Below are 51,147 nucleotides of genomic sequence, written 5' to 3'. Positions count from 1 at the left end.
ACTTCATACTAAAAGTTTATTTAAAGGTGAACAATCTCTTTAAGGAAATAGCAAACTTTTTATTACATTGGTCTGTTGTGATGTCTTCAAAATATCTAAATAGTATCATGCAACATATTAAAATGATAGTGATAATGATGAAGCAAAATATCTGGGGAAAGGAGGTAGTTAAGAGGGTTTATTAGAGATAGTTACTTGTTTTGATTAAAGTGTTACTATCTCGTTGAATATATTACATTTTTAAATTATATTCCGAAAACTGTTTATAGTTGGGCTCATTTTACTGATCTTAACTGCAAGATTTTTAATAGTCTCTAAACCAAGGGACACCTTTACAATTTATTTTGTACCTTTTAAAGCAGTGATTTATTGTCCATTATACCTCCTTTAAATGGCAATACTCTTGTCTTTTTGTTGCTCTGATCTGTACTGGTTAATCTCAGGAATGCCCATGAAGTTTTTTTTTGTATCAGACGGTCAAAAGAAACAATTGTTCTCTTGATGCTATCATTCTGGCAGTAGCTGGATATGCAGATTTTTTGGCTGTATATTATATTGTTGACCGCAAAAGCAAAGTATGTTCTTTTTTAACATAGTTTAAAGATATTGCATTTAATGTCACTACAGGTTTTGCATCCAAGGCAGATAGAAAGCGACACAAAGTCTAACTTTTCCTTGGAGGTTCTTTTAGCAGTGTTACCCACTTTCTGTTGCTCTACGAGCAGCATGAAGTGGATTTTTCTGTGTGGCGGATACAACAATGTCCTATTATTCCCTTAGCTATGCAGACCGGACTGAAAGTTCTTATGATGGCAGAACTACTACTGTAAAGTATTAAAATGTTATATTTTTAACAACTTTAATATACAACCAATTTGAGTTTCTATAGCGCGACTAGGGATTTCAGTTTGTACTTTTATGTCAGTTTATCTGTTACCCCATATTAAAAATGTAGACAGCAAGGTTGATCGTTCTCTTGGCTTTTCACTTTGCTGGAGGAGGCCATATATTAAATGAGGAATGCTTCTTCTTTTAAAAATCTGCTGTAACTTGGCAGCGATTATTGAGCTTGGGTAAAGAAGAAAATTACCGGCACTCAGGACCTAATGCAAGCGGGCCAAGCCCTGCATGTTTATTTGCAGAGTAACGTTTCGGGGGCACTAAGTTAGTTAGTCTGGCGAAGGGGCGTGCCCCCGAAACGTTACTCTGCAAATAAACATTTCTTCTTTACCCAAGTGAAATTGAGGGTGCCGAACCCTTTTTTTTACTGAGCACCGGACTAATATACTGCAAGAGGTCAGGGTGTGCTGGTGGTCTTTTTATTTTAGCGATTATTGAGCAACAGCCTTGGGCACTGGGCCTATGGACAAAGTTTTATTTTGCTGCCAGTCGTCCTCTAACATTACTGTTAAAATCAATTGGATCACCTTCCCTGCTAGTCACCATTGAGTGCTTGTGTAGCTGTCTTCATCAGATGGGACCATGCTGACCCTACTTTAGGGATGAGGTATCCCTGCAGGTTCTTTTAATAACCTAATAGGCTGGTGTTGGTTAAGGATGCTTCATTATGACTCACCGATCATCTTACAGAACAGCAAGATGGGAACAAGGTTTTTTAAAGCAAAAAAAATAAATTTTGTGGAAATTCCACTTTCACGTTTGTTATTGAGGTGGGTTCTCATATAATCTGCAGAATACAAAGTTTTTTTCTCAGAGAATGCTGCATTCTGTAGGTGAGGGAAATTATGAAGATATATATGAGAGGCTGGCTTTAAAAACAGTTTAAAGGAGTAGTACAAAGGAAAATGATAAATGTGCACAGACTGATCACAGAGAAAGCTGAATGTACTATATAGGGAGGGAGGAATAATAAGAGGTTTCACTGGGTGCAAAGTGGTGGTTGAAAATTATAAACAGAAAAGAAGCAAAATTAATAATGAATGATATAAAATGTTGTTTCCTAATTTTTATTCTGTCCTAATTGCATCTTCTGGTGCAAATGGAAAATATGGCAAGCAATAGTGAGGTCATGGTGCAAAAGACGAGGATCCTGCTCTGTAAGCTAAAAGCAAACAGCGTGAAAAAATGATGTAATTTGTGTTTTTTTCAGGGTTGGGCTATCTTTGGAAATGTGTTAATATTGTTTTGCTGGATAAAGTAAAAATATGCCACATAACACTCAACCCTTCATTATCTTGTGACAGTTCCACTTGGTTGATTAAACATTTCTTTTTCAAACAATGAGTAGAAAGGTTAATGGTCGGTGGTATTGTAAGAATTTTATTCAAAATCTGTAAAACCACACTGATACAACATAAATCAAATTTCCATAACATTAGAGACATATAGTAGTCAGTCATTCCCTCTAAATTAGGACATCCGCACATTAACGGAGCAGTACAAAATTAGAAAAGACATTATTTGGGTTTCTCTTCGTGAAAGTACAAATATAAAAGTAAACAATTTGCAATCGACAGTGCTGAATTTAAGAAAACAGAAAATGAGAAAGAAGAGCAATACAATGATATTCCTAATCGAGGGACACGTTTTGGCTTCACTTTTTACTAATGCAACCCAGTTGAACTGCATTTCTATATTTACTAAGGATCGAATTTCGAAGTTAAAAAACTTTGAAATTCTACCATCGAATTTGATACTAAGATAAGAAAACGTCCGTTTTTGATCGAAGTAAAAATCGTTCGAATCGAACGATTTAAAAAAAAAAAATACTTTGACTACTCAAAACTTAACCAAACTCTCAGAAAGGTTATAGGAGGTCCCCCATATGCTAAACAGCAATTCGCCAGGTTTAAGGTGGCGAATTCGAGACGATACTTCGACTTTGAATGGTCGAACTTGTGAAGTATTTTCAATTCGAATCAAATTTTTGCCTATTCAATGGTCGAAGTATCCAAAAATTACTTTGAAATTCGAAGTTTTTGAATTCGAAAATTCACTTCGACCCTTAGTAAATGGGCCCCTAAGAATACGTCAGTGCGAAGCTCTCTAGAAGATACAGCATGTGGGAATTTGCAGTACTGCTAATCATTAATATTTAAATGAATGTCTTGTGAAATTGATTTAAATGATCCCTATATAGTAAAATTCAAAGCAAACACCAGTTATCCAGTGTTTGGCACCAGATCTCATTTTAGAACCTCAAAAAAGTGTATACATATAAAAGAAAGAAAATCACCTCTGAAAGGACCAGTAACCTCAAAATGTTTTTAAAAAATAATTTGTTAGTATACATTAAATAAAAAACACCAAGACAAATGAAACTTTAAAATTGCAAAGCCTTTATTAAGAAATAACTTACCGAAACTCTGCTTCTCTTCAGAAAAGGTGACCGGACGACGATACCTCGTTCAGCGCTCGATTTCTCCTCCCTGGCTATCTCCTGGAGGAAGGGAGGAGCGATCAAGCGCTGCACAATGGATCGCCCAATCACTTTCTGAAGAGGAGTGCAAGCAGAGTTTCTGTAAGTTATTTCTTAATAACGACTTGTGATTTTAAAGTTTAATTTGTCTTGCTGGTTTTTTTTCAATGTATACTAATGCATTTCTTTAAAAAACTTTTTGATGTTACTGGTCATTTAAGTAATATAAAAACCTGATTTTGAAATATGTACATATAACAACTCGACCTCTTGATCTTTCCCAACATTATACATATGTAATAATCCCTTATTTGGGAAAAATATGACAAAAATTACTATTACATGCATTTACTTGGTTCTTCTGCCTTTTTTCCAATTATTTAATCTTTAGTGTCTATAAATATTTGGGTCTGGACATTGATTTAAAGGGAAAAGTTTTGTAATAGTTTATTACAATTTTGTAACAAATATGAAATCAGTAATACCGTATATTCACAATCCATCTGCTCCTACATACCACTAGAAACTCATTTGTTTTTGAAAATAAGACCTTCACAGATGTTTTCATGCATGTTAGTTTTTGTCTGTGGCTAACGAGGTAATTGAGAGTGACATTATTCTGGGAATATCAAAACAGCTCTTTTCTCATGTGGCGGTACTGTAATCAGAGAAAGATATCTTAGTGTATAAATGTACCAGGCAAATTCATGGTTAAACAGCCACAGGAAAAGGTTATTCAGTGAGGTACAAAAGCTAGTGCTAAGTATCACAGTGGTAAAAACTACGGCTATGGTTTTGGTGAAGGCCACTCGTACAAAATACAAAAATTACAGAATGAAAATGTGATAATCTTCCACAATCCCTTTTCTAGTGTGTTATCAGGATATTTCTACACATCTACTTCCAACACAGTGTCACATTCTTTTGAAAAAGTTTGCTTAATAAGTTTTGAAATATTTACAAAACGGTTGCATTTATTAGATTTGAGAGGCATAGAAGTCACTTCAAGGCAGAAATACTGTGAATTTTTATGAAACTGCTATGAAATATTTGCACTGTGTGGCATAGAGTATGAAAACAATGCACAGTTCTGCAACTACAAGGGGCTAATAAACACAAGTATCTACTAAAGCCTTAGTGCACATAATGTGCAACATACTTGCCAAAAAATTACAAATCGAGGATTAGCCCCTGAAACATTGATCTTTGTTGGGCACAATATATGTACTAGCTGACTTTGCTGTCCATTACTTTAGGAACTCTATGTAGAAGCCAATTGTCTTAACCATGCTGCCTCATACTTGTATACGCTTCTAGTTTCTTTTTTACTATGACTTCACACAGGGCAGATTGGTAAACAAAAAAACGGAGAATTCTGATGTGGAATGATTTTTCTCAAGTGCACAAGGTTCACCTAGACTTTTATGGAATGCCAACTCCAGGACCCTGTTATAATTCTTGAGTAAGTGGAGTGAAATAAATATTTCAGTTCAAACCAATGCTGGTGCATCTTTGAGCTTATTTCCTAACAGGCGTCAATTCGCTAGCAAACAGGACTGTTGCTAGCAGTCATTAGTACTCTATCGCCAAGGCGACTTTTCACTCTGGCGAACGGATGTTAACTTCAAGCATTTGCACCAACATTTATAATAAAGACCTCCATACAACTTTGAATTACCCGCCGTATGCAAATTTACCTTAGCGCAAGATCACTGGCGAATTTTTGCACAAGCATACGCTAGCGCATCTTCGCTATGAAATGCTCGCACTGGCGAAGTAACACTACCCAAAAGTCGGTTCGGCGCCTGGGGCTAAATTTCGCATTTAAGTGAATTAGCGTGTTTGTAACGCATTTGCGCCTGTCGAAGTGGTGCGATGTGTGTGAAGCGGTCGCTGGCAACAATTCACACTTTAGTAAATCTGCCCCCTGGTCTCTTACACATCATTTTGAGGTGCATAGCTTGAGATATTGTTTGATGCCATTGATTAGTATTTGCCCCAATATTTTACAGCAGGATAATGTATTTTTCCTACTGCCAGAAGTCAAAAAGGTTGTGATCCACTATAAGATGAAAAAATTAGCTGATTGATCATAATTCATCATCTGAAATGTCCCAAAGGTGTGATGGCACTGGACTTGTGGAGGTCCATTAATAGATGTACATAGGAAACTAGAAACCATTAAGGGTTAGTCCACAAGCAGATTCGGGCAGATTTAGTCGCCTGGTGACTAATCGCCTCTTCTTCTGGGCAACAATCTCCCCGAACTGCCTTCGCATGTCTTCCCGTCCACTGTAATAAAAAGTCTCCTGCTCTAAAGCACACGCGGTGCTTAGTTTTACGAAGTTGCCTCACGAGAAAACCGGGTGACTTCAGAAAACGAAGCGCCGCGTGTGTAACAAAAAAATGAGCCATAGATTTCTCCTACATGAATAACTTAATGTTGCCGAGAGCTTTGTGGCACCTTAGGTTTTGGTTTAAAAGAAAATACAATATGTCAAATACTGTGGGCCAATATCACTGTGATGAGAGAACTTTGCATGCAAGGCTTTAATTTATATGAAGTTTCACATAGGTTATACATATTCTATGAAAAGGCCTCTGAGTTCAAAAAGAACCAGGTTTTTTGAATCTGCCCCTTTTAGCCACCAGCAATACTGTAAACAATTTAAAGACCCATAATTCTCATGAGCTCAGGACAAAACAGCTTCTGTCCTTTTGACTACTTAATGTAGTAGTAATGTATTTATAGCATGCTAGGATATAAAATATTGAAGGCATACAAATAAGTATTTTTCCTAGTTTTTCTCTTACTGACCCAAATAAACCATGTGAGCTCCAGATCTTTTAAGGTATTATTACAGAGGTTAGTATCTAGTCGCACTAATTTTCAGGCTTACTATTAAGCATAAATCTGTTTAACATATAATATATCTGGACACTGTAAGGTGAGGGATAAATAGGCACATACAATTCCTATATAACTGCTACAGTATATACAGGTATGGGATCCCTTATCTGAAAACTCATCCAGAAAGCTCCAAATTACGGAAAGGCCATCTCCCATAGGCTCCATTTATCAAAATAATTCAATTTTTTTTAAAAGTATTTCCTTTTTCTCTTTAATAAAAAAACAATACCTTGTACTTGATGCAAACTTAGATACAATTAATCTTTATTGAAAGCAAAACCAGCCTATTGGGTTTATTTAATGTTTACATGATTTTCTGGTATGAAGATCCAAATTACAGAAAGGTCTGATATCCGGAAACCCTCAGGTCCCGAGCATTCTGGATAACAGGTCCCATACCTGTACAAGGAAACTGAACATCAGATTTATAGTGACATGGATGCCTATTTATCAAAGGTCGGATTTTAGAGGTTTTTGAAAGCATGACTAACTTACTTTCTATAAAACCACTAATATCATGGCATTGATTAAAAGATCATAAGAAAAAAACATACTAACATAAAAATATGATGAGCAATTCGCTAAAAAACATTAATAACTTGAATAATTTTCAGACAATTCCTAGGGAAAAAACCCCTAAAAGTCCAACTTGATTTAAATGGTCCAGCGCAGTTCCCATTGACTTCTATAGGACCTCGACAACTTTTACCTGGCGAAGATTTGTGGTTTTTATGGTATATACACTTAATACATCTCACATTTTTAGCACTTTTTAAAACAAATAGGAAAACCACAAATTTTTAGTTAGTAAATGTGCCCTATAATGTCTTATGATTTCATTTATCTGTAGGCTGATAATGTGAGGAGGCAGCTGGAAAAGTAAAGAAATCAGAGATCTTTTTTTAAGCAAGGTCTTTTGTCATTTTAGGCTGATCATTATTTCCCAAGCCACCCATGGCAGCGCTTCACCAACGTGAGTATTCCCCGCCCCTCAGGTCACTGGACAGGAACGGGTTAATTCAACCCCCTATAATATCCGCCCTCCACCGCTTCCTCCTTGTCTTTTTCCTGTCCAGGTCACTACAGGATGGCTTACCGAATTTCCAGGGGTAGTAATCTCCCTCTATTCCCTGATGCCTCCCAAATGCTCCCCGGAGGGGATAGCTGAGGAGAAGGACCGTAGGCTGGGTCAACTTTCCACCTGTCTGGTGCACAGCTGAGGCTTGCCGGTGTTTTTGGTGGTAATATGCGGCTTCTAGTTTTACCGCTAGCTTCCGAGCGCATTACAACAGTGGATAATGGCGCAGATGCGTGTCAATTCCCGGAAATGCGTCACAGGAAGTTCCCCTCCCAGAGTCAGAAGACGGACGCGTACGTTGCGTTCCAGTTAGAGGATGTTCTTCCGCCTCACCCTATTTACATGCGACGGTTTAGGTCGCACTGACGTCACACGCGCGTCCCAGATTGAACGAGGAGCGGTGATTTCGGCTGGTGAGCGGATACTGAACGAAAGTTATTTTGCTTCAGGTGCTGTTGCTGATTATTCGTTTTGGATTTTTAGGTTACAGACAAAGATGGATCAGCCCGGCTCTGGGAAGGGAGTGCAGCCTAAAAGTTCTAGGTAAGCCGAAGAATGCTTAGGCTAGTATGGGAGAGAGAGAATTTAGGCTTATGGTGTTTATTTTCCATTTTAGCCTCTCTGCCTCTACGGAAACACAGAAGGGGGAGGGTCAGCAATCAAGAAAACAGTCAGTGACTGAACAATCTTCTGCGGAGCCTCAAGCCCCTCCTTCACCTCAACTAGATGCTTTGGTGTCACTGATAAAACAGGCTGTTGTGCAAGGAATGCAGGAAGCATCATCTTCAGTCAAAAGACCTAAGAGGTCTAGGGAAATGATTTATGAATCATTGTCAGAAATCTCGGAAGATGAATTCTATGATCCAGCGGATGGTCAGTCTGATCTGTCTGAAGAAGGAGAGGTTCTTTCGGAGGAGGAATCGACATTTGATTCTTCTACTGTGGATGGCTTAGTTAAAGCAGTAAGGAAAACACTAAGCTTGACTGAAGAAATACCTAAAAGCTCTTCGGCTGACAAAATGTTTCCGCCAGTAAGGAAACGTTTATCTACTTTTCCAGTCCATGGCTCGATTAAGGAGCTAATTAATTCAGAATGGAAAAAAACAGAAAAAAGAGTTGTTATACAAGGGAAGTTTGCAAAGAAATATCCAACGGATGAGGCGAACGCTAAGCTGTGGGATAACCCACCAAAGGTGGATGCAGCAGTAGTACGGTTAGCCCGTAAAACGACTTTACCAGTTGATGACGCAGTAGCATTTAAAGAACCCATGGAGAAACGCATGGAGTTTGATCTAAAAAAGTCTTTTGTCTCGGCAGGGGCATCTTGTAGGTCGGCAGTTGCATTGACATCAACTTTGAGAGCAATGAAAATCTGGGTAAACAATCTCGAGGAAGCTATTTCTACAAATGTAAAAAGGTCGACGTTACGAGAGATGTTGTCGGATATGAAAGTAGCAACTGATTTTGTGGCTGAAGCATCCCTTGATCTTGTTCGTTTGGCAGCTAGGTCCATGTCTCTATCAGTGGCGGCTAGAAGGGCGTTATGGCTAAAACCTTGGCTGGCTGATTCTGCTTCAAAGGCTAATTTGTGTCAGTTGCCTTTTGAAGGGGGCAGACTGTTTGGTGAGAATCTGGATTCTATAATTAAAAGAGTGTCCAGTGGTAAGAGTGTTTTTCTTCCACAAGAGAGAAGATTCAGACGACAAGGGTCAAGAGCAGAATCACCAGGAAATAGAAATTTTCGAGGCTCAAGACAGTACAGACCTGGAAGAACACAGAGTAGACAGTCATCTTGGAGATCCGCAAAAGGAGAGCCACGCCAGGTGCCGAGAAAGACAACTTCTTTTGGTGCCACCGCGTCAGGTAGAACACAATGAGATTTGGCCGGCCCAACCCTGTGGTGTAGGAGCGCGTCTGGCACTCTTCAGAGGGGTTTGGGTCGAGAATATACGGGATTCCTGGGTCCTAGAGGTTATAACAGAAGGTTATCGCTTAGAGTTTTCCAGAATCCCAAAACACAATGTATTTCGGATATCTTCACTTCCAAGAATTCAAGGGGTGGAAGAAATATTTCAAGAATACGTAGATCAGTTGTTAGAGATTGGAGCAGTAGAACCCGTACCTCTAGCACAGCAGCGAAAAGGGTTCTACTCCAAGCTTTTTCTCGTCAAGAAAGCTTCGGGAATGTACAGACCAGTGTTGGATCTTCGACCCTTGAATCGCTTTATTCATTGCCGGAAGTTCAAAATGGAGTCCCTGGCCTCTATAATTGCAGCAATCCCTCCTCAGGCATGGCTAGTAAACCTAGATCTCAAGGATGCTTACTTCCATGTTCCAGTGTACAGGCCGCACAGGAAATATCTCCGGTTTGTATTTCAAGAGCAACACGTGCAGTTCACCTGTCTCCCATTCGGTCTGTCTACCTCCCCAAGGACTTTCTCAAAGGTCTTGGTGACAGTGATAGCCTTCTTGAGAGTGGAGGGAGTAGCAGCCTTTCACTACCTAGACGATATACTTCTGGTATCCAGCTCAGAGGAGGAGGCGATAAGGAGCAGGGACAAAACCGTGGCAGTACTACAACAATTCGGATGGGTGTTGAATTGGCAGAGAAGTCATTTAATTCCGACACAGGAGCTCATTTTTCTGGGGGCCGTTTTAAACACTGTTCAGGGGACAGTGTCTCTGCCAGAACGGAAGATATCTCAGATTATAGATCGAGTGAATTCCTTCCGAAAGTTACCCAGTGTTCCCGTCAGAGACTGCATGTCGCTCCTGGGGTTGTTCTCCTCCACCATACAAATGGTGCGTTGGGCGAGGTGGCATATGAGGCCTCTCCAAATATTCTTCCTAAGGTCAGGGGCGGCCAACGCTTCGAATCTCAAGAAACACCTTCATATTCCGGAGCAGGTAATCTTGAGCCTAGATTGGTGGCTAGTTCCAGAAAATTTGTCAAGGGGAATGCCGTTAACAGAGCCGGATTATGTGACAATAACAACAGATGCCTCACAGACAGGTTGGGGAGCAGTGTTGGACGGATCGTCTGCCCAGGGACAATGGGATTTGTCTCTTCTTCCTTCCAATATGTTGGAGCTGAGGGCTATAAGAATGGCCCTGTTGGTGTTCGCAGAAAAAATAGACCACAGATGGGTAAAGATCCGGTCAGACAATGCCACGGCGGTGGCTTACATACGCAAGCAAGGCGGCACCAGAAGTGGACAGCTGATGGAGGAAGTGTGGACAATCATGGCATGGGCAGAAATAAACCTAGAGGGTTTAGTAGCCTTTCATGTGCCAGGCAAATTAAATACGCAAGCAGATTTTCTGAGCAGAAATACTCTAGATCCAGGAGAGTGGTGCCTGAACACCGCTGTGTTCCATACCATAACTCAAAGATTTGGCAGTCCAGAAATAGACCTTATGGCCTCGGATCACAATCACAAGTGCGAAAATTTTTTCTCAAGGTACCCGTCTCGGATATCCAGCGGAGTAGATTCTCTGAATCAGGATTGGAGGCAGATCTTTGGCTATGTTTTTCCACCCTTTCCATTAATCTGGAGAGTGCTAAAGAAGATAGACAAAGAGGGGGCACGAGTAATTGCCATAATTCCATTTTGGCCCAGACGACCCTGGTTCCCTCTCTTGAGACAAATGGCGGTAGGAGCGCCAATGAAATTACCGGCAGTCAAAGACCTTCTGATGCAGGGTCCAGTGCCATTTCAAGATGTCTTCCACCTGTCGCTGATGGCATGGAAACTGAGCGGCAGAGGCTTTCAGATGTAGGTCTGGGGAAGGAGTTGGTGGATTTTTTATTAAAATCCAGGAAACGGTCGACATCGACTCAATACTATCGGGTATGGTCGTGTTTTGCCAAGTTTGCAGAAGATCAAGGGTTTGACCCTAGGACTCCTTGTGCAACAGCAGTAGTGCAGTTTCTGTTTGCTGGTTATCAAAGAAAACTCAGCGTTAGTACCCTAAGAGGACAAGTGTCCGCTCTGTCAGCATTGACGTGCAGGTCTTGGGCAGAAGAACCTCTGGTGATACGTCTATTCAATGCCCTCAAGAGAGAGTGTCCAACGAAACGGTTGAGAGTACCTCCATGGGATTTGCCTTTGGTTCTTAATGTCTTAGCAACAGCTCCTTTTGAACCTTTGGAAAGTGCCTCAGACTGGCATGCTACGTTGAAAGTCCTATTCCTCGTGGCAATAACTTCTGCATGTAGAGTGGGCGAGATTCAGTCTCTCTCGGCGAGAGAACCCGATACGGTCATCTTTACTGATAAAGTTGTGTTAAGGCCAGCGTTTGAATTTCTACCGAAGGTGGTGTCAGTTCTTTTCTTCAGTGTATACAATAGAGGAGTCTGGGTTCACAGGCTCACTTAATAACTGCACGAATGGTTCAGCTCAATCTAGTCAGTGGCTGACTCAGGATATGATTCAAAAAGCTTTAATACAAATTAATGTAAACAAGGCTCCAGGGCCTGATGGCATACACCCCCGGGTTCTAAGAGAGCTTAGTTCAGTTTTAGACCAGCCCTTATTTCTGATTTTCTCAGATTCACTGTCATCTGGTATGGTGCCTATGGATTGGAGAAAAGCTGATGTTATTCCAATATTTAAAAAGGGATTACGATCTCAGCCTGGCAATTATAGGCCAGTAAGCTTGACATCTGTGGTGGGCAAATTATTTGAAGGCTTGTTAAGGGATCACATACAAAATTTTGTCCTAATGAATGGCATTATGAGCAACAATCAGCATGGCTTTATGAAGGATAGGTCATGTCAGACGAATTTGATTGCATTTTATGATGTGGTAAGTAAGATTCTGGATAGTGGGGGGGCAGTAGATGTGATCTATTTGGATTTTGCCAAAGCGTTTGATACTGTGCCCCACAAACGACTGCTTTCTAAACTAAGGTCTGTTGGGCTTAATGAAGTCGTTTGCACATGGATAGGAAACTGGCTACAGGATCGGGTACAGAGGGTGGTTGTTAATGGGACATTCTCTACTTGGAGTAAGGTTCTTAGTGGGGTCCCCCAGGGCTCAGTATTGGGTCCACTTTTATTTAACTTGTTCATTAATGACTTAGGGGAGGGTGTTGTAAGTAATGTATCAGTGTTTGCAGATGACACAAAATTATCCAGCCCAATTAATTCCATCCAGGATGTGGCATCCTTGCAACAGGATCTTGACAAACTGGCAATCTGGGCAGCTAAGTGGCAAATGAGATTCAATGTTGATAAATGTAAAGTCATGCACCTGGGATGTAAAAATATCCAAGCCACTTATACCCTAAATGGGACTGCACTAGGCAAATCCATTATGGAAAAGGACCTTGGAGTCCTTGTAGATGATAAACTTGGCTGTAGCAAGCAATGCCAGTCAGCAGCATCAAGGGCAAATAAGGTCTTGAGCTGTATTAAAAGGGGCATAGAGTCACGGGAGGAGGGGGTCATTCTTCCACTGTATAGAGCACTTGTAAGGCCCCATCTAGAATATGCTGTACAGTTTTGGTCTCCATCACTCAAACAGGACATTATTGTATTAGAGAGGGTACAGAGAAGAGCAACTAAGCTGGTAAAAGGTATTGAAAATCTTAGCTATGAGGAAAGACTGGCCAAATTGGGGATGTTCACGCTGGAGAAGAGGCGCTTAAGGGGTGATATGATGACTATGTATAAATATATAAAGGGATCATATAACAATCTCTCTAATGCTTTATTTACCAGTAGGTCTTTCCAGCTGACACGAGGTCACCCATTCCGATTAGAAGAAAAGAGGTTCCGCCTAAATATTCGGAAGGGGTTTTTTACAGTGAGAGCTGTGAAGATGTGGAATTCTCTCCCTGAATCAGTTGTACAGGCTGATACATTAGATAGCTTTAAGAAGGGGTTGGATGGCTTTTTAGCAAGTAAGGGAATACAGGGTTATGGGAAATAGCTCATAGTCCAAGTTGATCCAGGGACTAATCCGATTGCCATTTTGGAGTCAGGAAGGAATTTTTCCCCCTCTAAGGCAAATTGGAGAGGCTTCAGATGGGTTTTTTGCCTTCCTCTGGATCAACTGGCAGATAGGTAGTTAATAAACAAAAAAAAAAAAAAAAGGTTGAACTCGATGGACATGTGTCTTTTTTCAACCTTACTTACTATGTTACTATGTTACTATGTGTCCAAATTTCACCTAGACTTAGAAATAACTTTGCCCTCATTTTGTCCGAATCCCAAAACTAAGCAAGAACGTCAATGGCATACATTGGACTTAGTAAGAGCTATTTCGCACTATCTGGATCGGACACAGTCATGGAGGAAGACAGAAAGACTTTTTGTCATACCGAAGGGCCCAAGGAGAGGTTTTGCTCCTTCAAAGACAACCATTAGTCATTGGATTGTTGGCTGCATAGTGTTAGCCTATCACAAGGCAGGCAGAGAGGTACCAAAGAACCTAAAGGCTCATTCCACCAGAGCTCTGGCTGCCTCCTGGGCGGCAGAAGCCAGGGCTCCGCCTGATGCAATTTGTAAGGCTGCGAGATGGTCTTCCTTACATACCTTTATTAAACATTATAAATTAAATGTCTTTCTCTCCCAAGATGCCAGATTTGGGAGAAAGGTGTTGCAAGCTGTATTGCATTCACAATAAAATATATAAGCAGTATTTGTGTCCCTCCCTTCTTTTTTGGCTTTGGGAATTCTCACGTTGGTGAAGCGCTGCCATGGGTGGCTTGGGAAATAGAGAAATTTTATCTACTCACCGTAATTTCTATTTCCAAGTCACCTTCCATGGCAGCATTCACCAACTTCCCTCCCTTTCTTAGAGCTTGGATACATAGACAAGGAGGAAGCGGTGGAGGGCGGATATTATAGGGGGTTGAATTAACCCGTTCCTGTCCAGTGACCTGAGGGGCGGGGAATACTCACGTTGGTGAATGCTGCCATGGAAGGTGACTTGGAAATAGAAATTACGGTGAGTAGATAAAATTTCTCTATTTTGTAATCCATATTTTCAATCATACAATCTTGTAATGGTGCTTTATCTTATGTGAGACTACAGACTTCTGATGTAATTTTATTGTTTTGTCAATTTTTTTCATACTGTTTATTTTAAAAATGTCAATCAATATAAACATACCATCTAATATTTTGAGATCATTTTTTAGATACCCTTGCATTTATCAATAATTTGTATTTAAACATTTGTATTAAAAAATTTTGCTAATTATATACATACTAGATCCACTGGCTAAACAAAAATAGATCCTTAAAGCAATACTATATGATTCATTGTCTAAATTGTGTTTTTATGGGTTGGGGCAGTTGCATGTATTGCTTTATTAATTGTTTCCACCATGGCTTTAATTATTAGAAGGATTTCATTATCAAAACAATAAGAAATGCTTCTGTAATTTATGCAGCAAGAGCTGAAAGCTTCTAATCCTTAGCAATTAGTACATTGGAGGTGATGATACAATGTAACCTTTTGAAAATAAAGTAGGTAATATTCTGAGTGTACAGATTACAGATTTACCTGGTGAATGTTAGGAAACAAACACAGAAGCCACAGGGAAGAAAGCCGTCAGTTATCTGTTATGCCACTGCATAATGTCAGTATCCCCAACCCTTATAAGCCATCAGATGTAGAAAAAAATTCAAGCAGCTCAATGATGTTTAGTTTTATTATATTTTTCCCATATGGCATTCCCTCTGTTGTCATCTATATTCTGATTATGGAACATAATGTAATAATAGTTGCTAGGACCAAACTTTAATTTTATGCAAATTCACAAACTTGACACTTTACAAATCCATTAATTTATTGAGAAGCCCTCGGCACAAAACATCAAGGCAGCATTTAATAATACTTAAATTAGGAATGCACCGAATCCAGGATTCGGCCTTTTTCAGCAGGATTTGGCCGAATCCTTGTGCCGAACCGAATCCGAAACGCTTAATTTGCATATGCAAATTAGGGGGAAATCATGTGACTTTTCGTCACAAAACAAGGAATTAAAAAAATATATTCCACTTTTTCCTTCTGGACCCTAATTTGCATGTTCAAATTAGGATTCTGACTCGGTTCGGTAATCGCCACATGAGCGTTTTTTTTTTAATTTGTTTTCTTTATTATTTTGATATTCTTTGTTTGATATACATATATACTGTATATGTTGATTTATTGTATTTTTCAAACTTTCATCATAAAATATACATTTAGATTAATTTTATAATGTTAATAATTGTTGCCTTTGTTATTCAGTGTTTCCTTTCTTTTGGCCAGCTAGGAGACAGAGCCAAAGATATAGCCTCATTTTGAATATTTTTAAGTGTTTGATGGAAAAAAAATGGCAAAATTATCCATGATTTTATTCACACTGCAATTTTTTTTTTTTTTTTAAACAAATTCTAGTGTAATTGGAAAAGTAGGCCCTTAATGTGATGAGTGCACTATTTGCAGTAAGATGAACCATGTAGAAGTTGGAATGGTTACAATTTATATGCGGGTTGAAACCCTACACTTGCCATGGAGCAGGAGAAAAGGGGACCAGAATGTCCATGCAGAGAGCACAATTATGCCCTCTGTACTAGTACAACTAATATCCATTTTTTTTCTCACCGTGCCTCATTGCTGAAACAGTACTGGATGTATCATCATGTATTATAATGATTATGTCCACCTTTTCCACTGAAATGACAGCTGTGATGTGAATGAAAACCCTGTTCTTAAATTGCTATTGGGGTGCCTGTTTCATTTTTATTGGAAAACCAAATTTTCTTATTTTTGTCGCATAAATATTTAGGGGAGGACAATGAGAGGATGCTGTATGGTAGTGTAACTACCATGGGGAAAAGTCCAACAAGTGTATGTCACAATTTATAATCCAAACACCCCTGTGTGAAGATGCTTTCGGTGTAGGGCATACACTGTAACATAACATTAAAGGAGCCCCACATATTTGTATTCACTTGTGCACACAGTCACAATAAATGGAGTAACTACCCCATTCGCATGTTATATGGGGTGAGTGCAGCACCTTAATATTTTGAGCAGCAACCGTGGAAGCAAATCAAACACTTGAGGGGAGGGGGGTCTGAGGGGACAGGGGGCCCAGTCCAGTAAAGATAGATGTAATAATAAAGATTAATAAGGAAGTTTAGCCGCCCCAAAAACTCCCATATATTATAGTATTTCATACTCAAACAAAAATTTCACCATCCTCCCTGACGCAAACATATACAGATGGAGAGTGTTTGCATTACCCGCATGGCGGAGCATGGGGAAAGAAAGTTATGCCCCATGTGCTGTATGTGAATTTTCACTGCAGCAAGCAATTTTTCAATTGTATTAAATTGTATTTAATTTTACTGTTGCAAAAATGAAAAGAAAAATAAATTACAAACACAAGTGAGAGAGAGCACATGAATGTGTTTGTGTGTACATACAGTATGCATCTAATTTGTAGTTCAATTAGATCCCAATTACAGGAAGAAGCCATGTTTATCCAAATGTGTAACTTCAAAACATATCCCATGTACAGCTCATTACTAATAGCTAATTAGGTACTTTTATTCTCTGGTTTCTAACTTTCCTTAGATACAGCCAAGTCAGCTTTTCACATTCTCATTGTAGATGTTACCCATGACAAAGTAATATAATTTGCGCACACAGTACTATGTGCACTTATATGAAATAATCAGTAAGCTCCATTATTTAAGAGTATATTATAATTCTGTGTATTTACAGACCCTATTTATTTAGCACTTGGAGATAAAATTATGATTGCCTTTTAGGCCAAATCATCCCATGTTCATAGGTCACCCTGTATTCCATGTTTTCTGTAAACCAGGCAATACCACAACCTCTTGGTCCAGAAAATAATCCCATGAAAATGGAATTTCTTTAGAGGTGTCTATAATATACATAAACTTAGCACCAAAGGCTGGGTTCAACACTTGTGACAGCCTCTAGAGATCTACCTTATCACAAACAACACCACAAATAACTGGTTTACAATTTTTGTTAACACTTCACCACAGACAGTTATCACATTTTTTTATGATCTTAAGCTACATCCCACAAGAAACTGTGTGCACGTCCTTTCCCATGTTCTTATGTCTCCTTTGGAGAGTTGATATGTAATACAGAAAACCTCACATTGTTTTACTTATAGCCTGCATATCCCAGTTTTATCTATATTTTGTTGTGCACAACTGAATATTTTTATTTATACAATAAAACTTACTATTGGTTGTATACCATGTACCACAAACCCTTGTTTTTATAATTTGAAAATCATTTTATAAATTAAATTCCATCATGGAAAAATACATCTCGTGAAGACACCCAATTTATGATTTTTGCTAAAAAAATTAAAATTTGGTTCATAAGGTAGAGTTTTATGACAGTTGCATACAAGTTATAAAAGAAAGACATGTAAAAGCCTGCACCGGTTTCAGGGTTACATCAGTTTTTGGGCTTGGTCTGCCTGTAGATCATTGGCACTTCAAGTCCTGTGTGAAGAGTCACCTGTAGGAATAAGATATGATAGATAATATGCTTCTGGATCAAAAATATAAATACAGTTATTTATACACCATATTAATGAATGATTTAGAGAATGAGATGCAAGGTTGGTGTTACCGACTCTCCAAAACAAGCACTCCTGTAACCTGGAATAAGCAATACAATATTTTGTATCAGCATTAAATATATTTTACATATACCCACAGCTATCTACAAATATTAACTGTTTTTCTTGGCCTTTCAACAAAACTACAGTGTACTTTCTTTCCATCTGTGGTTACAGACTTTAATCCTAGGTGCAGATTTATCAAAATGTGAGTTTAGAGCTTATTGAATAAAACTTACCCACGTTCTATTAATTTCTATGGGATTTTTAGAATTGTATTTACCAATTGGTAAACGATAGAACTTACTGATTGATAAGTACAGTTCTAAAAATACATAGGCATGAATAGAACATGACTGAGTTTTTATTTATAAAGCGCTAAACTCACATTTTGATAAATCTGCCCCCTAGTGCCCATGGAGCCACTTCGTTGGCCATAACCTTCACCCCCTGTAGTTATAAAAGTATGGGAACTGTTATCCAAAATGCTTGGGACTTAGGGTAAACGCATAATAGATCTTTCCGTAATTTGGATCTTTGGACCTTAAGTCTACTAGAAAATCATGTAAACATTAAAAAAATGTAATATGCTGGTATTGCTTCCAATAAGGATTCATTATATCTTAGTTTGGATCAAGTACAAGGTACTGTTTTATTATTACAGGAAAAAGGAAATGATTTGGATTTGGATAAAGTGGAGTCTAGGGGAGACAGCCTTTCTGTAAATCAGAGCTTTCTGCCTGACAATTACAAAATGCTAAATTTTATCAGCATGATCTTGGACATGGGTTTTAGAATAAAAACATTTATTGAAATTGCCTTCCAACAATTAGGTCACCTATTAACATTGTTTTTTTTTGTGGGGGGGGGGGTTCTTTGTAGCTGCAGATACTAACTGCTTGGCAATGATGAGTCAGTCTTCAATAAACAATAACAACTTGTTATGATATGGTCCAAAAATCACCCAATTTAGAATCTTAAATAAGCACAGATATTATAGATAAACCAAAAAATCCTGCCCTTATTTAACATTTTAATCAGACCTGATCCCAACAGTAATATTGGTTATTTTAAATAATAGTTAGCTATATTTCAGAATCATTAGGAAATTAATATTTGCTGTCAAAGGTGGTTGTACTTCTCTATATATATAAATATATAGCAAATGCAGTGGCTCACCTGTACATTCCGATTGAGACTTACTGCTGGCATGAACACACCCTCAATGTTCTCAAATGCTATGGGACCCTGCTGCTTCCCATTAATATGAAATATCAAAATGCGTTTAACTAGATCCAAAAGAATACCAACTGTAGTTCCCTTGCACACACCGCCTTCTGCCCTGTGAAGCCAAAGAATCAAAAATAGTTATTGGCTAAACCAATGCTTTTATAGATATACTCATATACAGTATAACCTTAATGGTATACTGGTTTGCATAACCTCTGATCTGTAATTCTGATTCTGACAGCAAAAGGAGCACAATAAAGAAAATTGTGATAATTCGAACCATAGGTAGATTTATTTACTGCTTACCGGTTGGTATGAGAGTTGCAGTGCATAAACCAGCTTCGATTATTATCCACATACATGGCCCAAGCTTTGTCATCCTTTCCTAGCATCATATCTTTTACAACATTAATTCTTGCAACACCAAAAGCGGGATCAGGATGGTTATCATATCGATCAACTTGTATCTCCCAGTAATGAATGCCTTTGGAGAATGCAGCAGTACCCAATACCACTCGGTCATCATAGCTACTGCAAGTGGCTGTCATATTTTCATTGGACAACACTATGTCCCGATGTGCAGCATTAGAGTCAAAGGTAAAAAAGGCCACTAGGATAAAACAAAATATATATTTAAATATAAAATCATATGGGAAATAAACCAATATTTCAGAACTCATGAACTGGGATTATCTATCAATCTGTGATGGAAGCCTTCTTTGATCAACACCTGAAAAGTTTTAAGTTTCCTCCCCTGTGTAGAACACATGTAAACTTACCATCAGATGTCTGCAGAACGACAGTCTTGCTATAAGGTCCAAGTCCTGTAGCATTAAATGCCTTGACTCTTGCATTATACGTGCTATTGAAGTGAAGTCCATCAATCGTGCATAATGTCTCCTTTCCCAAGTAAACTTCCTAAACATGTCCAGAGGACAGAAAGTACACTAGACCATTATTTGCTACTTGTAACAGGGCAAGGTATAAGTTCAATTTATACATAGACGATCCAGGGCAGGCCTCTGGGCAGTGAGTGCCAATAAAGTCTGATGAATATTTTTCAGCCAAATATCAGACTCATGTAATGAGTACATCCTAAGACTAAAGTGATTATTCTAATTAGCTATGAAAGTTACCCTCCCTTGCTCGTACTTGTCTCACTCTTAACCAGTGCAGAGGCAGGAACCATTGGCACCCACGGAACAGAAGATAAAATGTGCACATGCCCAACCCCATCCTGCTCCATTTTCCTCCCTCCCTGCAAGCAGATATATAATGCATCCATACTAGCTCCTCCTGTTAGTTAATGGCATTTTCAGCATATTATAACACTGGTGACATAATTTTACGGGGGTTGCCATAACAGTATAACACACAGTGCTAGCATGCTAAATACATCCTAAAATCCAGTAGGTGTAGGGAACAAATACAAGGAAACAGGAAAGTTATTTGTAGAGGATATTTTTGAATGCCAATGGTTGATTCTTTTGTTATATTCCATTCCAAAACCTATGCTTTATTTCAGAATTCTGGCGAGGAGGATAAACCCATTAAACCATTGGTTTCTTTGAAGCATAATGTGTAGGCCTTTTTAGTACCACAATGGATATCCGGTATGACTCAATAAAATTTTTTTTTTTTTAAAAAAAAGGCTGATTACGTACCCTAAAAGGACCACCATCTCCATCATCAAGTTCTAGGATGTATCCATCAACTGGATTGTGGGTGAAAGGTGGCATTCTCCATGCCAGGGTAACACTGTTATTCCTAGTGCAGCATTTCTCCAGCTGAAGCAGAGGTACTGGGGGTACTGTAATGGGAACTGCGCACAGATTAGTGTAACCCTTTCATTCCCCTACAAAAAACTTTGTAATTATATGCAGTATATTTGTCATACAGAGGAGGTTAGGCACGTTTCGATTGACCCAGTCAAGAATATTATGTAGCCAATCATAACTGGAGATGAGAGACACCAATCTAAAAGATACAGTCTTTAAAGGAGAAGGAAAGGAGAAGGAAAAGGTTAAAACTAAGTAAGCCTTATCAGAAAGGTCCATATAAATATACCAGTAAGCCCCCAAAGCAGTGCCGCTCTGAGTCCCCTGTCAAAAGAGACACTGCAATTCTTTCCTTCTATTGTGTACACATGGACTTCTGTATCAGACTTCCTGCCTTCAGCTTAAACCTCATTGCCCTGGGCAAGAGCATGCTCAGTTTAATACTGCAGCTCCTATTCTAAACAAACAGAGAGTTTCTAGAGCTTTTTACTCAGGTATGGTAAAACATTCTACAGAATAAATATAGCATTTTAGCTTGCACTATTGCAGCTAATCTATTGGCAATAAAATGCCTCTGTAGCTTTCCTTCTCCTTTAAACTTGTCACAGGGGGTCAACATCTTGGAAAGTTTCTGTGACACTCACATGCTCAGTGGACTCTGAGCAGCTGTTGAGAAGCTAAGCTAGGCATATTTGGAGACACAGATCTTCCTAGTCATAGCATAATCGGCAACAGAATAACATAATGTGCTATATGAGCAGCACATTATGGCACATCCTATGGGGTCCTGGAGTATCTGGTGATGTATTTCTATAATTCAGTTGTGCAGGTATTAGGACTTTGGGAAGCATAGTCTCCCCAAAAAGAGGTCAACTGCTAAATATTAATATACAGTGTATAATTTCTCCAGCAGAAACCTTCCATTGATCATATATTAAATACCAGTAAAAAATAAAAGTACCAATATAAAGCATGGGTCTTGGGTGTTTGGGTGGAGGTTATCAAATCTCTTTTTCATTGATCTTTGCAATGTGTAATTTCTGGTGTGAGACCTTTGTACTAAATGTCTCCATAATATAAATAAAGTTTCTGCTAAAGAACTATAACTCTGCATTTGTTTTTTTTGTGAACCTCAAAAGTGATAAGGCTTGCTGATGAATTAGCAGTGGTATGCAAACTGGTGGGGTTATTGGACATATACTTCATGGGTCAATACCTTGATGGACTGGAGAAGAACCAAGTATTTACAGAATCACAAAAGCTTACTGGATTTGAGACCAAGAAACTCCCAATTTCCCTTACACAATCAGATTTCGAATTAAACAAATTTATAAAGAACAATGTTGTAAACAATCAATTTGCCAATCAGCAGATACAGTTTTCCATCTCAACCAGTGACTGAATAATAACAGTAGGTCTCTCACCACAGGTTTTCAGCACATAATCAAAGGTAAAGAAAATACAATTGATATTAAACACAAAGAAAGAAGAAATGGAATTGTGAGCTCACCCTTACATTTCATCTGGATAAAATCCAGCTGGTGAATAGCCTGCAACAAAGGCTCACTGTCCAAGGTGAGGTCAAATTCAGGAGATACTTTGGGTTCTAAAGCCCCTTTCACCCACTGTTCTTGAGAACCTTGAACCCGCTTTATTAAAGCATCTGAAATCTTCAAAAGAGAACATAAAAAGAGTCAAAGCAATAGTTAGCCTAGCATCAGTGAAATTCATTTTGACATTTTTATTCCTATATGGGATATACAAAAACAGCTGAATTATGCACAGTATTTTTTTTAAAAAGTTTTATTTATTTGTTTGAACAACAACATATTTGTCGATGAGTATAATAAAGCATTTCTTCTTCATGCATGTGTTAGAACCATCTTTTGTACATTTTCCCCGGCAAGCCAGGGTACATATGAATGGAAAAACTTTTTTTTTTATATATTCTCTTAATTTATAACAAACACACTACAAATAAAAAGGGGGTTTAGGCCATGGAGGTTATTCAGTATACTCAACCGCCCCTATCTAAGGGGTCATTTATCTGCTGTCTTGTGCTGCAGCTGAGTCCAGTGTATCTGCCCACGGACCCCAGACTTTTTCAAATTTGTCTTGGCAACCTTGTCTCAAATAGGTTTGTAAAGTGGTAAGGCCTCATTTATCAAGGATAAGGCGTAGGAGGTTTGGGCAGCTTCCATGACAGAAGAATTGTTTTCCTAGCATAGAAATATAGAAGCTGCAACAGGGAGCATCTATGCTTATCGGGCACTATATTTTCCACCAGTCCCAGGAGACATGCTTCTGGTGATCGCACATTAGGCAAATCCAGCATTTGTTCTATGAATGTCGTTACTTTTGCCCAAAATTTTTTTTTTTTATTATTTGCCACAAGGCCCATGGAATGCAGCCTCACTGGCGTGTGGTAGGTTCTGTGTATTGTACGGTACTGTATTAAAGTATCATTGCTACAAATTACAGTGGGTAAGTAGGAATGAGTAACGTCCTCCCAGATGCCCATGCTTGCAATCATCCTTGATTCGTACAATCGGATCTTTGCGTCTATGGCCAGCTTTATTCAGCAACAGTGTGAGCCATGCACTTATTGAAAAGTTGCAACATTTATGCCCATTAATGTAATTTTCTGCCATTATTTCAATAATGTAACTGCATAGTAAAATTTTTTCCTAATATAGTGCTGAGATGAGGACTGAATGAATGGAACTTTAAATTGCACATTTATAGCAGAACTATCACACTCCCCATTAGATAAATTGAGTGGCTCAGTGTGCCAGATGGTGATGGTTAAGTCTGCTTCTTGTGCGGCTTCACATTTTTAATTTCTTTTAAAGTATAAAGTGTAAAGTATACATGTATTTTATTATTAAAGGGGTATTAAAAGCTGCAGTTTACTTTAGGATTAACATTTAGTATGATATAGATATATTATGAGAAAACCTGTAGTTAACCAATTAACTCAGAGCTTGGGCTTGTACTCTTTTTCGTAAAACGAAGCAGCTTGGGGCACCTTTTTTGGTAGCTCTGACACCACTATTTTTGAAGAATTTCATGGTTTGTTCATGCGCTCTTTTCTTTGTTCTGCTTTGGTGGCCCAGGACCAGCGCATATGTAGTACAGTAAAATGGCCAACTTAATTCTACTGTGAAAATGCCAGTCCTGAACCTACGAAAGAAGGTTCAGGACTGGCAAGGGCTCCCATAGAAAGTACCCCAAGCCAGTGCTTTTTCAGCAAAGAGAAGCACCAGTCCAGGGTCTGAGGTAAGCAATTATATTGACTGGGGGGTGACATGGAATACAGCTTTCCATTTCCTTGAACACCCAGGGTGTTTTAAGCAGTATTTCTGAAGCTAACATATATATTTGTTTTATATTCTGTGTTGGGAACCAAAGTCCTTCTTAAATGTTTGCATTGCAGGGCTGGCATACAACAAATGTGTTAAATTGCTCCAGTGCAGTTACCCTATGTTTGCTGCCTGCCAGGTTTTGACCCGGACAGCCCAGTTTTCAGGAGGGCTGCCTGGGTCAAAACTGCCTGCCCTGTTTTCCGAATTAGGAAAACTGGGCAGTACTCTATCGGATTGATACAGTGATCAAACAATCTCCAGATTATAGCCCCACCCCTGATGTCACTGGGCTCCAGCCCTGTTATAGGCTCCACCCTTGATGTCACCCGCCACACCCCCGTGACATCACTGCCCGGCCCCCTACCCTATGAAATCTTTGCTTTCCTTCTCAAACATGCTGTTGGCTTACTTAAAACTAAATGGTTATTGGTTCCTGTTGGTAAATGTACCAATAAATTTGCCCGTATGTGTAAATATGAATGTTGGACTACACAATGAACAGGGTATGGAATTCCATTAATTTGTGGCTAAGATGGGAGATACTTAATTCCTGTGCCTACTAACCTAGAAACTGTATGTATGTATGTATATTTTCATTTTTATAGAGCTCCTTGAGGGCAAAGCACTGTATAGTAGAACAATAAATTAGTATCACAAACAGGGGATCATTGCAATAATAAATACAATATTAAAATACAATTCACATAAGTATAAAGTATAGTTACAATACAGATTATGTGCTTAGTGTCATGGAGCTAAATGGTGGAGGTCCCTGTCCTGTCTAAATGTCAGGGTAACTTACAAACAGTTCTCAGTTCTGGTGTTATGCAGGTGCTCCAAGAGGTAGTCTTTGAGTTTAGTTCTGAAAACATTGAAAGAGGATTCTCTCCAAATAGACTGGCATTCCAAATATAAAGAGCAGCTAGACAGAAGGGTTTGGTGTGGGAAACAGCAGTAGAAGTGGAGGGTGCAACCAAGCAATTGCTCTGAGAGCAGTGGAAATTTCAGGAACATATACAGAGACAAGAGATGAGATGTAATTAGGTGCAGAGGATGTGAGCAGAGGATAATTCTGGCAGCAGTATTTAATACTGACAGTAGAGGGGAGAGATGGGAGTTATGGAAGCCTGTTAGTAGATGAATACAGTAATCTAGGATAGAATGATGCATGAGTGTTTTGGCCATAGCGGGTGAAAGAAAGGCATGGATTTTGGCAATATTCCATAAGAAAAAGTGACAGGATTTGACAGTGGTGTTACTATGATCGGAGAAAGAGAGAAAGGAGTCAAGATTACCTAGAGCCAGCTTGGTGAGTTGACAGGTTTAATGAGCATGCCATCAACAGAGATAGTAAATGTGGAAGTAGGACCAGGCTTAGGTGGAAAGATGATTAGTTCAGTTTTAGTTAGGTTGAGTTTATGGTGGGTGGCGTTGGTTTATCCAGTTGTAGATTGCTAGTTCGAGATTTGAGCCTCAGTTCCAGCTGTTAATAAAGGGGTGGGTAAATATATGTGGGTATCATTAGCATATAGATGATAATTAAAGCCAAATGAGTGGATGAGATCTCTTAAAGACAGGTGTACAGGGAGAACAACAACGGACCAAGTACAGAGCCTTGCAGTACCCCTACATTAAGTGAAACTGGAGGTGAGGTTTCGTTAGCATAGGAGACAGTGAATGATCGCTTAGAAAGGTAAGAATAGAGCCAAGATGCAGCCCGGTTACGGATACCAAGCGAATACAGAATTTACAGCAGGAGAGAGTGGTCAACCGTATCAAATGCAGATGTTAGGTCAAGGAGGATAATGATAGAGAAGTGGCCTTGGGCTTTGGCAACCTGAAGATCATTTGTAACTTTGCACAACGCAGTCTCAGTAGAGCAAGCAGGCCAGAAACCAGATTGCAGAGGGTCCAACAGATTATGAGCATGTAGAAAGTTAATAACATGGGAGAATCCAATACGTTCTAGGAGCTAAGAGTCAAGCAAGTGAGACAGGACGGTAATTCAACAGACAGGATAGGTCAAGTGTGGCCTTTTTAAGAATAGGCTTTGCACAGGCCTGTTTGAAACAAGAAGGGAAGGTTCCAGAAGCTAGAGATGTGAGAAAGTGCTGGAGTAAGTTCAGCAGCACAGTATTTAAGAAGGCATATGGTCAATAGAGCAAGTTGTGAGTGGGGAGGACAAGAGCTGGTTTGCATTAGTAGAGGTAGGGATCTGATTGTGGATGGACTCTACATTGTCTTTAAAGAAATCAACAAAGGAGTGTGTATCAGGCTGACTGATAATTTTGATGAGGAATGGAGAAGAGTATTGAATAAAGGCATTGTGGGTTGGATTTTTTATTGTTTATAAGGGTACTGTAGTACTCTTGCTTGGCCTTTAACAAGGCAGAATTGAGGGATGAGAGTAGAAATTTATAGTGAATAAAGTCTGCTTGTGTATGTGATTTTTTTCCACATACGTTCAGCAGATCTTTTACAGGAGCATAAGGTCTGGTTTGTGAATTCAGCCAGGGCCGTGGAGTTTGAGCATGAGTACGCTTAGCCTGTAAAGGGGCAAATGAGCCAGTGTGGAGGATAGTATGTGATTATGCTCACTTACCAGGACCTCGACCTGAAAGACTGAGCTAAGGATGGGAGGTCAATGCCACATGTATCCCAAATCCAAATGCAGTGGTTAAAACAACAGGAAAGATCCTTTCTTTAGTACAATGTATTGTGGAAATTATATGATAATATTGCTACATCTCATTACAAAGCAATAATATAACAGTCCATCTAAATAATAGACATAAGCAAGCAAGATGTAGAATTATTAAATGTTGTGCTAGATATGTAAAAAGCAAAACTAATCTATAGACTTGTAATGTAATGCCTGTATTTCAGCTACAACTCCTATTTATTATTGAAAAAAATTAACCAGTATTCTCTAGTACTTCTATATTACTGACCTGTTACATTTACCTCCTTTCTTTTTGTGGGACATGATTCATGGCCATGTTAAGGTTTTTGCCTTCCACATTCACTACATTTTAATCTAGGTCATGGATCTGCAAGCTTCTGCTGTTCAAAGGATTACTTGCAAGCAAATAGATGTCACTAGATGCTAGAAAATGTAGTTCAGCAACAATTGAAGAGTGAATCATAGCAAAACCTTGATCTAGGTCACAGATGTTAATCTTTTCCTGAGCAGCCAATAATTATGCGGAGTTCTAGATGGTAGACTAGCAACAGCTAAACACTTGTTTTCCTGTTATATGATCTTCAGTTAGTACTCCAAAAGATGATGGCTGCATCAGGTGTAGACTAATCTTTAAGAAACAGATTACCAAAAATGTAGAGCAAGGCAGCTTGGGACTGGATATAAGAAACTGCATCACTCATCCCTCAGGGATCATTTAGAAACCATGGGGTATGGTGCAAAATGCAAAAAAAACAAATGCCCATGTTTATTGCATTGCGTTTCCCCTGGTGAGCACCAACAGGACCTGCACCCCACCCCCCAATTAAGACATTGCTGTCTGCACTTGGCTTGAACACTGCAAATTGTCCCCTATACTTTGTGTTGGATTGGAAATCCAGCAGAGGATTCTGAGCACATTATTCAGTGGCACAGGGGACCTGTATTTTAAAAACAAAAGTACAAGGCTCTGGGGGCACTTTGCATCCTGTGATGCTCCGGCCTTGCACCAGGTAACTTATATCATGCAAGAAAGGGGTGTGCAAGGGGATGCCCAACATGCCAACCCTACTGTAGTAAGTGCAACTTGCCTGTCAGTGATGGGTGGATGCAGGGAGCATTTTAGCAATGATAGTAGATGCTACTTGATTGGATAGCTGTTTACCACTTATTGTTATTAGTAACCATTTAAATGATTGCTCTAGTCAAAGTCCAATCAAAAGGCTTGGCATATGAGGCAATGTAGTAATGGTACAGAACTGTGGAAATGAATACAAGGATACCAAGTGAAGCTTGTAAATAAATGATTTGAAATGTTAAAGGAAACCTTTATGTTTAACTCTTTCATAAAAACAGAGGAATTCAACAGTTAGCCTACAATGGAGGCACCTGTGCTAAAACTGGCCACCCCTTTCCAAAAGGAGTGTGTCAAGCATCTTTGCTGAGCAGCTGCAAGATGTTGCTGTTGACCAAATTAATTGCAATTTGAAAAAAAGAAAAAAAGCCTAATTTACAAATTGTAGGGCAGGATGCACAGTGCAAATAATGTGTTTTTGTACTTTTTAACCTGCCGTGTACTTTGCACTATAGCCACATATCTATTGGTTCTAAAATGGAGTGTAAAGACCCGTGTCTGCCGTATGAACACAGGCAGCACTGTATTTATGAGAGATGTGCTTGGGGAGGCACATAGACACCCCCTACCATCCCCTATTCACAGGTGAGCATAGGGTAATACTGCACATGTAGCAGGGGTAGAAGTAAATGACCCTTACAATGGTTTGATTTATCTAAACTACATAAATGAGTAGACATACTTCCTAACATCTGAAAAATAGAAAGAGGGGCAAAAATATTTGCTGCCTGCAGCAAAATGTTTTGGTCACACCCCTGTGTGGCCATGCCCTTAAATGCTATGCCCAGTTTACCAAAACTTACCCCAGACGTGCCAGAAAATTACTACAGAAATGCATAACTAGCATATCAACCCCAGACATACAAGTATAATCACTAAATAACTAAATAAAATAAATAACGAATACAGAATATGATGAAAAAATCAGTATACTGACCCCAAACATGCCAGTATAATTGCTACAAAAAATAGGAAAAAACCCCAGCATATTGACCCTACAACTTCCAGTATAATAACCACAGAAAATGGATAATCAGCTTATTAACTCCAAATGTGCCAATATAATCACTGTAGAAATCACTAGACAAGCCAGTGAGATCACTGTAGAAGCAGGCCTGGATTTGTGGAAAGGCCACCTAGGGTGGCAGGATTTTAGGGGGTGGCATGCTGCCCAACACACCCACATTGGTTCAAAAACACTGGGGATGCGCTGGAGATACAATCATTTTTAAAATTCCCATGCGCCAAGCCCCATTGCTCCGGTCCAGAAGATGAAAATTTGCACAAATAAAGGGGAGGGGACAGGGCCGACGAAAGGCAGTGGGCCTAGGGGCGCCCACTATGTAAATCCGGCCCTGTGTAGAAGCCAATAAGCACTACTTTAACTCCAGACATGCCAGTAAAATCAATGCAGAACAGGATAGATTGAAAGCATTACCTCACGCATGCATGCACAGATGTTGTTTTTTCTCCATGCTCCTACGCTGCTTGTTTCTCTCTCTGTGTAGGAGTATATTTATCAAAGAGTGAAGTTAGAGACCGCCACAGTCCGCTAGCGTGAAATACTGCCTCTCTACATTAATTTCTGAGATTTTTAAAGGCATATTTATCAAATGGGGAACTTTCACTTTGATAAATACGCCTTTAAAAATCCCATAGAAATGAATGGAAAGAGGCGTTATTTCACTCTAGCAGGCTGTTCACTCTTTGATAAATATAACCATATCACTCTCTCTGCCTCCCTCTGCTTGGCTCTTGTAAAAAATCCAAGATATCCAGGTGTTCCAGAGTGATGACCACGCCTGCTTTGTGGCCACACTCCGCCAGTATAATTACTACAGAAAGCAGATGAAGAGTATCCTTGCTTAAACTCCTGTAAAAAAAATCCAAGATGTCCAAAGTGGAATGCATGGCCATGTTGGATTTTTCTTCTTGAGATGCAGGCTGGTAAGAAACAAAGAGAAGCCAGGCAATGAAAAAGACTGGACAGTTGGGAGGTATGTGTGAGTAAACATATGTAGATGTACAACACATTTGTTTTCATGCAAAATGGCAGTTTATTTAGATGAATTGTACTCGTCCTAGAACAGAACAGATAAATACCAACTTGTAAAAATATTTGAGACTTGCATGGGACTCATATTCTGGGAAAGATTAGCTACTTTTAACTTGCCAGGGACACTTGCTAATTCATGGGAATTAGTAGCCAGCTGTTTCTGCCAAGAATATTTGACTTGCAACACAGGTTGTAGAAGTAGTAATAGTAATAGGCCATGGTTATAAAAAGGGCAGTAAGTTTGTGGTTAGTAAACATGTCAAAAATGCGGTTTAAGAAATCCATTGCAGTGCATGTGCTATATTTTCAGATACCTTGCAGTGAAGATAACCAATATTACCTGCAGAAAGCCAGAAGGATCATTTTCCTTAATTACTTCGAGACAATATTCCATGAGGCCTGTCGACTGGCGTAGTTTCAATGTGCAATGATTTATCTGGTCCCAGACAACCTGGAAGTAAATCCACATTTCATATGATCCCTGGGTTTTAGAGAGGATCAAGAAATTGTACTGGTCGGACTATAATATAACAAAGCTAATTATCTGTACCATGTGGGGTTTATCTGTCACGTGGTCTTCCCTGCCTTTTGTAACACAGATTCCCATATTCCTCATTCATATGCCTGCAAACAGTCTGCAGAGATAACCACATACTAAACATTTGTGTGGAAGTTCTCTTGCAGATTAATAAAGGGTTATTAACACTTATTACACATTTCTGAAATGGATGACTGCATGACCTAAAAAAGAGAAACACATTGATTTGTGTCTGGCTTTGCACATTTCCCCATCTGATATATTAAGGTAATCTCTTATTGAATTAAACACACATACTTAAATATACAGGTATAGAACCTGTTACCCAAAATGCTCAGGACCTGGGGTTTTCCGGATAATGGATCTTTCTGTAATTTGGATTGTCATACCGCTTAATACCTTAAATCTACTAGAAAACCATGTAAACATTAAATAAACTCAATAGGCTTGTTTTGCTTCCAATAAGGATTAATTATATCTTACTTTGAATCAAATACAAGGTGCTGTTTTATTATTACAGAGGAAAAGGAAATAATTTTTAAAAATTTAGCTTATTGCTATACATATATATATATATACATATATATATATATATACATATATATATATATACATATATATATATATATATATATATATATATATATATATATATATATATATATATATATATATATATAATGTGTTATCCAGAAAGAAGTTCAGAACTACGAAAAGGCTTAGAAGACTAAAGGAATGAAGATCCAAATTACAGAAAGATCCTTTATCTGGAAAACCCCAGGTGCCGAGCATTCTGGATAACAGATCCCATACCTGTATATGTTGATGTTATCTGTATGTTCCTCTTTACTTTTTAACTATTTTATCATAAATTGATTCTTCAATGGGCAGACAATTAGGTGTTAAAGGGTACTGGCAGGTATGAGTTTCATTAACATTATGGTCAGATCATTATTTATATAATGTCTTTACTTGAGTTTATAAAATATTGTACTAATCTTTTATATAAAAAAAATAATGGGGACTATTATGCAGAATGCATGTAACCTGCATTCTGTACAATACTAAATTCCACTAAATACTAAAGAATTGTATTATTTTTGCATAGGAATTTAGTAACCTAGAATCAAGAATTGATGATATAAACAATACACAACAGGAAATGACATTAGCAATTTGCCATGCTAGAGAACAAGTTTATGAATTATAGATCCCATACTAGTCTTAGACTATGAGGTCATGGAACCTGTCTGGAATGCAGAGGCAAAAAACATTGGTTTATTTTTAAAATAAAAAAGCTGAAAGTTCTATCTATCTATCTATCTATCTATTTATCTATCTGTCTCTCTGTCTATCTGTCTGTGAACATGAACTAGGAGTAGGCAGAAGAACCCTTTATTTTATTTATATTATTTTAATTCTTTTATTGATTTTTGAAGAAGAAAAATTAAATAACAACAAGTGTTACGTATATAGTAAAATGTAGTCTATGGGAGATGGCCTTCCCGTAATTTGGATCATTGTGGATAAAAGGTTACCCGATAACAGATCCCATACCTGTACAATACAGATGGCATTTAGATTACAGACTAAGAAGAGTATTTACAATGACTGGTTTTGAAATCATCCTGAATTCTGTGTCATTTGGAAACATTATGATTATGAAGCTATTAGGATTAGCGTAAATTTCTCCAACCAGGAAAAGCCCACATCTGCCTTATCACAAAGCACTGCCCCTAAACTATAATCCCCTGCACATTTTAGTTTAGACACCAGTAGGGGATATAGGGATCCATACCCATAAGGTTTAAGGCAGGTTTCTTGTGAGAAAAACTTTAAAAGGCATTACAAATTACGATCATAATCTTCCACCATATAATTACTATTATAAATTAGGATTTTTAATTTTCTTTTATATTGCCTTAAATTTAAAAAATGTCTTATTCCAATTTAATATAAAGACATGCTTCTAGTTTTCCGTCCCCAGTACATAATGAATAAAAAAGCAAATGGCGAGCCTAAATCAAGTAATGATTAAGGGCTCATTTATGAGTGCAGGTGCAGTGTGCAAATGCATATCACCATGTTTTTTACCTACAATGCAGCATTTCCTTCCCATAATTCCAGTGCCATTGTGTCAGCCAGGGGCATCATTCCCGGAGCTTTGCTGCAAGATTCTTTAGGCATAATTTTATTGCTCATTTTGACACAATGCACAGTGGGAACCTTGGAGATGCCGTCACTATTGATTTGGCAGTAGCTTCACAGTTCCTCTGTATCAATGGGAGCACTGTACACAATTCATCTCAACACATTGGCAGGGCACACTGGCACTTTAGTTTTAATTTTTGTAACAACTGGGGCAATCTTTGTGTGACTGCAACTTGTGTTTCATAAATGAGCTCTCCTATCTCATGATTCACTCTTGGACCACTCCTTAGATTAAAGTGGAGTGTTTGTGATAAAAAAACAATGGGAAATGTTTTTGCATAAACTGACTTTGGCCCCGGGCCAATCATACCTCATATACCACATTCTTGTCTTAGTACACACTGCTTAGCTGTTGCATTACACTGTAAATATATTTGCATGATAAGAAAATTGACTTGTAAAAACACAAAAATGACCTTAAATACACACAATGACTGATGTGTATATATATATATATATATATATATATATATATATATATATATCTGTGTACTTGTTTTTCTTATACTCTTCACTTACACATATTGTGGATTGCAGTAGACGAATAGACACCATAACTACTGGATACTGATCGGAACTGTACACCTTGTGTGCCACTGGGACTTTGTATATATATTTTTATATTTCTTATTTTTTATTCTTTATTTTTATATATGTTTTTTGGTGTTTACTTTTTTATATAATTTTTTATATATTTTGTATACTTATATGGGGTTGATTTCCACGTATATAAACTTGACAAGCGTTCTTTAGCCATTAGTGGCATGTTAAGATCACAATAGCATTCACAATTTAAATATATATAGTTTCATTGGATTGAATTAAATAGATGAATAATTAATTATTTCTCTTGAACACCCAAACTAGTGTGACACAGCGATATAGGGAAACTATGAGATGATTTCGTTGAAAGGGAAAATGGAATGTAAAGGGTATTTTATTCTTTGTTTCACAGAACAACGGTACACTTTTAATTTACAAACACATAACAGCTGTGCAGTCCCGGAGCACTCGCATGAGTAGGAATGCGCTTGAATGAGTTTGTCCACACAGTGAATATGCCAGAGATATAATGCAGCTAAATCCATATCGTGTGACAGATATAAGATAATATAATAGACACACTACAGTGGGGCGCATAGGGGGGGCAAAATCGTATTTAGTAATCCCCCACACATTTGCATGTCCTTGATGTGGATATTTAGGGAACACCTGCAGGGTGTTTTAAGACACACATTGAGAGGTAGTTTTTATACTTGAAATACTAATTAACACATATGATGGATAGATCTCCAGAGCAGGCTTGTCAACTACGCTAATTTTTTAGATGTTTTTTGTAACAATGTTTAACATCGTGATAAGGAAATGTAAAGTGATAACAAAAGTAACATATTGAAACATAGTTACATTACATTATGCTTTCAGCAGCAGAAATTTTATATTGTTTAAACGTAGAGATTATTAACAAATGCTATGTATATATGTGCTATGTACTTTTAATAATTTATCTGTATGTTATTAGTGATATTTAAATGGCAGTTGCATTTCGAAGATACGTCAGATCCCATTTGTCCAGCTTCCCGCCAACTCTTGTATTTATGGCATTCTTACAAACAATTTGGCACTTTGAGAAAGGACTCAGAGAGGCCGAAACGTTAGTCTCGCATTTTGCAATTAAACTTTTCTATTTTGTATTTAAGACCTGTAAGTGCGGATCTTTCTAGTTGGTTATATATAATTATTTATTTTTAATCTGATGTTTTTGGTGCTCAGTTAATAATAATAGATTCACAGCACAAGAGTGCTTGTGCTGAACATACTTTTTGCCTATTGTTATTATTTTTGTTATTATTTGAGCTAATTGGGGAAACTGAAGCTACTTCATCTTTGGTCCTTGTGAGAGTAGATTATCAGTATGCAACCCCTCTCCCTTCACCCTTTGTTTGTTTTTGTTTGTAGGAGGCCATTATGATTGGGGATTATCTGTGCTCTGGTCATCTAAATATCTACTTTTAAATCCTTCAAAAAACACTGACCTCACTGTGCATACGGATAAAAGTACATGTATTCATTTCAGGTACTATAAATAACATATAAGATTAATCAGGACCTGGCAATTTATTGTTCAGAAAACGCTACTCACCTTGAATTTATGCTCCCGTTCCTTAGTAACTTTGGTGAGCAGTTTTGCTTTTTGACGGTTTAATGCATCAACTAATGCATCACACTGGGCAACCAAGCAAGCTTCATATTCTAATCCATTTTCCTAAAGAGGAGAAATAGGCATGAAAAGTGTTAGATCAATTCAACATGAAAATTTAAATTACTATAGCTCAATATTAAATAAAAGCCTGACGTTTCTGTAGGTTTGTGGTGAGATATTGATATAGCCTAAGAGATCTGACAAAGACCTCCCAGCCCGAATCTGAAAATACGCTATCTCAGACTTGTTGAGGACATGTACTGTATAAGTCAATGGGAGATGTCACTCGGGAAAAAAGTCTGAAAAAATAACATGATTTGGGTTTTCCCAATTCGATTTATTTGAGTTATTTTATTGATAAATAAGGCAAAATCGGGGATGGGAGTTTGGTTGAGCTTATTTTTAATTTAAATTATTAGATAAATTCAGATTTTAGTAAATAACCCCCTAGGTTTTTCTAGAAGATTTATTGAGTGAACAGACACCAAAGTAACAAAGCAAACATTTTGGGTATATGGGTTTGCCACTAAAACTGAGGCATATAATTCTATCAAGCACAGACATGATTCTGATTGACTAGACAAAATATTGAAGCATAAACACATGATCATAGCCCAGAACTTTATATGCAGAGTAAAACAATTGTATACCTCTAGAAGCCATGGTTCACCACAAGTATAGAGCAAATGAGCTGAGGTTCCATACTTGGTGCTTTAGCTGTATTGAGGCTGCTAGGTCTATAGCAGGTCTATAAGTCTATAGCAATAGCCAGGGAACAGTTAGCAGGTGTTGAGATTCTATAGGCAAATACCTGCTATCCAAGCTGATTGAAAGAATAGTGTTCAGTTAATGCAATTCTTTCAGTCCTGTTACACTTGTGCCATTATCAAAAAAAAAAAAGTACCATTATGTTACCGGTCTCCATCTTTTTACTATCTTGTACACACCTCACAGGATTCACCATATGAAATGGGATATTCTCCCCTGAGAAGGAAAATGGTGTGTTAACCAGGATCTTGTTTGGAGCAACATTGGCAGATGGGGTTGCAACTGAGAAATGAAGCAGCTCCTGATATATTATCTGTTGTAATATGTAGGTTTGTACCTCACTGCCACCTTCAATGAAAATCAAAAGTACATTTTATAAAATCCTCAGTTCATCATAGATACTACTATGATGGCTATAGAAAACAGAGGTCATCTTTTTAAACTTGTTTTTATTTATAATTAGAACATAATCATAGTTTTTTTTTCCAGTTGTACATTCCCTTTCAAGAGATAATAAATATAGTTATAACAAAATAGAGGTCATTTAAGGGTAGTACAAATGATTAGAAAAAGGTTGGAAGGATTATTGTCTGCTTTGCCTTTATTCCCTCAACAGAGACTACTATGATCTGTGGCACCAGATTTGCACATGAGATAAGATAACTAGTTTAAAAGATGTTATTTCACATTGAACTGTTGCTGTTGCTACTTGGGTGGAACATTTTTCACAGTGCCTTTGGGCTGTGCTACTTTTTTGGAAAAGAAAATGAAGAATACCTGGATTTGCTGTAGAATATTCTTCAGCTGTACCAAAAATTCTTTGGCTTCTTTTGCTTTATCAGAGACACCACTTAAGGCCTGGGAGAGCTGCGCCTGCAAAATATTGGAAAACACTGTATAAATCAATGAAAAGAGGAGAAGTGCACATATTTACCATTTATTCTTACCCAGTAATAATTCAATATATTCATTGTGCTCTGGCACTAATGAACAATGCTTAATCTGCATTGTAAACTCTTCTGGAGCCAATTTTTAGTTGGTTACAATACTTGGTTTTAGTTAGTTACAATATTTGCCCAAAGAGTATGTTCTTATATAACAATAATCAAGGTACATGGAATGGCCATTGTTACAGCGTCAAAACAAGGAGTGGGTAAATTAGACAGTTCAAACATGAAAGACCAACCACTGTTGATTCTTCAATTTCAAAAACCTTCAAGTTGTATAAAATCATATGTTCATTGAGACATATATCAAATACCCACAACCCATGAAAACATGCCTGGAGGTGAGGGGCCCCTTTTCTTAGTTCAATAAAAGATTGCTACAGCCACTTAATACAATAAATGTATAGCCATACAGAAATACGATCTGACTTATAATAATATAAGTAATTGGATATTCAATGTTTGTGTATGCTATTTCAAGCTCTCTCCAGTCACCACAACAGTGCCATATCATGTATTAAGAAAAATTTGATAAAGGTGTATCATGGAGAAGTGGAACCACAGCCCTGAAAGAAAATGATCCTCAACAGCTGTTTCACCATTATTTTGTCTTTGAATTGAGGGAAGGGGCCCAGCCCATCACCTCCAGACTTATTTTTATGGGTTCATGGTATTTTATGGATACCTCAATAAACATATAAGGGGTGATGTAATAAAAGTCGCAAAGTTTGCACAATAAGAATAAAAATTTGCATTTTGCAATGTACTACTCTTCCTTAAACTCTTATTGCATTGCGAATTTTAATTGCGCATTGCCCACTTTTAAGAAGTGGTTGAAGATGTCGTAATCTTTTTCTGCAAACATAACAACTTTTTCAGTAAGAAGTTTCATTATATTCACTGCGCACTGGCACAAACGATAAAATTCGCAAACCTTCTTCCCCTATCGGAAGTGGTCGCTAAACAGTTTCTGGGTTTGCAAAAGCTATAGGCAAAAGCATAGGCAAATTTGTTCACAAAAGGCATAACTTTTGCGCATTGAGATTATTTTTTCCGTTACCGACTTTTATTACATTCCCCTGTAAATGTTATATAATTTTTAGATTGAAGTAATAGTGGTTGGTGAAATATGGTTGGTATAATATCTATCTGATATCAATATATTCAAAAGCTTTGCGCATAGGAGGAGATATACTGTATATTACCTGCTCACTAACAAGTGCATTGTAAAGGGAAATGAGAAAAAAAGACAGTTTTGTACATGGAAACCATCATACAATGTATAGTCTGGATTTTTTTTAAATCTCAGCAAAAAATCCAGCAAGATATTGTCCTGTATTAAAATGGGTATCAATTGCATTTTACGAAGCATTGATGAGCATTTGGAATATGCAGTGCAGAGAAGAACTAATGTCATCTCTTACCTGATACCCCAGGCTGGTTCTCCTGTTAGCAGAAAAACTGAACTGGGGGTGAAGTAGGATCACCGTGGAAACTGCAGAAGCCTCAGCCTCTACTGCCTAGTAAACATGCTCCACAGGTTTTAATACTGTCACAGAGCAGCTGTTACAATGGAAGTATCAACTAATGTATTTGAACTATATGATTTAGAAAGTCATCATTAATCCATTTTTGAGAACGCAATTTTACAAAAGTAATTAAAAAATACAGACCACCTCAAAAAAGTCATTATTCGTGGTATATTATATGTGAAGACAAACTGACCCTCCAAAAAGAAACTCGGAATTGTGGAAGAGACATTTAAAAGACATTTGAAGGGGTATTTCACTTTAAACTGATAATGACGTTTCAGGTTTTAACAGGAATATGTTACTATGCCTATTCAAACCCTAGGTTTTATCATATTTTCTAACAAAGGTGACCCTATGCCCCTTTTCTCAGCTCACCGCTTATTATGCCAATCTCCCAACACAGCTCGACAGGGAGCAGCTTTATGAGTGATAATATTGAGAATATTAACCCACTTCCTGACAATACAAGGGAACTGCTTTACTTCAAATTGTATCAGAAACTTCTAGCATAAACATGTCTGATTCATGACAAAATGCAAAAGCATTTTTGCCACACTGCCTGCAATTGCATCAGGTGCATCTCCCTCTGGTGGGTGCAATTATGCTGGAACCATGGGAAACAAACATGGCAATTGTGCTGCACCTTGCACATAGCCCACTGCAACTGCAGCTGTAAATAACCCTTTTAGTGTCTTAGTTACAGCCTTATAGAGTCGTCTCTACAACATAATCTCAAAGGAGACCATGTTATGATCACTATTCCCTAAATGCTCACCCACACTAGTGCTTGAGATAAATGTAGTCTTATTAATTATTACCAGATCCAAAAGAACATCTTTGTTAGTAGGTTCCAGAATGACCTAAAATAGAAAGTTGTCATTTAGCATATTTACAAATCTTCCAACTTTTACTGACTTGGCTGCCCCATTGCTCCAGTCAATATCTGGATAATTGAAGTCAACATAGAAGCAGAATTGCACAAACACCATGTTTACTGCAGGTGGGGAGATTACCCTTTTTATTGTGACCACTTATTGTACCCCCCAAAATGTTTATGCATCAGTGGTCACAATAAAAGGGATAAGCTCCCCACCCACAGTAAAAATGCTGTTTTTGCAGCTCTCAAATAATTCTGCTTCTACATTGACTGGCACCAGAAAGACAGCAACCAGTGTTGTTGTAGCAATCCATAAAACACATTACACTATCTGCTTTCCTAATATTTGAATGTCCTATAACCAACAATTTGTTTAAGCTCAGCTCTGCTCTCCTCCCCACCACTACTAGAGAGACTGATATCCTGGCTGTTAAAAAGTAAAAAGATTAGCCGCATTAGAGCATTATTTTTGGGTTTATGTGCGATAACACAGTTATATTAACATACATTCATACTTGCTTTATCCCATACCCCTGGTAGCTTCCTGGATGGAAGTTAAAATTAGTGGGTACCTGACATGTCCCCTCCTCTTTCCTTTGGCAGACATGTTGCGTTTTTGACAGTGTGATGGTATGGAACTATTTTCCTGAGATTAAAGCTTAGCTAGGCAATATTTTGGAAAAACATATTAGTTGGCTCCTGACATGGCTCCCAATGGAGAAGAGAGAGAGTTTATTTGACTCCCTATCACATCCCTACACCCATTTAGCCTTCATTACAAATGATGGACCTATGCATTAGTGCACTTTAACATATGGATTAGATAATTTTTTACTACACTGAATGTCTATCTTTTATTAAACGCATTTATCATTCATTGATTTTCCATTAGACTAGAAAGGAAAAATACAAGCAGTCTTTACAAACACCTAACACTGCAGGAACAAAGAAGTGGCTGCAATGGAGAGCATAATAAAATATTGGTGAAAGAACTTTCAGTACAAAATTAAAGGTCCTCATATACATTCATATACATTCACAAATATTTCTATGTCTTAATCAAGTAAAGGAATGGTGTGTAAAAAATATGTTACTTATTCCCCAGTTAAATAACTGTATTTAGGGATTGGACCCCCCATTTACCCTTAGTTGAATGCACATGCTGCTTGTTTGGTTAGTTTTGAGACCAGGTAAAGGCTGCAAGTGCACCGGCTCAAAGGCAGCCATACTGAACTAAATAGGGAACTAAAGGGAATCCTGTTGTAAAAGCTCTAATTATCTTTGAAATACCTTCTTGTGATAGGGCTGTTGTATCTATGTAAAACCCTGAGTGTAATGTGAATCATTTCTGGCTTGATCTGTTTTCAAGCTTTAGTTGCCCTTTAAAACAGCAAACAGTCTTACCATTTTTTGACTTCACTTTATTCTACAGACAATGGACTAGAGTCAGGTGAGTGACAAGGTGAATCAACATGATTCCTTCCTCTATTACTAAAATAAAACGGCCTATCTAACTGACAACAGTAAAAAATGAACATGAGCCTAGAAGTATGCAGAAACTGCTGTATAATGCTTCCTTACCTAAAAAATTTGGAAAGACCTAGGCAGCTGCACTGGCCAAATTACCTGATTGGCAAAGACTGCAGTGGGCAATCTAGTAAGCCCAGGAAGTTGACCTACTGTAAATTCCCATTTGGGTCCGCAATTCTCTTCCCTTGCTTAAAGGAGAAGGAAAGCTATGGAGCCATTTTATTGCCAATAGATTAGCTGCAATAGTGCAAGCTAGAATGCTATATTTATTCTGTAGAATGTTTTACCATACCTGAGTAAAAAGCTCTAGAAACTCTCTGTTTGTTTAGGATAGGAGCTGCAGTATTAATGTGGTGTGACATCACTTCCTGCCTGAGTCTCTCCCTGCTCTGGGCTCAGATTACAGCAGAGAAGGGAGGGTGGGGGGAGAGGAGCAAACTGAGCATGCTCTTGCCCAGGGCAATGAGGTTTAAGCTGAAGGCAAGAAGTCTGATACAGAAGCCCATGTGTACACAATAGAAGGAAAGAAATGCTGTGTTTCTTTTGACAGGGGACTCAGAGCAGCATTACTTTGGGGGTTTACTGGTATATGTAGATGGTCCTTTCTGATAAGGCTTACTTAGTTTTAACCTTTCCTTCTCCTTTAAGAATTACATTTCTGTTTATGTAACCAGATAGTCAACATTTTCTAGTTTAGAGAGCTCAACTGTTTAAGCTAAGTGTGGGTCGTTGAATTTAAGGGTATGCAGACCCAGAAATGCCCCTAAAGAAACTAGCCCCAGCACCCTGTCTGATATTAAAAACACAAAGTAAAGTTTTTTTTGAGAGACCAAGGTAGCTCAAAGAGATATGAATGTACCCCATAAAATTGCAGAGATATACAGAAGTGTGATGTGTTCCTAAGTAGATTGAGGAAAAAAACATATCTATTGGGTGGAGAGTTAAAAAAGGGTGGGTATGAGTGAAGTGTTCTTTTAAACTTGTTTTTTCATAGACTGCAAACTGATTTAACTTGGTTAAGGACGCAGTGTGTGGTAGAACATGATCTGATATCAAGCCTCATTCTTAGTGGTTAATCCCCTAACTTTAGTGAGAGGGTCAGCCCATTTATTAGGAAGACTGTAGGGCAGATTTATTAAAAGTCAAGATGTAAATGTTATTGTTCTCAACTAAATAATGCTTTTCTCCCACCGATCAAATTATTCCTGAATTTTTAGTGTGATTTGCATTGCACTCCTAACAAACAGGATAGTTCAGTTCTTTGCTGAAGGAAAAAAAAAAAAGTTAGCTTGAGGATGAATGTTGATAAACCGAAAACAATAGGAAAAAATGTTAAAGCCCATATGTGGAAAATTATTATTGAAAATCCACTACTGGTCGAGTGCTTATTTATACTAATGATGGTTCCCCTTTAAAGGAGAAATCAATCTGTGGGGAAAAACCCCGTACCCTCCACTCCAGGTAGACCTCCCCCCCCCCAGGCTAACTACCCCCCACCCCCCGGGGAAATGCCCCATACTCCATACTTACCCCTCGGCGCAGATTCTTCCAGCGAAGTTCCACGCGTCCATCTTCCATCTCCTCGGCTGACTGAGAGATCAGCAATTCCCGTGTAATTCTGCGCATGCGCAGTTGTCACAAACTGGCAAACTGCTCCAACTGCGCATGCGCAGAAATACCGATCTCTCAGTCAGCTTACAGAGGACACAGAACTGGGGAACTTCGCTGGAAGAATCTGCGCCGAGGGGTTAGTATGGAGTATGGGGCATTTCCCCCAGGGGGTAGTTAGCCTGGGGGGAGGAGGAATAGCATGAATCATCCTTGCATACAGGCCTTTTAAACAGCTGGATTCTGCTACATTGTTCAAAAGTCAGAAGTTACCACTATGACAGAAAATGGAAAGGGACCTTCATGAAGATCGTGCTTTGAACAGCAGTTATATTTACAGATGAAAACAAAAAAATAAATGTTGTCATTACTATATGTTTTATTCGACAAATGGCTATTTTTTTTTTTTATATATATTCAATTTTGAAATCTGACATGGGGCTAGATATTTTGTCAATTTCCCAGCTGCCCCAAGTCATGTGACTTGTGCTCTGATAAACTTCAATCACTCTTTACTGCTGTACTGCAAGTTGGAGTGATATCACCCCCTCCCTCCCCCCCCCCAGCAGCCAAACAACAGAACAATGGGAAGGTAACCAGATAGCAGCTCCCTAACACAAGATAACAACTGCCTGGTAGATCTAAGAACAACACTCAATAGTAAAAACCCATGTCTCACTGAGACACATTCAGTTACATTGAGAAGGAAAAACAGCAGCCTGCCAGAAAGCATTTCTCTCCTAAAGTGCAGGCACAAGTCACATGACCAGGGGCAGCTGGGAAATTGACAAAATGTCTAGCCCCATGTCAGATTTCAAAATTGAATATAAAAAAATCTGTTTGTTCTTTTGAGAAATGGATTTCAGTGCAGAATTCTGCTGGAGTAGCACTATTAACTGATGCGTTTTGAAAAAAACATGTTTTCCGATGATAGTATCCCTTTAAGGGTATGCAGACCCAGAAATGCCCCTAAAGAAACTAGCCCCAGCACCCTGTCTGATATTAAAAACACAAACTAAAGTTTTTTTTGAGAGACCAGTGGGCTCATGCTGCTAAATGTTTGGCCTATTTCATGGCCATTCCCTATTTCTATGAACACAAAGTGGCTAAATAGCTGGAATAATAGATTATAGTAAAGAAAAGAGACTAGGAGAATAGAGTTTGAGTGAGGAAAGGAAGAAAATAGTGGGCCCCTGGTCTAAAAACTTTTGGTGGGCCCCTGGTCTAAGTTTTTTCGGTGTCCCAGTCTGACACTGCAAATGCTTTATTTATCTGGTAGGACTGAGGATCAAATTAGGCTCTGTCATTTCAGGTACACAGAGGCCCAAACAGCCCCCACCAGCCCACTAAATACTGACTTTCTATGGAACTTTATAGCAGCCCCTCTGGTATTTGCCAGAACCCACAGATTGCCAGTCGGGGCCTGTAACACAAACACAAGTGCCTCATTACCTTATGCTGCTTCCACATAATGCCCAGAGCTTTCATCTCATGTTTGCCATGTTTCCCCTCCTGCAGGCACTGGTAACACACGGGGGTCCGGCAGTTCAGACAGTACATGCTGTAGTTCTCTAGTTCATGATCCGCACAGGTGGGGAACTTGCGCGCAGTGTGAGGTGCGACTAAAGCTGCAGAGGGTCTGGGGGCATTAGGGCCTGGTTGCGTGATCTGGGCGGCGGGCACCAGCCTGTGTTTAGCAAAGGGACCTCTGGTAGGGTGACACTTCTTCTGACAGGAGGAGCAGTAAAGCACATCACATTGCTCGCACATGACAGCCGCCTCTGCTGGGTTGCTGTCACACAGCTGGCACCTGGCATTTGCGCCACCACAAGCTGCTTCTGTCGCTGCTTCTGCGCCAGGCGTTAAACCGCGCTCCTGTTGGTACCTTTGGACGATGGTTTCCAGCAAGCGGTTGCGTTGGAATCCGCGCAGACCCCTCTCGTCCAGCGATGCGCTGCGGTGGCACTGTGGGCACGTGATGGAGGATGAGCTGCACAGGGGCCCGTGAAGAGCCCGGGAGGAGGAGGCCCCTGAGGAACAAGACAAGGAAGGAGCCGGTGCAGGCGGCAGGACCCTCACGCCATTCGGGGACTTGAGGCTGGGCGTGTAGGAGCCGTAGCCGCTGTCTGTCTCGCTGTACAGGCTCATTTTATCCAGGTGGTCGGGGTAATCGTAATCTGCCCCCATGAGCATCATAGGCCGGCCAGCATGAGGCAAGTGCTCGCTCTCTGGGGTCTGGACCACGATGGTGCGGGCACAGGGCAGGCACACGTTGTGTGAACAAGGCAATATGAGCGGCTCCCGGAAAAATGAGCCACACACCGGGCACTTGAGTTCTTCCTCCATAGCCCCAGCCTGATCCTCTTGTGTGTCTGGATTACTGGCGTGTCATGGAATGGGCAAGGCAGGCACCTGAGGGAATACAGCGAGGGAGAGGGGGGACTGTGTGTAGTAAGATAGATGAGCGCACCGATAAACAATGGGAAAAAATACAGACACTGCTACTAAACGGTTGATGTTACACTATGGAGCGAGTGTCAGTTATTCCAAGAGCTGGTAGGGCGGATAAAAAAGCCGAATAAAGTATCCGATCCTTTAAGAATCGGTAATTGTGATTGTGCTGCTTTGGGAAGAATCAATGAATGTATCCAGCGTAATATTCAATCCTCCCTTTTTCTTCAACGCGCCTCCTCTAGCGATGAGCGCACAAGACAGAATGGACGTTGATTTCAGCACCACCGCCGGGGGGACAGCGCAGCACCGGCAAATCCTACTGACTGACCTTGCCTGATCCCCGAGTCGCTGCTTTTTCTGCTGCAGCGTTTTCTGATCCTGCTGCTACTAAACCCCATGAAATCACACGGCCGAACTGTAATGGGTCCAGCTGTTTTAATTTGGCTGGCAGCACAGATGAGAGGAGGGAGGAGGAGGAGGAGGAGGAGGAGGGAACTTGACAAGGGAAGAAAAATAAACAGACGGGAGGGAGGAGAAGAGAGTGAAAGGCTTGCTAGAATTCTCCCATCAGAATAATAATCAGGAAAGGATGTTTAATATTATTTTAATTCCAAACTGTATCATTAAAATGGTTTTACTCTCAGTAAATGGTGTTCCTGGTGCAGAGGTGTGTGGCTTGTTCTATTGCACATACACTAAGCAGGGGATTTTGCAATTCTTTTCAAACGCCATATGGCCACAGTTGTATTTATAGCCTGATTTTCTTTTCAAGTAATCTCTGTTCGGTTAAAACGATACCAAGTGAGGTCACCGAAGTCTTCTGAAACATTGTAAGCTCTTTATCGGTTCTACACTGGAGCAATGGACTAGTAATATGTTGCATTTGCTGTAGGTTCCTAGCCTGCTCCTGGCAGTATCCAATACTCTTTTGCAGTAATTACTTGTAATGAATAGGAAAAAAGCTCTGTATTGTTAGATACATCTTTGCAGCTAATCAATTCATTTTGTTGCAAAATTATTTAGTATTGTTGATGAAATGTAATTTCTGCCATCTGTTAAAAAGAAGAACCTGGATCTCTTTGTGTGCTGTTATCAGGGCTTCATTGAAATTGGTACTTGCGTTTAAATATCTCCACGCTCACATTATGGGCAAGACAAACAATATGTATGGTTAGAGTGAGCTCATACAAGAAACACCTGCTTCTCTATCTAACATAGTCTCTTTATTAATCTATCCAATGAAATTCCTGTTCAGCAGTGTAGTACAGTAGCTATAACTCCTCTTATCCATTTACAAATCTGCCCATCCCTCCATTAATCCCTACACTAGGATTGGAGCAGCTGCAAAATACCCATAACCATCTTTACTCTGTTGCGGGGTGACATCATTGTACACAAAAATACACACATGCCTCCCTCTTGAAGGTTTGTGGCTGCATATAAAATAGGAACTGGATTGTTTTGTATGCCCCGCACCACCACCATCAAACAGCGGACATTATTTTTTATTAATATCATTCCCACATAATGATACAGTAACCATAGCCCTAGAATAATCTGTTTGGCATGCTTTTAGCAAAGTACAGATGAAAGAATACTGCAGTCAGGTATGAAAAGGCTACACAGAAGGTTTTCAGAATATCAAATTAAGGCAACTAAGAACCTGGGGGTAGCTTTATCAAAGACTGAAGTTAGAGATCTCCATAGTCCGCAGAGTGAAAAACTACCTCTCTCCATTCATTTCTATGGGATTTTTAAAGGTGTATTTATCAAATGGTGAACTTTCACTATCATCCTTTGATAAATACGGCTTTAAAAATCCCATAGAAATGAATGGAGAGAGGCGGTATTTCACTCTGTGGACTGTGGGCAGGGTCGGACTGGGGGGTCCGGGGCCCACCGGGACTGGTGTCCAGGGCCCCCCTCTGGCCCCGCTACCTACTTGTTCGGCGAATCCCTGCTCGGCGCATCGCGCATGCGCAAACGGCGCGCATGCGCAAACGGAAACGGCGCTCGGCGCGCATGCGCAAACGGCGCTACTATGCGCCGAATTTTTTTTATTATTTTTAAAAACAGTTTGGGAGAGGGGGACTGGCCCGGCGGGGCCCACTAGGGTCGGGGCCCACCGGGTATTTTCCCGGTATCCCGCCGGGCCAGTCCGACACTGACTGTGGGGATCTCTAACTTCAGTCTTTGATAAAGCTACCCCCATCGCTACATTTCACCAGCTGAAAATTCGATTCGACAACGATAATTCACTGGAATGCAGAGTTTCGCCTGCGACATTTCACTAGCGTTACTTCAGCAATGTGAGCAATTGAAAGCGAAGATGCGGTAGCGTTCATTTCTGCCTATCGCAAATCCGCTAGAGGTCTTGCGCTCAGGTTCATTTCCATACGGCGGGAAATTTAAAGTTGAATGGACGTATATGTTGCAACAAATACATTATATTACACAAGTCCAGGGAACCTTAATAAAGAAAATAGAGTTGTTATAATGCCCTACACATGAGCTCACTGTATAGTTTATGTGCCATATGTTAGAAAATGTATGGGGGAAGTCGGTTACCCAAATACATTTTTAAGGACTTTTGCAGGCTATCACCCTGAAAAAAGGAAAAGACACCAGCGTTTGTTTGGACTTAGAAGCTTTTTCCACTGAAAAATATGACGTAAGTAACAGAAGATTGAGAAAGATCTATGCACTCCAGTGCACTTTGCCTGGTCTGAGCTGGCAAAGGCAAGTCTGGCGAAAGAGATAACATTCAGTAAAATCCGCATTTCATTGAATTTTTGTCCATTCGCAAGAGCACATTTTGCTGGCGATAGAGTGCGAATGACCGCTATCGCCTATCTTTCGCTAGAGAGGTGACGCCAGCGCCCATTAGTAAATTTGCCCTGCGGGTGGTAACGTTAGCGAATTGACGCTAGCAGTAGCCACTTCGCCCTCGAGTAAATCTGCCCCATGTGTTTTCAGATGTTTAGTCAGGAATTTCCTTCTGGGAAGAGAAAATCCAAGACCAGGCATTTGGTTTGCCGAGAATGTGAGGTACCCTGACTGGATAATTATGAAAAAGGATGCAGTGAAGATTGTTTGGCAAAAGTTGAAAGTACACCACAACAAGCTGAAAGTTCTCTTTCCTGGCTTAAAGTTTTTCATCAACAATCTTTTTTGGAGATAAAACAATTATACAGAGAGATTCAGGAGAGGTGGCAAGGATCTGGAGGAAAAACCTTTGACTGCAAAAGCAGAAAAAGGATAGCCTCAGAAGAAACAGAAAGTTTTTCCAGTGCACCTGATAATTAAGGACCTCATAGAATTTGAGAGAAGCTAATATAGGAAAGTGGAAGGGAGTAAGTACCCTACACTATATACTTAAGCAAAGATACATATTTCAACCAATCTATATCACTAACCTTTTCTTTAAGAAAATAAATAGTGAACTAATTTCCTTTTATTGGGCCAATAAAGCTGCAAGAATGTCATGGACTACTCTAACTGCCCCTAATGACAAAGGAGGGCTTGCCCTCCCCCACTTGCAACACTACTATTTTGCATCCTAACTATCCTTTATACATAACTGGTTTAATCCAGACGACAGCAACTCCCTAACAAACTTGCATGCTACAATTCTGGGATCTCTAGAGTCCATTTGTAATTCACCCTATAGGTGGACGTGTTACCTCCTCCCCCCATTGCCAGGAGTGATTACTACCCCGATTAAAGTATGGGCAAGGCTACAATCCAAAATATCTACCCCTTTACTTAAAGCATCTGGCAAGGCTCCACTCTGGAGGAACTCCAACTTGCCTCATTTGAGAAAGTTGGCAGATTTTCAATATTGGCCACAAATGGGTGTTAGACATCTAGAGGACCTGTTAGTGGAAGGTAGTTTTGTCTCCCTAGACCAATTGAAAATCAAATTGAATCGGCAAGACAAGACACAACTATTTAGATACTTTCAGCTGAGACATGCCTTTTATGCACAGTTCAGGTCATTCCAATATACACCCATACCTCTGGCATGGTAAGCCAGACTGTGGACTCTAGACCCCACCAAAATACTATCTCAACTGTACAATATAATTCAATCTTCCCAACCCTCTCCATTTGATAAAGCCAAACAAAAATGGCTGACACGTATTCCTTCGCTAGAGGAAGACCAGTGGGAGGAGGCTATGGATAACTTGTACCCCTGTCTAATATCACTCAGGCACCGAATGGTTCAGTTTAAAATGATCCACCAAATTTATATTACCCCTCTAAGGCTTGAAATTATGGGTAGATCAGAGGGAGCAAATTGCGTAAAATACGGCAGGGGAGAAGCTGGATTCTTCCACTTGAAATGGAATTGCCCTAGAGTGGCAGCATCTTGGTCAGAAGTAATCCGATACACTAATATATTTCTATCCTTTCCTGGAATTAAGTCCCCTGAGTCTTGTCTATTGGGTATTATAGATGAGGCAGTACCCCTACAAAAATCCATTACATTACTACGGTGTATTTTGTTCTATGCAAAGAAAATGGTAATAATGAAATGGATGAACCCCAACCCCCCTACACTTCAGCAATGGATCGACCTAATAAATGGCACACTGCCTCTAATCAAATTGACATACAATGCTAGGGGAACACCCCGGAAATTTGAGAAAATATGGGAACCTTGGTTAGATGTCAACCCTCAGGCATCTCTATCAGATGACTAAGCTCTAGATTGGCCGGAAGTATATGCTGATAACTGGTGAATATGTTGCATGCTCTTTACGTATTGAAACTGTCACTAAAAAGGCAAAATAATTGAAACAGTAGTCTTGTAAGTGTCAAGCCTGTTGGTTTACTTTATTTGTGTTTTTATTGGTTGTTTGGAAAATGCAAAATAAAAACCTTTAAAAAAATACATATATCAGGATTCCAAGCCTTGAAGGCATTCCTGTCAGAGATCAAGGGTTACGCAGTCAAGATTAAGTCGGACAACATCTCAGTGGTGGCTTACCTGAACAAACAGGGAGGTACAAGTCCAGGATTCTCCTCACAGAGTCCCTAAAGATTCTCAATGGGCAGAGAACAATTTACAGGACCTCAAGGCGATCCACATCAGAAGGAAGGAAAATTGTCTGGAAGACAGTCTGAGCAGGGGCAAAGTTTACCCAGGAGAATTGTCATTGAACCAAGATGTCTTTCAGAAGATCATCCACAGGTGGGGTGTGCCAGTGGTAGATTTGATGGCAACACACCACAATGCAAAGACCACCAGGTTTTGCTCCCTGTACAGGGAGAACAACCCTTGGGTCCTGGATGCGTTCTCCATACAGTGGGACTTCAGACTGGCATATATTTTCCCTCCAATTCCCCGGACCGGCAGAGTTCTAAAGAAGATCAGACGGGAACAGTCTTCAGTGATAGCCATAATACCTTTTGACTGAAGAGGAGCTAGTTCTCTGGCCTTTAGGAAAAGTGTTGTGGGGAAAACTGGGTTCTCCCACTAATGAGAGATCTTCAGAGGCAGGGCCATCAGTTTTACTCGGACCTACAGCAGTGGAGACTGGCAGCTTGGAAGTTGATTGGCCCTTATTAACGAGATTGGGCCTATCAAAGGAGGTGGTGAACAGACTACTTCAGTCAAGAAAGCCCTCAGCGTTGAAAGTTTATGCCAGAATTGTTAATGCACATAAAAAGTAGTGTGTTTCTCAGAAACTTCCTTCGTCCAAGACTAACCCTAGCCACATTTTAGATTTTCTACAAAGGGATCTTGAGAAGAATCTTAAGCCTAATACTCTCAAGTTTCAGGTATCTGCGTTATCTGTATTTTTGGGAATCAGACTTTCTGAGAATCCTTTCATCAGAAGATTTATTAAAGCTGCAGTAAAGCTCAGACCGACAGTACTACAACCCATACCTCAGTGGGACTTAAACTTTGTTTCTCACGGCAATTACATCAGCCAAAGGGTCAGTGAGCTGCAAACTTTGTCAGTTAAAGAACCTTACATATTTACTATACTATACAGATTTATTCAGGATTACGTGTTACTAAGAACAACACCGTTACTAAGAACAACACCCCATTTCAGACTGAAGGTAACATCCTGGTCTAATAAAAATCAAGAGATTTGCCTACCTACCTTTCTACCTGAACCTACTACTCCTGGATGTGGGAAGAATTCTCAAAGAATATATCAGGAAAATAGGCAATAGGCAATCTGAAAGCTTGTTCATTTCTTTTTTTGAGAAGAAAAAAGGGGAAGGCAGCTT

General features: G+C 39.2%; 1 protein-coding gene across 3 annotated transcripts; it reads right to left on the bottom strand.

Annotated features, from left to right (window-relative positions):
• Positions 1–16,621: 16,621 nt before the first annotated feature.
• On the bottom strand, positions 16,622–45,434 carry trim67.L (tripartite motif containing 67 L homeolog). 3 transcript variants are annotated; one of them, XM_041562740.1, is made up of 10 exons: positions 43,897–45,434; positions 36,728–36,823; positions 35,123–35,245; positions 30,571–30,681; positions 22,505–22,664; positions 20,881–21,026; positions 19,996–20,134; positions 19,523–19,826; positions 19,166–19,328; positions 16,622–17,883 (listed from the first exon to the last, which is right to left on the bottom strand). In XM_041562740.1, the coding sequence occupies exons 1-10, from the start codon at positions 44,788–44,790 to the stop codon at positions 17,821–17,823; spliced, it is 2,199 nt and encodes a 732-aa protein (XP_041418674.1). In that variant the 5' UTR covers positions 44,791–45,434; the 3' UTR covers positions 16,622–17,820. The 3 variants fall into 3 exon arrangements, with proteins under 3 accessions (XP_041418674.1, XP_041418673.1, XP_041418675.1); XM_041562739.1 differs by having other exon boundaries at positions 20,881–21,038; positions 22,511–22,664; XM_041562741.1 differs by having other exon boundaries at positions 22,511–22,664.
• Positions 45,435–51,147: the final 5,713 nt, after the last annotated feature.

Source organism: Xenopus laevis, chromosome 5L (genome assembly GCF_017654675.1).
Source record: "Xenopus laevis strain J_2021 chromosome 5L, Xenopus_laevis_v10.1, whole genome shotgun sequence".
NCBI lineage: Eukaryota > Metazoa > Chordata > Amphibia > Anura > Pipidae > Xenopus > Xenopus laevis.
This window is presented reverse-complemented; position numbering and strand designations above follow the sequence as displayed.

Bases quoted from the DNA above. Each gene is read 5' to 3' on its own strand.
- trim67.L (XM_041562739.1), bottom strand. From the start codon at position 44,790: ATGGAGGAAGAACTCAAGTGCCCGGTGTGTGGCTCATTTTTCCGGGAG. The intron at 21,039-22,510 runs GTAAGGGTGAGC...ATCTGTGCGCAG, and splicing joins GGATTTTATCCAGATGAAAT to TTCCCATTACAGTACCCCCA. The intron at 17,884-19,165 runs GTGAGCCACTGC...TTATTCCTACAG, and splicing joins GTCTCAATCGGAATGTACAG to GTGACTCTTCACACAGGACT.